At 40.5% G+C, this 72,089-nt stretch overlaps 3 long non-coding RNA genes across 3 annotated transcripts; 1 reads left to right on the forward strand and 2 right to left on the reverse strand.

The window, feature by feature from the left end:
* Window positions 1–6,966: 6,966 nt before the first annotated feature.
* LOC134286594 (uncharacterized) lies at window positions 6,967–7,941 on the reverse strand. The gene is made up of 2 exons (XR_009996907.1): window positions 7,406–7,941; window positions 6,967–7,339 (listed from the first exon to the last, which is right to left on the reverse strand). It is a non-coding gene; the product is annotated as an uncharacterized LOC134286594 (long non-coding RNA).
* Window positions 7,942–8,059: 118 nt separating this feature from the next.
* On the forward strand, window positions 8,060–8,934 carry LOC134286597 (uncharacterized). The gene is made up of 2 exons (XR_009996908.1): window positions 8,060–8,533; window positions 8,600–8,934. It is a non-coding gene; the product is annotated as an uncharacterized LOC134286597 (long non-coding RNA).
* A 3,235-nt stretch (window positions 8,935–12,169) lies between these two features.
* Window positions 12,170–13,045, reverse strand: LOC134286604 (uncharacterized). Its single transcript, XR_009996910.1, has 2 exons — window positions 12,571–13,045; window positions 12,170–12,504 (listed from the first exon to the last, which is right to left on the reverse strand). It is a non-coding gene; the product is annotated as an uncharacterized LOC134286604 (long non-coding RNA).
* Between the last annotated feature and the right edge of the window lie 59,044 nt (window positions 13,046–72,089).

Genomic DNA, 72,089 nt, shown 5'->3' on the forward strand with positions numbered 1-72,089 from the left:
TAGAAGCGATATTATATCCCAGAATTGCATAAGTTCCTTACGACGGAGGTTTGCTGCTGCAAATTACTCTTTCATGTTCCTTACTCCTTCCATAAGCATTTCAAACAATTTTGCCATGGCCGTAAATTTCACAAGATTGCTGCCAAGTCCTCTACCAATTTACCATTCAGTCCTTTTCAGGACTACCGATAGAGATTTCTCTCAAAAGCTAATCATGAATTTCTGCACAGCGCCTTCGTACTAGTAGGTTTTAAAATGTTGGAATTTACGTGATTTCACCTTCTAGGAGAATTCGATAACTGTTTAATTGGATTTCACGAAACCAAAATCTTGTCAACTTTCAGAAGGGATTTGTTCGACGATGGTACTGTCTCCGATGTCAAAATTTAATTTCACGCCGGATCGAGTTAGCTCTGATGAAGTAAATTATTATTCCCAGTTGATGTCCATGATAAGTCCAAGAGATCGTGGGCCTCCAAAGACTGGGCAACCGGAGGCCATTCCCCGGTAAACGATATTGTTGTTGCTGCGATTGAGATCCTGAATGAGCTCTACGAGGCGTCCTTACAGGGCATCAAGAAGTACACCGTACATAACTATAAACGCGATACTAGCACGGTTCGTCAAGAAGGGCCTGAAGAACGACGTTCGGCGAGAAGGGCACGTTGGTTGGTGAAAAGGCAGAAGAATAAGAAGAAGTAGTTAGAAACCGATTGTCGAGAGGAAAGCCATGGCCATCAATTTTCCAAGACTGATGCCAAGTCTTCTACCAATTTATGATTCAGTGCTTTTCAGAACTACCGATAGAGATTTCACTCAAGAGTTAATCATTAGTTTTCGCCCGGCACATTCGTAGCAGTTGGTTTCGAAATGTTGACACTTACTTTCTAGGAGATAAGTAATAACTCTGGCAGAAAATTCCGAATTGTAGCCCTCACAAGAACTGTTTAAATTTAATTTCTTGAAATCAAAATGTGATCAACTTGCAGAAGAGATTTGTTCGACGATGGTGCTGACTCCGATGTCGAAATTTCAATTCACGCGGGACCGGGTTAGCTCCGATGAAGTAAATAATTATTCCCGAGTTGCTGTCTTCCCATACGCTACCGCACTGGGAAAATGCGCCACCAGCTCGGTTGCCGGCGGTGCGTCTACCGCGCCCAGCGGCGCTTTTGCAGCAGTCTGTTTCAAAATGTCGGCACTTGCTAGGGAAATTCGGTATTAACTCTTGTGGAAAATTCGATTTCTAGCCCTTAGAAGGACTGTTTAAATTTGATTTCGCAAAATCAAATCTGCTTGAAATCTTGGAGATCACGCGCGCTCCGATGATGAAAATTTGGCGGTGCTTTGATTTCACCGCCGCCGCTACTGCTCGGTTGGCAGCGTCCGTCCGTCTGCCACGCTCGACAGTGTGGAGAAGACTGGGAAAGCGAAACGCAAAAGCGCTCTCGCCGACCCCTCCGCACTCGACGACGCACGGAAGAATACTGAGCGAAAACGAGAAGAAGATTTTAATTTATACTCCACGAGCGCTCCGCTGATGCGTTCTCGTCGAGGCATCGAAGAAGACTGATGGAAGATGAGAAGAAGCAGTTAGCTTATATACGCCACAAAAATTTGGATTCCCCTCTCGCACGTGATTGGCTAGACGAGAGAGGGGTAAAAATCAGTGATGCCATGCAGATTTACCTGCAATCAAAGAGATGTAGCACAAGTTAGTAGTTAATATTAATTATTAAACTATTGCTAATAAGTAGACTGCTCATTATCTATAAATTATCTTTGACAATCTATATTTCATACGATTTTCTTGAAGGCTTATTGGCCAAATCAGAGTAAATTAATCAAATTATTGCGATGGAAGATTATATTGAAATTTGGCAACACCGGTCAACGATTTTCATTTTCATTCTTCAATCCTAAATGTTGTATGAGTTGAAGAAAATTGATGGTTTTAATGCTCTTTATAGATAATTTAATTTAATTTAATCCTTTAATATCACTCTACTTTGGCAGATTCAAAATCAAATTTATCATAGATGCAAGAAAGCGCGATTTCCACACGACGCATTCGTTCAAGTTGGTTTTGAAGCACTTTCTAGGAGAATTCGGTAACAACTCTTGCAGAAAATTCAGAATTGTAGTCCTTACAAGGACTGTTTAAATTTGATTTTACGAAACCATAATGTGGTCAACTTTAGGAAGGAATTTGTTCATCGCAGATGCTGGCTCCGATGTAGAAATTTCAACTCACGCGGGACCTCGTTAGCTCACATGAAGTAAATAATTATTCCCAGTTGCTGTCTTCCCATCCGCTACCGCACCGGGAAAATGCGAATGAGCCACCACCACCACCTGCTCGGTTGCCGGCGGTGCGTCTACCACGCCCAGCGGCGCTTTTGCAGTGATTTGTTTCGAAATGTCGGCACTTGTATTAACTCCTGTGGAAAATTCGATTTCTAGCCCTTAGAAGGACTGTTTAAATTTGATTTCGCAAAATCAAATCTGCTTGGTCACTTTCTTCGACGATGGTGCTGGCGCCGTTGTTGCAAGTGCAAATGACGCACACTCCGATGATGAAAATTTGATTTCACCGCCGCCGCTACTGCTCGGTTGGCAGCGTCCGTCCGTCTGCAACGCTCGACAGTCTGGTGAAGAATGGGCAAGCGAAACGCAAAAGCGCTCTCGCCGACCCCTCCGCACTCGACGACGCACGGAAGAACACTGAGCGAAAACGAGAAGAAGATTTTAATTTATACTCCACGGGCGCTCCACTGATGCGCTCTCGTCGAGGCATCGAAGAAGACTGATGGAAGATGAGAAGAAGCAGAATGCTTTTATACCGCAAGGAAAAATCCAGAAATGTGCTTGCACGTGATTGGTCAGTGAAAAGATGGGTTAACAATTTTCAACTTTTCAATAGTTTATGATTGAAAATAGTAACTTTCAAGTATTGTAGAAAATTGTTGTGCAGTTTTCCCATCGATTCGAGCTATAATCCGAAAAATCCATCGATTAGTTTTTGAGTTATTAACATTTGAAATCTATCATAATTTCGTTACATGCTCGATTTCTGATTTTTGCAAAGTGTACCCCGGTATAGAAAATAAAGACGTAGTCCTACGTCAAAAAAGTATTACAGAACATTCTAGAAGGTTCTTCTTCTTTCTCTCTTTGAAACATTTAGTAACTTATAATTTGAGAAAGTGTGATAATCCAGAATATTTCAAATTATGGTTTTACTTTTGAAACATTCAGTAACTTCCAGGAGGTCTCGGGAAGTTTTATAGATTTTTATGTTCCAGAATATTCCAGAAGGCTCTTTTTTGCTTGTTCCCTAACATCCATAAAGTTTCCCAAATATTATAAAGTTTGTTGTTGAGAACATTCTTTTCTAAAAAGTTGAACAACTTAAAAGTGGCCATTGGAAGTTCTTAGTTAATATTTGTGGAAGAGCTCATAGACAGAAGCTCATAGCTGAGAAGTAGACTATGTCCCAGTTAAGACGTTCCGCCAAGAAAAAGATGAAGACGTTCCATAATGTTGCAAAATGTTGCCCTTCTTTAGAGGCGTCCAGAAACTGCAAGGAGATTCTTGAAAATTTAAGAAGTTCAATACTCCAGAACATTCTAGAAGGTTCTTATTCTTTTTTCTGGAACTTTCAGCAAGTTCCAGATACTTCCTAAAATTTTTAGAATATAGATGTTCCAGAAGATTCCAGAAGCAAAAAAATATCCAGAAACTTCTCGTAATTTTTAGAAATTTGATACAACTATGGTGAAACATTTCAACGAAACATATCAAAGCGTTACGGACAGACAGACAGACAACGCTGGGCTTTTATATATATGATGATTTCTTACAAGAGTAAGGGTACGGTTGTCCGGACACGCTGTGGACTATTTTTACTGTCGACGTGAGACAGAATTTCTTACAAAAGAGTGCGGTAATCCGGACGGGCTGTAGCTGCAGCTGTTTTTATTATCGCCATGAGACGGAGTTTCTTGCAAAAGTATGGGAACGGTCATCCAAACGCGCTGTGGACTGCGTTCACTGTGGCAATGAGTCAGAACTTCTTACAAAGGTAAGGGGGCGGTCATCCGGACACGCTGTGGGCTGTTTTTACTGTCAGAGTTTCTTTCAAAAGTATGGGTGCAGTCATCTGGACGGACTCGTTGTGGACTGTTCTTACTGTTGTCATGAGACAGAACTTTTTTCGAAGATTTTTCAAATAACCTGTTTTGCTGAGTGCACGGTACTAAACATGGTCACGTAACTAAGACTGCCGTTACAGTTCAATTATGAAAAAGAACTGAAAACTCGCTACGCATCTTAGAAATTATGTTAGAATACATCGCGATATATGGTATTTTGGTGGTGCATTTTGAAAATCACGGGCGCAGACACATTTCCACACGTCTATACATAAAACCGCTTTAATAAACTTACATTTAGAAACACTGGCCCTGCAGTGAATGTCAAATGAACATGGAATCTCCCAAAGTTGGAGACACTACCAAGCGTAGCTCTCATATTTTCTTTCTCTCATATTTTCTATTTTTTTTTGTAGTTCACTCTCACAGTTGGTCGGCGTTAAGTCAGAGAGGACCATGTGTATTTTACTTAATTTCTAGAAAAACGACTTTAAAGTTTGCAACTCTATAAATTTTGAGTTTTTCAACAAATGTTCTTGACTTTTTGTCATAAATCTTTATAACTATTCATCGAAGCATCGCTCTGTATTGATCGCGAAAAAACGTAAAATAGAGCTTGAAACCGAGAAATTGCTAAGTAATTGATTGTACTTAGTCCACTCTGACTGAACGATTTTTGGAAAATCTTCAACCAACTACAGTTCACACCCAAGTTTTTACATATTTGATTAAAAAAAATAATGCACAAGTAGGACAACAGTTAATAGGAGTAGTGTATAATGTGAGCAGGAAGTTTGAAATTTGATATTTCTGTCATTACACTGTTGATTACCATTTTCTATTTTTATGTTCAGTCAGAGTGGACCAAGTACAGCAGTTCAATATCACATGAAGAGTAGTCAATTATTGAGCTATTAAACAATTCTTACCTTGCACATTTAATAGCTAACAACTTTCGAATGTATTTTCATAGTTCGGTATGTTTTTGAAATATTATAGTTACAAAGTTCATAATAATTTATTCAGAGGACTGGGGTTTTTCAAATATTCGTTCAGACAGAGTGAACCAAGTACAAAATTCTTAAATAATCAATAAAATCAATTTCTTCATGAAACTGGTATTGGTACATTTCAATATGATGCCCAAAAAAGCTGCTAAAAAAACATATTTTGATTTGGAAAGGATTACGGAAAATAAGGAAATTTTAACTATTTTTTTAGAGACACATGGTCCACTCTGTCTGCACGCGAAATGCCACAATATGCTTCAACACGATGATCTGTAAAATACGATACTGACCATAATAAAATGGAATTTCACGTGCTTTCTTGATCAATAATCATCAGAAAATGCGTTAGGGAGTCATACGATTTGGAAACGTATCACATGTTGTTGATAAACTATTTTATTTATTGGATTTTAATCAATACATATTTTTTCAACTCTCTTGACATCAAGCATATGGTCCACTCTGACTGCACACTATTACACTGAAACCTCCATTTAAGTCGATGCATGGCTGATCGAAAATAATTTTTACCGTGCAAGCAATGACTAAACTATACAGTTTTATATTTTTTGACAAATCTCTTTTGTCATGCGAAGTGTTAAAAAATATAAAAGTCTTTAGTTTTGCCATTGCTTGTACGGTAAAAATTATTTTTGGTCAGCCATGCATCGACTTAAATGGAGGTTTCAGTGTATCGATTTTTGCAGTTCAATCAAAAGAACATCGTGCTATAACTCTCGTTAATTGTAACATTAAGAAAATTGGGTGAATGTTCCAAGTAGCTTAAGTAATTTTTAATCAAATGCCCTAAAAATCAAATTTTCGTCAATTTTGTTACTTGGTCCCCTCTGACTTAACGCCGACCAGTTATACTGTTGAATCATTGCAATCTTTTATCGTAAACAAATTTCTGTTACCGTAATCCAGGGTAACATTGATCAAAATTTTCGATTTTTCTTGGTTAACTCTTTTGTTAAGGCAAACGTTACATGTTTTAAACAAGGAGCACTTGTCTTGATTTTACGCTAGACTGAAAAGCCACCCGAAAACAGTTCATTCTACAGTCGAACCTAATTCAAAGTTACATGTTTTATATTTTTAAAATAAGTACTGATGACCCTCTCTATATGTGTTAAACTGTTTGAAAAATTGTGAAACTTTCAAGCATGTTTAACAAGGTTTTTTAATCCAATTTTTGATTCCGTTGATTTGAGGTAACATTGACCACCCAAGTGAACAATCTTCGTTTGTATTGAAAATACCCTTACTTACTAAATTTTTTAAATATGTTGTCCAAATTTTTACAAGTTGTGTAGTTTCTGAGGTATTTCAGAATTTAAATGCTCTATACACGCAAAAAAATGTTGCGGTTGAAAATACTATCTTAGGGGTTTAAATTAACCGCAATGTACCTACGTTTTTCAGCAGACAATATGATGCGATTATCCTTACCAAATTTGCAGTCATTTTTACCATATTCAAAATTGTGTGCTTTGCGGTATTTTTTACCATGTTTGCAGTGTACAGATTTTACTACAGACATAGTTAAGTTAACGAATATTGCGCTTACTAATTATACCGCAATCATGGTAAATTTAACCAAGTTCAATAATCATTATACTACGGTGTTCTTTGATATATGGTAAAGTAAACGAAATGCTCTAGTTATTGAAATAGAGACCAAATGCCTAGCTTATTCGTTTGACCTTGGTGTATACAATTTTACTAAATGAATATGCTAAATTTGTACATTTGGTCCCTATTTCAACAACTAGAGCATCTAACTATTATAAAAAAGCAAATTAGCACATGCAGATTATTTATTAAAAAAAAAAAGAACAAACTAGCCTAGTCGAATGGCATTGTGTTTTTATGCATAACCGAATCCGGAAGAACATCTATAAACCGCAATCAATCGCAATCGTAGCTTGCTTCAAAAATATCCAGGAAAGGAGGATCGGGAGGTATCCCGTTTCCACTCGCCGAAAGTTCTCCGATGTCTTACTTTTGATGAGCAGTTCTGTAAACAGAATTTCACTTTAGTTTTCGACTTAACTGTTAATTATGGTATAAGCTCTTACCTCAAATACGAGCAAACCCGGAATGAAGAGAACGAGACTCCGGATCTAGTTTGTGCGGCCTTCCTGCAAGCTAAAACTGTCTTTCTGCGGTCTCCTGCAAGCAAATAGGAAAATGTTTTCAATGTTTTTCAGCTGCTTCCCATCAAATATGTTAACCTACCTGTATGCCTGCATGTACCCGAGTATGTGACATGTCCACCTTGTTTCTCACTTAATTATATTAATGTTTTTTATTCAAATTTAACAAAACAAAACTCAAAATACGCAATGTAAAACGTTTCATGGCATCTTCATTTCAACAATATGGCCGACAATTATTCCTTCACCAGGTGCACTTGTTATTACCATGATTGTAGTAAATTCGCACAGCAAACATAGTCAGCTGAAAAATGTCGGTACAACACGCTTGAGTTGACAATAATCATGGTAATAAAAGATGCATAATGGTAGAATTGTTCAACGTCAGTAACTCGCAAGGTGAATTCCACCAGGAACACGGTATATTTTACCATAAAAAGCGTAGTATGTTTAACTACAAAATGTAGTCAGCCCCACTTTCGCATTTTTGTAGGAGGCATAGTATTTTTTACAACAATTCGGTTCTTTTGACCTAATTTTCTGTTATTTTCATTATAATGAGTCATAGTAAATTTGAGAACAGTTTTGTGGTCATATATACTGGTCATTTTTTTTCCGTGTAGCACGAATAACGCCTAAAGGTAGGCAATGGCTTAGGGAGTAGAAAGCCTACACGGAAAAAAAATGACCAGTATATATGACCACAAAACTGTTCTCAAATTTACTATGGCTCATTATAATGAAAATAACAGAAAATTAGGTCAAAAGAACCGAATTGTTGTAAAAAATACTATGCCTCCTACAAAAATGCGAAAGTGGGGCTGACTACATTTTGTAGTTAAACATACTACGCTTTTTATGGTAAAATATACCGTGTTCCTGGTGGAATTCACCTTGCGAGTTACTGACGTTGAACAATTCTACCATTATGCATCTTTTATTACCATGATTATTGTCAACTCAAGCGTGTTGTACCGACATTTTTCAGCTGACTATGTTTGCTGTGCGAATTTACTACAATCATGGTAATAACAAGTGCACCTGGTGAAGGAATAATTGTCGGCCATATTGTTGAAATGAAGATGCCATGAAACGTTTTACATTGCGTATTTTGAGTTTTGTTTTGTTAAATTTGAATAAAAAACATTAATATAATTAAGTGAGAAACAAGGTGGACATGTCACATACTCGGGTACATGCAGGCATACAGGTAGGTTAACATATTTGATGGGAAGCAGCTGAAAAACATTGAAAACATTTTCCTATTTGCTTGCAGGAGACCGCAGAAAGACAGTTTTAGCTTGCAGGAAGGCCGCACAAACTAGATCCGGAGTCTCGTTCTCTTCATTCCGGGTTTGCTCGTATTTGAGGTAAGAGCTTATACCATAATTAACAGTTAAGTCGAAAACTAAAGTGAAATTCTGTTTACAGAACTGCTCATCAAAAGTAAGACATCGGAGAACTTTCGGCGAGTGGAAACGGGATACCTCCCGATCCTCCTTTCCTGGATATTTTTGAAGCAAGCTACGATTGCGATTGATTGCGGTTTATAGATGTTCTTCCGGATTCGGTTATGCATAAAAACACAATGCCATTCGACTAGGCTAGTTTGTTCTTTTTTTTTTTTTAATAAATAATCTGCATGTGCTAATTTGCTTTTTTATAATAGTTAGATGCTCTAGTTGTTGAAATAGGGACCAAATGTACAAATTTAGCATATTCATTTAGTAAAATTGTATACACCAAGGTCAAACGAATAAGCTAGGCATTTGGTCTCTATTTCAATAACTAGAGCATTTCGTTTACTTTACCATATATCAAAGAACACCGTAGTATAATGATTATTGAACTTGGTTAAATTTACCATGATTGCGGTATAATTAGTAAGCGCAATATTCGTTAACTTAACTATGTCTGTAGTAAAATCTGTACACTGCAAACATGGTAAAAAATACCGCAAAGCACACAATTTTGAATATGGTAAAAATGACTGCAAATTTGGTAAGGATAATCGCATCATATTGTCTGCTGAAAAACGTAGGTACATTGCGGTTAATTTAAACCCCTAAGATAGTATTTTCAACCGCAACATTTTTTTGCGTGTACTTTCAATAAATCGTACAGCGCATTTAGTTCACCACTGGACTATCGCACGAGTTTTCAAGAGTGCAAAAACGTAAATAAAAGTGCGCGATTGCAACAAATCAACTCGGTGTGTTCAGAGCACTTATTCAGCATAAATCAAAGATTTTGTGCGCCGAAGACATCAACTGGATTTGATGCAATCGCGTACTTTTTATTAACGTTTTCGCACTTATGAAGACTGAGTGCGCAGTCTAGTGATGAACTAAATGCGCAATATAGAAAAAGAACACTATCCTACAAGTTTTGTTTACTAAATTCAACTCTAGGATATCATATTGAAGTTATACAGTGATTTCTAACCCAATAATGTATCTAGTATTCCTACCAAGCATGAAAGTTTGACAATGTATCTCATTGCTTTACGAAACACAGATAGAGAAAAATCGATTTATTTTAATGTTTATGAAATTCAATTTTCATGAATTCCTTTTCATTTAAAAGCTAAGTAATAGCAGATTACGAAACAGAATTCGCGAGCAGAAACTGATTCAATTGAAATTAATTGTTTGAAGATTTCATGAGGTGGGTCAATCCGATCAATGTAACCCCGCTGATCAATGATACCCCGGATTACGCTACATTCGTCTCGACAAGTCAACGAGTGGTCGAGTCACTGAGTGGTCTATACTCAGCTTGTGCTACACTCGACGAGTGTAACCCGCATAGAATTCTACTGTTCGCAAAATGGTTCGAACTTAACTTGCACCGTATGGACTATACTTACCGTTCATATTATGGTCATATTCAAACAATGTAGAAAGATATAGTTAAACATCAGAGCTTATCTTCACGATAATAAATATGGAACATTTATATTTCACTATGGTTTGTGAACCATAACGACCTGTATCTGTATTATAATGAATACTGTTGCGATACCATTACTTAAAATTCCTATCTCTTAACGTTTTTCTATGGTTGGAGTGTAACATATGATACATATAGTCATCACAACCAGACGCGCCAACTTGGTCAAATTATTGGGGGGGCAAAGCCGGGTTTTTCTGATTTTTTGTATGGGAAAATCGAAAAATCGTCAAATATTGGGGGGGCAAAACTATGCTTGCCCCCCCTAAGTTGGCGCCTATATTCACAACTATTTAAATGACATCTTTGTGTTTAAAACTATTTAAATTCGATCTTTCCCTTAAGCAATGAAGGGGTGCAGTCAATATATGACCTGAATTTAGTTATTAAAATAATGTTAATACCGAGTGTAGTCGTTGAATACTTTTATTACAAATACTTTTATTTACATTTTTTATCAGTCAATCTACATCAAATGTATATTTTAGCTTACAATAATGAGCTATACTGCTGCAAAATATTTTTTTATACTTACATACAGTATTGTCCAGTTTTATGAATTTTAATGTCTGGGGAACAGACAGTTCTTGTAAAACATTCGGCACAATAGCAACAAAATCAATACACTTGAATATAAAATAACTATTTTTGTTTTCAGTTAGAATTTCAAAAATTTCTCCCAAACAAAATCCAGTTTCTGATGCGTATCCAAAGTATGAATCATTATTTTGTGTACTGCCTGTGTTGCGTTTATACATACAATTGAGAAATTAAAGACAAAATACTTCGTCGAGTACAGAGCTGATATTGTAGGTATTGACTATACATTCAGGAAGTATATATTCACAGATTTCCAAACGACGATTGACCTTTGTAGTTGTCGAAATCTGTCTGCAAAATTCCTGCATGGGTGTACAGGTATTCTTCGATATAACGTACCCTCGATATAGCGTAAACAAATTTCTGTTACCGTAATCCAGGGTAACATTGATCAAAATTTTCGATTTTTCTTGGTTAACTCTTTTGTTAAGGCAAACGTTACATGTTTTAAACAAGGAGCACTTGTCTTGATTTTACGCTAGACTGAAAAGCCACCCGAAAACAGTTCATTCTACAGTCGAACCTAATTCAAAGTTACATGTTTTATATTTTTAAAATAAGTACTGATGACCCTCTCTATATGTGTTAAACTGTTTGAAAAATTGTGAAACTTTCAAGCATGTTTAACAAGGTTTTTTAATCCAATTTTTGATTCCGTTGATTTGAGGTAACATTGACCACCCAAGTGAACAATCTTCGTTTGTATTGAAAATACCCTTACTTACTAAATTTTTTAAATATGTTGTCCAAATTTTTACAAGTTGTGTAGTTTCTGAGGTATTTCAGAATTTAAATGCTCTATACACGCAAAAAAATGTTGCGGTTGAAAATACTATCTTAGGGGTTTAAATTAACCGCAATGTACCTACGTTTTTCAGCAGACAATATGATGCGATTATCCTTACCAAATTTGCAGTCATTTTTACCATATTCAAAATTGTGTGCTTTGCGGTATTTTTTACCATGTTTGCAGTGTACAGATTTTACTACAGACATAGTTAAGTTAACGAATATTGCGCTTACTAATTATACCGCAATCATGGTAAATTTAACCAAGTTCAATAATCATTATACTACGGTGTTCTTTGATATATGGTAAAGTAAACGAAATGCTCTAGTTATTGAAATAGAGACCAAATGCCTAGCTTATTCGTTTGACCTTGGTGTATACAATTTTACTAAATGAATATGCTAAATTTGTACATTTGGTCCCTATTTCAACAACTAGAGCATCTAACTATTATAAAAAAGCAAATTAGCACATGCAGATTATTTATTAAAAAAAAAAAAGAACAAACTAGCCTAGTCGAATGGCATTGTGTTTTTATGCATAACCGAATCCGGAAGAACATCTATAAACCGCAATCAATCGCAATCGTAGCTTGCTTCAAAAATATCCAGGAAAGGAGGATCGGGAGGTATCCCGTTTCCACTCGCCGAAAGTTCTCCGATGTCTTACTTTTGATGAGCAGTTCTGTAAACAGAATTTCACTTTAGTTTTCGACTTAACTGTTAATTATGGTATAAGCTCTTACCTCAAATACGAGCAAACCCGGAATGAAGAGAACGAGACTCCGGATCTAGTTTGTGCGGCCTTCCTGCAAGCTAAAACTGTCTTTCTGCGGTCTCCTGCAAGCAAATAGGAAAATGTTTTCAATGTTTTTCAGCTGCTTCCCATCAAATATGTTAACCTACCTGTATGCCTGCATGTACCCGAGTATGTGACATGTCCACCTTGTTTCTCACTTAATTATATTAATGTTTTTTATTCAAATTTAACAAAACAAAACTCAAAATACGCAATGTAAAACGTTTCATGGCATCTTCATTTCAACAATATGGCCGACAATTATTCCTTCACCAGGTGCACTTGTTATTACCATGATTGTAGTAAATTCGCACAGCAAACATAGTCAGCTGAAAAATGTCGGTACAACACGCTTGAGTTGACAATAATCATGGTAATAAAAGATGCATAATGGTAGAATTGTTCAACGTCAGTAACTCGCAAGGTGAATTCCACCAGGAACACGGTATATTTTACCATAAAAAGCGTAGTATGTTTAACTACAAAATGTAGTCAGCCCCACTTTCGCATTTTTGTAGGAGGCATAGTATTTTTTACAACAATTCGGTTCTTTTGACCTAATTTTCTGTTATTTTCATTATAATGAGCCATAGTAAATTTGAGAACAGTTTTGTGGTCATATATACTGGTCATTTTTTTTCCGTGTAGGCTTTCTACTCCCTAAGCCATTGCCTACCTTTAGGCGTTATTCGTGCTACACGGAAAAAAAATGACCAGTATATATGACCACAAAACTGTTCTCAAATTTACTATGACTCATACTTTCAATAAATCGTACAGCGCATTTAGTTCACCACTGGACTATCGCACGAGTTTTCAAGAGTGCAAAAACGTAAATAAAAGTGCGCGATTGCAACAAATCAACTCGGTGTGTTCAGAGCACTTATTCAGCATAAATCAAAGATTTTGTGCGCCGAAGACATCAACTGGATTTGATGCAATCGCGTACTTTTTATTAACGTTTTCGCACTTATGAAGACTGAGTGCGCAGTCTAGTGATGAACTAAATGCGCAATATAGAAAAAGAACACTATCCTACAAGTTTTGTTTACTAAATTCAACTCTAGGATATCATATTGAAGTTATACAGTGATTTCTAACCCAATAATGTATCTAGTATTCCTACCAAGCATGAAAGTTTGACAATGTATCTCATTGCTTTACGAAACACAGATAGAGAAAAATCGATTTATTTTAATGTTTATGAAATTCAATTTTCATGAATTCCTTTTCATTTAAAAGCTAAGTAATAGCAGATTACGAAACAGAATTCGCGAGCAGAAACTGATTCAATTGAAATTAATTGTTTGAAGATTTCATGAGGTGGGTCAATCCGATCAATGTAACCCCGCTGATCAATGATACCCCGGATTACGCTACATTCGTCTCGACAAGTCAACGAGTGGTCGAGTCACTGAGTGGTCTATACTCAGCTTGTGCTACACTCGACGAGTGTAACCCGCATAGAATTCTACTGTTCGCAAAATGGTTCGAACTTAACTTGCACCGTATGGACTATACTTACCGTTCATATTATGGTCATATTCAAACAATGTAGAAAGATATAGTTAAACATCAGAGCTTATCTTCACGATAATAAATATGGAACATTTATATTTCACTATGGTTTGTGAACCATAACGACCTGTATCTGTATTATAATGAATACTGTTGCGATACCATTACTTAAAATTCCTATCTCTTAACGTTTTTCTATGGTTGGAGTGTAACATATGATACATATAGTCATCACAACCAGACGCGCCAACTTGGTCAAATTATTGGGGGGGCAAAGCCGGGTTTTTCTGATTTTTTGTATGGGAAAATCGAAAAATCGTCAAATATTGGGGGGGCAAAACTATGCTTGCCCCCCCTAAGTTGGCGCCTATATTCACAACTATTTAAATGACATCTTTGTGTTTAAAACTATTTAAATTCGATCTTTCCCTTAAGCAATGAAGGGGTGCAGTCAATATATGACCTGAATTTAGTTATTAAAATAATGTTAATACCGAGTGTAGTCGTTGAATACTTTTATTACAAATACTTTTATTTACATTTTTTATCAGTCAATCTACATCAAATGTATATTTTAGCTTACAATAATGAGCTATACTGCTGCAAAATATTTTTTTATACTTACATACAGTATTGTCCAGTTTTATGAATTTTAATGTCTGGGGAACAGACAGTTCTTGTAAAACATTCGGCACAATAGCAACAAAATCAATACACTTGAATATAAAATAACTATTTTTGTTTTCAGTTAGAATTTCAAAAATTTCTCCCAAACAAAATCCAGTTTCTGATGCGTATCCAAAGTATGAATCATTATTTTGTGTACTGCCTGTGTTGCGTTTATACATACAATTGAGAAATTAAAGACAAAATACTTCGTCGAGTACAGAGCTGATATTGTAGGTATTGACTATACATTCAGGAAGTATATATTCACAGATTTCCAAACGACGATTGACCTTTGTAGTTGTCGAAATCTGTCTGCAAAATTCCTGCATGGGTGTACAGGTATTCTTCGATATAACGTACCCTCGATATAGCGTACCCTCGATATAGCGAATTCGATATAACGTACATTTTGCTTCGATATAACGTACAACATTGTAAATTTTTATTGTTCCCACGAATAACCCTTAGATAAACTACGAAATCACTCAAATCAATGTTTCGTTGCAGCATTAGCCTTGTTACCCAGAATAAGCGCAATTTGGGGAAAAATTTAGTGTACGTTATATCGAAGCAAAATGTACGTTATATCGAAGCATAAAAAACGAAATGACTTTTTCGTCAAAACTCAAGCTTTTCATTATTGGTTTTGTGAATTTCACCGAAATCATTATTTGGAATTAATTTCACGTCGAATACATCAATTTTAGCATAAAAAATATTAAATTTTTCTCTGCTTCGATATAACGTACACTTCGATATAAAGTACAAAGAGAAAACTTTTTTGTACGTTATATCGAAGAGTACCTGTACTAAGATGTGAATACTTTTCAGAATGATGCCTTACGTGGGATACCATACAACGACTTGCAATCTGAACCAACGGACCCTTTACATATGATTTCAATGGTTCTGTCACATTCGCCCGAAAACCATTCGCCCGAATTGAAAAACGCCCGAATGACAAACGCCCGAATGTAACAAACGCCCGAAAGTCATTCGCCCAAAAAGACCATTCGCCCGAAAAGACCATTCGCCCGAAAGACCATTCGCCCGAAAAGACCATTCACCCGAAAGACCATTCGCCCGAAAACCATAATAATCTTGAAAACAATTTTCTGAAATCAATTTTGGCGTCGTGCTCGCGTATGGATGAACGCTATTATCAACTAAAAGTATCTGCAACAATTTTCGTCGGAGGGTTTTGCTTTCTTTGAACACAGTCTGATTTAAGACTTATTCTGTTACATACATTTTCGGCAATATAGCTGTTGATTCCAATTGATTGGAATTGTCCCTTCTTTTGGTAATAGGCTCCAACGAAATTAAATTCAATTTGATGTCATTTTTCACCAGAAATTTGCCCTTCTTTCAATCATGAGCTGTTCTTTTAAAGTTTTCTGTAAAGGGGAACCTTGACGTTATTTAACATTACAACTTCTGGATTTTTTCAATTATTGTTCGTTTAACGAAACGTAGTTATTCCGAGTAGATCAGTCGTTAACACTATTAACTTGAAAGTGTTGACTACTCTGTGCTGAAGTTTTGTCTTTATCCTTTCCATCAACAATGCTATAGCAGTTAATTATTATTATTATTATTATTATTTATTTTTTAACCAAAAATTTTGAAAGAGGGAAAACTATAGCAGTTAATGTCCTATTGTGTAATATTTTCCCAAACAATTAGGCCTTCTTCAAAACATAGGCCGTTCTTTCAAACTAAGCTAATATGAATATTATTAGCGTTAGTCCAGCTGTTCTTGCAATTGGTCGGATACTGAATACACCATGTGTCTGTCCTAAACTTTCATCATGACAAACCAGAAAAAAAAACTTGTTCTAAGAAATTGCAAGGAATCGTTCTGGCGTATGACTTTCGGGCGAATGGTCTTTCGGGCGAATGGTCGTTTCGGGCGAATGGTCTTTTCGGGCGAATGGTCTATTCGGGCGAATGGTCTATTCGGGCGAATGGAATTCTGGCGTTTGTCATTCGGGCGTTTGTCATTCGGGCGAATGGTTTTCGGGCGAATGTAACAGAATCGATTTCAATACACCATTGATATCCTCGAACACAAATACTTAAACAGTCCATAAAGGTCCATAATGCCGACAACATTATACAACATGCATAAGCAAATGCACATTATAATTCTTTTCATCTAAAGTGTACAAAGTTTTGAATTGTTTTAAGAAATTTGCCAATCGTGTAGGCATGAATCAAGCACATCTTTGGTTGAATTCGACTGGAGTAAATCAGAGAAGTTCCAAAAAAATGACCACGTGGTTTATGGACAGCCCCTTAGCATTAGCATTAAGCAAGTCGCACAAATTCGTAGGTGGTACAGCCCTGGATCGCTGTTATGAGGGTTGCATCTTTCCTGTCCGTTATCAAAGCACAAAGATTTGGGACTAATCTCTGACTCTTAGACAAGATTGACGCAATCCTCCAACGGTCGAGTGCTGTCCTGGCCACGTCCTTGCGACAGCTGAGGGATGGGGAAGGAAGATTAGTTGGACACCTATGAAAGTACATAGAGACCTCTACATTCTTTCAGGCCTAGGCATCACGGGAATTTGGATGTTAGTGGAAGGGTAAAGTTCAATATTTTTGGTTGATGCCTGGTTCCTTTCCTAATTCTTTGTAGGGTGTTCGATTCCAAATCTGAAATAAAAAGTAAAATTATAGATTTTCAAATGGTGATAGGCTCACAACAGTTACATAATTACAAATTACCTGAATCCTCCTGAAAGAAATGGTTTATTAACAATGAAAAACATAACATGTAAAAGAAAAAAAAAAAGTAGAGCAAATCGTGATCTTGGAATTTTTCTGCATTTAAATTAACAAAGCTAAAAAAAATACAAGATCAAAATATGTTATGGTAGATCTTACGCCGTAACGCACCATTATAAGGTGATCTACCCACGTTACGGGACACGGTTGATAACTGCAACATGTACATAATTTAATACATCTCATTTATCTGTTGCAATTCATTAAATGAAACCACTGACACACGTCGGAGACCGATCAGTTGATGTGAATGTCATGTCAAATGATCTGAAAAAGATATAATTAATTCATCGCCATCCAAATTTCAAAAACTGCCAATTGTTTCATTATCGAATCTGAAACAATAATGGCAATGAATTAAAAAAAAAAACCAGATTAATCCACCTAGTGGTGATAGTGCCTTTCTCGTTGAACATGTACTCATGATCTTTACGTCGACATAAGCCGATCCTGAGAACAGTTATACGCTTAATACGATTCATGTAAAATTTGACCTCCTGATGAACCAAAATGTGCACAGTAGTTTTAGACGCAAAAGAAGATTGGAAAAACTTTATTCTGTGTAGATGCGATCAAATTATAACTTTCCCATCCTACTTTATATTAACACCACAGGAATTTTAAATGGTGTGGTTTGATGAGATTACTTTGGTTACGATTTCATTCTCTTTTACATATATGAAGACTTTGACTATTTCTTCAGTATTCAGTAAGATTAACCAACGTTTACCAGGCTATCAAAAAAGCCACGATTTGATTTATTGCTAATATTGGTTTTGTTTTCTTTCATAATTTCACTATATGAAGTGCCGCATGCTTGAGTTTGGTTCAATTTTACGTTTAACCATTTCCGGCGGACACCTGGAACCGATTCCATGGCACTACTGGTTGTTCCAAATAATATTGTATATGGCTATTTTCTTCACTTTAACAATCCCCTCTCTCTGTAGAATCGTGACGTACTTGATGGATGGCCTCATGCATGATTTTGGTTTACTTCTATATTTTACCCTTTTTGGGAGGGGCACTCGTTACCTGTTCTTCAACACTACCGGTTCTCCAAAATGTGCGTCTGAGACTTCTTGTTGACAAACTGTCAATAAGGTTATTGAAAAAGCCGTGATTTGGTGTGTCGCATGCGTAGATTCGGTTTTCTTTTATATTTTACCACTAATGACGAGACACCCAAAATCGGTTCCCGGACAGGACCTGTTGTCTCAAATTTGGTCTGCGACTACTTTTTTGCTATCAGTTCATCAGGGTACCGAAAAAGCTGCTGTTTGATGTGTCGTATGCATGAGTCTGGTTCACTATTATATTTGGACACTTCCGGTGGGACATCCGGAACCGGTTCCGGAACACTACCGGTTCAGATATGGTCGGAGACTAGTTTCTTGCTAACCTTTCATTAGGTTATCAAAAAAGCCGCGCTCTCGTGTGTCGTATGCATGGGTTTGGTTCACTTTTATATAAGGCGATTTCCGACGAGACACCTGGAACTGGTTCCGCAATAACTGGCAGTCTCCAATGTGGTCTGAGCCTACTTCCTTATTAACCGGCCATCAGGGTATTGGAAAAGCCGTGATTTGATATGTCGCATGCGTGGGTTTGGTTCACTTTTATATCTGGCCACTTCCGGCGGGACTCCCGGAACCGGTTCCGGAACACTACCGGTTCATATATGGTCTAATACTATTTTGCTGCTAACCGTTCATCAGGTTATCGCAAATGCCGCTGTTTGATATGTCGCATGCATGGGTTTGGTTCTCTTTTATATTTGGCCACTTCCGTCGGGACCCCCCCCCCCGGAACCGGTTCCGGAACACTACCGGTTCAGATATGGTCTGATACTGTTTTCCTGCTAACCTTTCATTAGGTTATCGGAAATTCCGCTGTTTGATGTGCCGCATGCATGGGTTTGTTGCATATTCATGTCTGGCCCCTTCCAAGGGTACCGGTCCGGATCACCTAAATGGCCATAACTCCGGAATGGCTGGACCGATCCGAACCATTTTCAATAGGAAACAATGGGACCAGATTCCGCGTCGAATGACCCGTCGGTCATTAAAATCGGTTGAGGTTTACTGCCAAAAGGTGATGTGAGTTTTTTTTTGTACACATACACACATACATACACACACACATACACACACACAGACATCACCTCAATTCGTCGAGCTGAGTTGATTGGTATATGTGAGTCGACCCTCCGGGCCTTCTATCAAAAGTCATTTTTGGAGTGAACATATAGCCTTTCCAGTACACTTAGTGTACGAGAAAGGCAAAAAGACACGGACACGTTTAGTACTTCCAGTGAGCTTTTCGCTCTTTGAAGGAAGCACGACATTAGACAACGGACTAGCATGCAACGCCCAGTGGCGCAGCCGAAAACTTTTCCTGAAAGCTGCGGCGGGAATCGAACCCGCGCTCCTAGCACGATGCGAATGCGAATTTAACTCATTTGTTGATGGTTTCGATATGTAGAGCACAGATAAACAGACGAATAGTTTTTGATTGCAAACATATTACATTTGGATTCGTCATTGATATTATAATTTCAATTTAAACATTTCAGCAATGATAGAGAAACTGCTTTTGAATTTCCCATGGTGACGGATTTTTAAACTTTTCTTGTCAAAAGGCCAATAAAAGTCTGGTTCAAAAAATACTAGGTATTAAAAGAAAAATAAATCGAGCAGATACGTTAACATGTTGCAGTTATTGAACGTCTATTTTATCAAACTTCTACTCTATTTAAACACACATATATAACGGTTATTGCACAGACAAACAGACGTAACTAATTATTCTCATCGTACACCGATTTAATGAACTATTTAAAAATTTGATGGTTGGCCAACTGTCCATCCGTGGCGCTCGCATCATTTTTGTTCAAGTTTGACGTTTGTTCACTACCGCCATCTAGTTCATGGTCGGTCAAACTCAGTGATTTTAGTAATGGGCGAATATGTTTCCGTGACTATGATGTGAATCGAAAAATGTTCAAAGTGTTACGCCTGTTTGTCTGTGGTTATTGATTTTCTATGGAATCGGTAGGTTTACAACACATTTTATATCAGTGTACTAAAATGATATACACACAAACCTGTAAAAACCCAAATATTTGGAGTTTCTCCTAAGAATCGTAACATTTTCGCATGGTATGATTCCGCCGCATTGTTGCACGTGGTCCTCACTCTATACGATGAATATAGGTGAGGACCCACGTTTTGCAACCATTGCTTTTGGAAGTAACTGCCAAATTTTGTCACGTTGTTGGAGTTGAATGTCTTTTTCAAGTGCGCCATGATTAATTGGAACCCTTCTCGTATTTTTTCAGAGGGCAGATGAGGTAGCTGCATAAATAAACGGTAAGCCAAGTATTCCGTACTGTTTTCCGGAATACCCAGCTTCGACGTGATGTATCGTCTCACTGCCTGTTTATAATGAAAGAGGCACCCATGGTGGGTAGCTTCTGTCACCATAAAAGACTATTTAATCATAAAATGAACTTTTTTTTACCTACGACATGTTCTGATTAGCCACATAACTTCCCAACCAAGGCTCCACAAAAATGTTAAAAGAGAGAATTTACGGGAAGTCCTATTAGCAATCGATTGTTTAGTAACAATGATTTCAGCTAAATGAGAAATACATTGCAAATTCCTTAAAAAATAAGGCAAAACTAACTTTTTTCTAAAAAATTAAAAGTCTAAACTCATCTCTAGACATCTACGAACCAGATGACGTAAGTTTAAGATCATTACGACGTTAGTATGGAATTACAATGTGGTAGGGAGATTAGGGGCATAATGGACACCCTAAGCAAATGAGTATGTTAGGCCTGTATAACAGACAAAAACTTAACATATTATCAGTTGGCTTACAACTTTAACTTGTTTCCTACGTATTTCAATCATTTACAGCAGGTAGAATGTCATTGTTGTGAAGAAATAATGAATTGTAAATCGTTTGTTTTTTGGGGAAATGAACACCCATCGGGGCATAATGAACACCCCTGCATATTTTGTGCTGTATCTTTGATAAGATCAATCAGTTAAGTAATTTGCCTACGGAGATCAATACCACAGATATAATACTTCATCTTAGACGAGTTTACATATCATCAAAGTTAATTAAATAAATTTTAGACTAAAATAATCGGAATGATTTTTCCAAACTCTCTAAAACGCCTAACAGTATGCAACGCGCGTACATCCATTTATAATTGCCAGTGTTCATTTCGCCCCGAATCGACTACAACACTGGAATTGCTATTTTGAATAAGTTCTGATCAAAAATATAATACTTCATCCATTGCTGAATCTGCGTATACATGTAGTTAAGCTAAGAATTCACTTGTTTTTATGGTGAACACACTCAAACACTCGTAATACCTTATTTGCTGCTGCTTCGAAATTATAAGAAATCCACCATATGAAAAGCATACTTCAATTTCAATGATATTTTGGTTATTTTAAAGGAATATAAATGGTACTTTTGAAAAATAGAACAATGACTTGTTCCTTTACACTTATGCATTAAAAGTTTTACATAAAAGTCAACGGTTTCGGCAAAAACAGGGGCGTCCATTTCGCCCCGGGTGTCCATTATGCCCCTAATCCCCCTACCCGAATGATCAATTTCACCCCAGTGATCAATTTGACCGGTAATCAGTTGACTTACAACTTTAACTTGTTTCCTACGTCTTTCAATCATTTACAGCAGGTAGAACGTATTTATTGCGAAAAAATTACGAATTGTAAACCGTGTGTTTTTCAGGGCTGGCAGGAAAGGTACAGGGTGGAATGGACACCCATCGGGGCATAATGGACACCCCTATATGTTTTATGCTAATTCTTTGATTACATCGACCAGTTAAGGCAATTTGTTTATGGAGATAAATACCACAGATGTAACATCTTAGACGAGTTTACATAACATCAAAGGTTATTGAATAAACATTAGACTAAAATAATCGGATTGATTTTTTCCAAACTCTAAAACGCCTAACAGTATGCAATACGCGTAAATCCATTCGTATGCTAATGTTCATTTCGCCCCGCATGGACTACAATAATAAAATTGCTATTCTTAGTTAATTCTGATCAAAAATAAAATACTTCATCCATTGCTAAATCTTTGTATACATGTAGATAAGGTAACAATTCACTTGTTTTATGGTGGACACACTCTAACACTCGTTATACCTTATTTGAAGCTGCTTCGAAATTATAAGAATTTCACCATATGAAAAACATATTTCAATTTCAATAATATTTTGGTTATTTTGGAGCAATATAAATGGTTCTTTTGAAAAATAGAACCATGACTTGTTCCTTTATACTTACAGTGTATCAAACAATTGCCCGTACAGCATTTTTTTCGTCAAAAAATTTTTCCATTCAAATGTTCATAACTTTTTTATACGTCAATCAAAAACGCTGAAATTTTGGCCAATCATGAACAATATATTAAAGCTCCATTGGTAAAATTTTGAACGAGATCGAATAAGTTTTCTGAAACTTATAGTACTTTTAGCAAAACTTGTAAGATTTTATATTATATCTCAATTTGTACTTTATGAAACTTTTTCATTTTTTGTTGTGTTACAGCGTATATCTAAGGTTTTCATATGCAGCTTTGTTTGAAGTTTTATATTCACTACAAAAAATATGAAAAATCCATATATGTTCATAGCACAGACAAACAGACGTCTCACTCTACTCACTTTCCATCGTTACCCTATTTAGCGGCTAGTTCAAATATTTTGTAGTTCGCAAATCGCTCGGTTACGGCGCTCGCATCGTTTTTGCTCCTGTTTGACGTTTGCTCACTACTGCCACCTACAGAGTAGTTTGCGTAACACAGCCTGGTTAGCATTGGGCGATTATGTTTTCGTGACGATAATTTTTATCGCAATTTGTTTCAAGTGATACGTCTGTTTGTCTGTGTTCATAGTATTATTTGGAAATTTAGTATATTTTGATCAATAAAACTGCCAAGTGTTTTCAACCTCTTAAAACTTTCTTAATGTAATATTTTTATATAGGACCTACTAAACCACATATACAGAGTAAGTCCTATGCACTTTATGTTAAATTATTGCACTGTTATTAGTGGGAAACGTTTGGCAGATTATATGTGTAAAATATGGTAAATTTATAAACATCGCCAACTACATAAACATATTTTTCATATTTTTTGTAGTGAACAAATTAACCCTTCCAAGATTGCTTATTAAATGTTCATATGTTAGGGTTTTCCCAAAAAAAGTTTGAAAATATTTCATCCAATATTCTTTGAGATATAGAGTATTGAAATTTTGTTAAAAAAAAACCATCAAACTTTCTAAAAGTACTATAACTTTCAGAAAACTAATTCGATCTTGTTAAAACTTTTACCAATGGAGCTTCAATATATGATACATGACTGGTCAAAATTTCAGCGTTTTTTATTGACGCACAAAAAAGTTATGAACATTTGAATGAAAAATTATTTTGATGAAAAATTTTCTGTACGGACAATTGTTTGATACACTGTATGCATTAAAAGTTTAACGTAAAAGTCAACGGTTTCGGCAAAAACAGGGGTGTCCATTTCGCCCCGGGTGTCCATTATGCCCCTAATTCCCCTATGTATAGGTACCGATGCAATTAAACGGAATTTGGTTTCTTTCTGACGTTCTGAATTCTTAGAACTGGTATAAATTTGGACCATTATAATGGACCTCAGTGGTCAACTTAATGCCAGCTAACAAAATATATCAACAAGTCATATCTGTAAATCACTTTACCAAACAAATCCTTCGCATGAAAGAAATGTTCTAAAAGGCCACTTGTCGGAACCTCAATTTTAATTAAAAACATCAATTTTCCAGTTTCAATGTAAACACAAACAGGCGTTTCTCAACCTTTCCTCTTGAATGAAACCATACACACAGCATACAGCAAATCCTCTGAACAGTAAGTCTGAGAGCTCTGAGAATCAGAGCACACAGACAAGACACGAGTAGTGAGGTAAGGGGAGCGCATACAGAACGAGATCCTCTTCACATTATCTGTATAATCCTCCAGGAGTCACAAACCGAAACTGAGACGTCGACGTTTTGTGTTTGTTTTGATTTTCAGTCGAAAATTGCGGTACTCAATCAAGATGCCTCTCTGCCGCAGTGGCGCACTTTCTCCTCAGCACTCGCCAGGATATCGACATTAACTGTATCAACAGGAGGATTCATCCAATCGGTTGGGGAATATTTTCACTTTTCCGAATTGTATGCTAGCGATGTCGTTCACATTGATTGTGGAATTGCCTTATTCTCCTGTTCCGTACGTTCAACTGGTAAAAGCTCTTATCATAACCATCATCGTCATCATCGGCAACAAATGGAACTCCGACTGGCGTCCGTCCTTTCCTATTTAAAAAATATTTTGTGCCATGTAGAACCTTTCCCATTCACAACCCAAAGAAAATGTGTACTCAACAGAGATTTTTTTTTCTCCAGCAGGGTGAAAGATAGACACAGCAGGGAAACAGAAATGTGAGTGAAAGGGCCACCAGTTCGACCGCCAACTTTATAGCAAGAGGAGTAAATTCACTTACTATTATGTGTTGACATGGGAATGGTAAGGGAGGCCCAGCCAGGATAACGATATTGCAAAATAAACACATACTTTTATGTGTCGAGACGAAAGATGCCAGATCCTTGTCTGTTACCCCGAGTATGACTAGCTTTACAGCAAATGCCTGTGCCTGACTAACTGAAATCGTATCTTATTTGTGGTTGCTGTCACTATTTATCTTTGGCTGTGAACGGAAACTGAAATTAGGTTTATTTTTCTAGTTCTGGTGAATACATTTAGCCAGTCGAACAGTCACTCACAGTTTGGAAGTTGTTTGATAAGGACAGGCTATTTTGAAAAGGGCGAAATGCTTGTGACCAATCAATGTAGGCTGATTGAAAGGTGGAAGCATGACTTCGTCAAACACATAAATAGCGCAGGAAACGCAGGCCTCATATGCTTATATATTTAGGTTTAAAATGTGAATAATGCGAAAAATTAAAAACATAATTTTCATAGCTTAAATTACATGGCTTAGATGTTAGTATTTTGATCACCGGAACGTGAAGTACAGTAACTACAGTTGACACAGTTCTGTAATAAGGCATCACATTGATATTAGTCTCTACCATAAGAAAACACAATGTCGTCTACCTCTCAAAAATAAATAATTTACTTGGCTTGTAACTTACTCAAAAACGCTCGGTAACTACAACAAACCTTGACAGATAAATATTTGTTTACTACATACTCCCTTCAAAGACATTTGTATTTATGCTATACTTACAGAGTCCATAGATTTATCGCCCCATGTCTGATGAAACAAATTCCTAACCCACAGAAAATTTTTCATTATTATTATGCATAAAATATCATCCCTGATACCAGCAGCTAAAGCCAAACCACGAAGAACAGAAGATGGGATGACTCCTTATGTCAGTGAATGTAGCCAACAACGTCGAGTCGAGCATTCCTAAGTACCCTAACGTACCTTCCGCTCAGTGTTTGATGATTACCATGATTGCGATTATGGTTCGGCTAATAAAGGTATTCCGGATTGACGTCGACAGTCGCCGAAGACGACGCTGGAGAGGCAGCATGATGCTTCTTTTTCCTCAGCGCACGCTGGAAAGATGGGGATTGATAATGATGCAAAAGCTAATAATTGCGGAAGGAAATTTATTGGATTATTATTCAAATGTGAAATGCGGAAGAAGACGTGGGAGTGTTGTTATGATTTAGGAGGGAGTGATATTTTTATTAGGGTCCCCTAGAGCTAAGTGGCAGGATGTGATGCTGCCTTGTATAAGCATGCAAAATATTGTTGCAAGTTGCGTATAAGGAGCTCAGTACGCTTGAATTTAGAGTTTCGTTTGGCATTGATAACCTTTATTGAATACTTTACTTAAATATTGTTCGATCCAGGTTTTTTTTACCCAGTTGATTGAAGCTGGTGATTTAATAGCTACCTTTTCTAATTCGCACTTTATTGTTCTAATTACTTCCTTTATTTTTCTCTACACACATACATACATACATTCATTTGTAAAAAATAATAGATTCCAGATAACAAAATTTAATAATATTACTCCGCGCATTCCGGACACGCGGGTGGTGCCTGTATGTCCGAACCTGTGCAAATACCACCTGTCAAGTAAAATTTCACCTCGTCATGGGCCATGGACGTCCATTTTGACATGCTCGGTACGAGCCTGTGTGTCCATCTACCCTTGCTGGAGCATAATCAATCTGGAACGTTATAATGTCCTTCTGAATCCGCTTAAAACACTTATGAAACGCCTTTCAAATCCCCCTTAAGCTCACCTGAGGGCTTATAACGCCCCCTAAAACACTTTTGAAACGCCCTGAAACGGATTGAAACACCTTGAAACGCCTCTGAAACTCCTTCTGAGACCGTAACGCTCCCCTGAGAGCCTATAGAGCTCCCTAAGATCTCAGTGAAACTTCCTGAAACGCTCTTAAACGCATTGAAACGCATTTGAAACCCGCATGAAACTCATCTGAGAGTCTGTAAAGCCCCCTTAAACACTTTTGGAACTTCATGAAACGTCCTGAAACACACCTGAAGCGCATTGAAATGCCTCAACGGTCCTTAAACCTCTGCTGAACACACTTGAGACCATGTCAAACGCCTTGAAGCATACCAATGCGTTAAATGAAATGCCTTCTCCATGAAACCTCTAAAACTCTCCTAAGAGCCCATAAAGCCCATCAAAGCTGGAAGCGCTTGTGGTATCCTGCAGCATCAACCCAAGAAACAATTTTTGCTTTAAGAAATGTTTCTCAAAGCAACGTTATTAAACTGGAAGTCGTATTATATTTGAATAATTTTAAAATGAAACTGTTCTTCAACTCTTGTTCGCCCAAAAATGAGAATTTATTCAACGTCAACCGTTCTATAAGCACGATGAAATGAAAGTTTATCCAATGGTCGTACATCGATTGTGAAACTCTTGTTCAACGTTAGAACCATCAGTAATTTACACAAACATCATAAACTTTACTTCAACGTTTATTAAACAATGTTGTATGACGCTATTTGTTTAATAATTTAAGAATGGTTTTAGAAACCGTTATTGTGCACTAGCAGCATAGCTCATAATAACAAGCTTTCTTCGATATTTATTCCACCATAATACAATCAAAACATGCTGGAGCCGTGATAAAATTTACGAAATTTATTTCTATTTATAGATATGATTTTATAATTGCTACAAAAACGATTCTTAAACGTTTCTTCAACATCATGTTACATCATGTAACAATAAAATGAGAAAATGATTTAACTTTCAACATTTCTGCATTTGTGTCTGGAATAGCTCTCTCTGATTATGTACCCCCAACATCTTTATTTTATTACATTTTATGGGACAAATCACATCAATGGAAAGACTCGCACTCTGGATCTTTGGGTTCACACTCGTCTGCATCCGCTCTGCTTCAATCCGAATTACATGAATCGGCAGATTTAAAGCAGTATATAAATATTCAATTCCTAAGTCGAATACATTACCGTACATATGCTGCTTAAACATTGCTTACATATTTTATTCAACTAATTGCCTTCATAAACATTGAAGTTGATCAATGTTTGAATAATTGTAACCGCAACGTTGAATCATAAGGCATGCATGCTAATTAGTTTGTTTGTTTACAACGTGTCAGTAATTCACGGTGTTGTGTTGTAAGATTGGTGACTCTTCGAACTTTTTTTCATTTAAACGCATTTAAACGCCCAAACAAGTGAACTTATTTGTTTTATTTTCACCGGTCCTGTTTTGTGTCGAGAGGAAAATGTGCAACGATTGTGTATATCTCCAATCAGCTGGAAATAAGAACATTAGGAAGCTGAGCCCGGTTTGACCGGTGCCACCTTGGTGGGTAATCTACCTCGTCAATACCAAAGAGAGGAGCCGCCCAGGATCCACTGCAGTTGCATTTTCTGGTGTTTTTGTTGCCGATGCTGCTGTCGTTGGAGCGTAGTGTAAAAGGTGGGTCAGAATGTTTTTCAAAAGTGTGAAGAGTGTGATATTTAGAGCTGCTGCATGAAGTTTTTTTTTGGTCTTCAAGCTTGTAGCCGCGGTTGCTCTTTTTAGGCTCCTAATCAGCAATCGTGTTTACAAAAAGGGGCATGGCGAACAACGATAATTAAGTGACACAGTACCACTGCTAATCAACATTGCTTGAATAAAAGTGTAACATTTGTATTAAAGAAACATGGTAATATCTTGTTGTTAAGCTATATCAGTGTAGTTGAATAAAATGATCAAGCAAAAGTTGTTAAACTTTAAATAGGCTACTTGTTCCACTGAAGATCTGATGTAGAATAACGGCATCTAATACGTTGGAAGCAACTTGTATTCTATCATTATTAGAGCACTATTGGACGGATGATGGCAATACTTAAGCAACTGTTTTTAAACTTTTATACCATTGGTTATTCAATAAGCAGAAATATGTTTAACTAACGTGCAGTTTCCACTGCATGAAACATTTATTCGCCATTTTGTTCAACATAAACTCTTGTACAACTGTCGGCGCCTTTGTAGCACATTTAATCAACTGACATGCTTATTAATGATTTTGAATTGTTACTTGGGAAAGTTCCTTAAGAAGAAACGTCTAGAAACGCTTTAAAACCCCTGTGAAATTCACCTAAGAACCTATGAAATCCCCCAAAGCCACTCTGAAATCTTCTGAACGGCTTGAAACGCCTTGAAGTGCCTGTTGATTTTGGTCTGTAGAAGCAACGCACGTCATACTAACATTCCTCCTTTCCTCGATGACCGTAAGGACGTGGCCGTTGCCATTGTTGCCCTCATAAAGTTAGGAATTCTCGAAGGTGCAGCACATTAAAAACGGTAAACTGCTTTTGAGCTCTGTTTGTTGAACTCCTGCGCAGTCTTGTTAGCACAGAGAACAGACATCCAAGTCCAGTGCCGAAACTGTGTAAGGAATTTGAAATCGGCAACACAAGTGGCAATAGCGTGGCGCTGCAATCGGTTAATTTCCCATACTAATTTAATTCACCACTTGAAATGTTTCAATTCACCACTGACTGTGGCAATATGGTGTTTGGTGGCGTTAGTGTTGTCATCGTGTATTGGTTTGCAACCACACTCAAGTAAAGATTCAAATCCTTACACTACTTTCCGAATGAAATTTGTTCTAACCTGGATGTCTGTTCTCTGTGTTGTTAGCGATCACAGTCTTTGACACCTTTTCGTCGATATTCGGCTGCCTTTGTCTCCAACATTCGCAACACAAGCGATCAAACTACTGTACGGAACAAAAATGTCGAATGAATGCGCTTGACCACGATTGCGTCTTCGGGAGATGGTTCGGTTTTTGTTATTCCTGTCTTTCCCATAAAGAGAGCTGTTTTGGATAAATTTATGTGTCGTAATCGATTTATCACACACGAATAAACTAATATTATACCAAACATAATCAAAATAGGCTGAAATCTTGCAAAAAGCTGGAATTAGACAAATGTCATCGTGTCAGACGACGATGATTTGATCCACTTTTTTGTTTATTGATCTTCGTTCTGCCGCTCGTGTTGTGTGTAAGAAGTAGCGCGCTCGAATGAAACAAAGCAAGCTGACACCCGACCGCGGCAACGAAACGAAGGTAGTGAAAAGTGTCGAATGTTTACAAGACTGCTCCTGCGCAACTTCGACTGTTCTGGTCTATCACGGAGTAGACACTACGAATTGTGTGGTCGTCTTTGCTCATACTCAGGCTTTCCTGTTACTCAACACTAAGGAGTTTACGTGGAATAAAGACCTAATGGTTTTGCAGTTGGTATTCCCAGACATCCACTATTGCACACGTTTCTTACATGCACAGTCACTACTGCACAGTAGTGAATCCCCTTCCTTTTACGCTCCGGGTGGTTTCCCCGTCTTTGGCAGTAGAACCAGGCTCTTCTGCTTCCAAACATGTGGGAAAACTCCCTCGTCCATTCATTTCTGCATAGCAGACCTGAACATGCAATAGCTACTAAGGCCAGGTTTGGAACTCCGTCCTGACCTGGGGTCTTACCTACGCTAAGAGACTTTGCTATCCCCGCAAGTTCCACAACGGCGACCCTCTCCTCATCGCCATCCCCAGTCCCCGGTTATCCTACGAAAGGCGGCCAAGGACTAGGATCATGGCGCGAAAAAAGCCCCTCGATGGACCCATTCAACGTCTCTGAAGATTGCTCTGTAGGAGCCATTACACCTCTCGTCTTGGCCATCGCGATCCTGTAGGCCCCACGGATTCGCATTGGCACTCTGACAGAGGGCCTCGAATCAGGCCTTTTTGCTTGCTCTTATCTCGGTCTTGAGCGGTCTCGGTTTTGCAGAGGCGAACACCACCCGCCGTTCGCTTCGCTCTTCCTCAGATCATGCTCGCTGCATCCGCCTCCTATCCCGTAGGCAGGCCCAGCGCAGGTCCGCAATCGCTTTAGTCCACCACTCAGCCGGTGGCCTCACATTTCTAGGGTGGACTCGCCTAGACATGGTCACATCGCACGCACGCGAGGTGACCACTACAAGTTCGTCGCCGTCTAAACCAAGTAGGTTTCGCTCACGGTGGTGCGCTTCCCTAAATACCTTTTCATCGAAATATTATGTCTTTACCTGCGAGGACTTGGCCAGTCCAGCTAGAGATCACAGTCTTTGACAACTTTCCGTTGATATTCGACCCCCTTTGTCTCCGACATTCGCAACACGAGCAATCAAGCTACTAAACGGAACAAAAATGTCAAGCGAATGCACTTGACCACGATAGCGTCTTCGGGAGACGGTTCGGCTTTTGTTATTCTTGTCTTCTTCCATAAGATGAGCTGTGTTGGCCATATGTGTGTCTTATTCAGACCAACAAGCAAGAATACAATAATAGTAACATTCATAGTCGGAATTGACTGAAATCTATGCATAAAGCTAAAATTAGACAAATGTCATCGTGTCAGACGACATTGATTTGATCCTTTCTCATGATCATTGCGCACAATTATAACAAAGCAAGCTGACACCCGACTGCGGCAACGAAATGAAGATAGTGAAAAGTGTCGAATGTTTACAAGACTGGGCTTGGCCTTCGCTTAGCCGCCTCTTCCTATATCCGCTGCCTGCTGTTGTTGTAGTCGATACTGTAGCGAACCGCCAGGTGATCGTTGAGAGTGTAGCTATCGTCTACTCTCCAGTTCAAACTACTTGTTAGGCCAGGACTACAAAAAGTTACGCCAATAATCGACTCCGCACCGTTTCGACTAAAGGTACTCTTGGTACTATTGGTAGCCAGGTCAATACCTAGTATGGCCAGTGTATCTAATAGGATCTGACCCCGCTGATTCGTGAATCGGCTTCCCCATTCCACGGCCCAGGCGTTGAAGTCACCCGCCAATATCACCAGCCTTCGGCCTGTTAGCACGATTGTCATACGGTCCAGCATCTGCGTAAACTACCCCATCGACCACCGCGGAGGCACATATAACAGCTACAGAAGAAGACTCCGTTTACTTTGGCGATCACGAAGCCCTCATAGGTAGTAGACACCAACTCCTGGATGGGGTATTTACCCGTCGTCCATATCGCCGTTATTTTTCTGGACCCATCCACGACCCAGTTGCCGTTGTGGACAGGTACTCGATATATATCAGCTATGATATCCGTCCCCACCCAGAAACCGCCTAATAAAGCAGTTTCTGAACTGCGTTACAGTGTTTCAGCTTCAGCTGCCAAGGTAACCTTGGCACCTTGGGCCACCCGTTGGATGCCTGTTGTTCACGGATTTCCCGGTACAAATCAGACATATGGGTGGACTCGTGCAGCCTTGTGCCTTATGGCCTTCGGCGCCGCATCTGCTACACAGTTTGCTTCTGTCAGGGCCTTTGCAGTCCCATACTTGTGTACTGGTTCCGGACACCTGAAGCAAACCTCCGGTGGCTCGTGGAATGTCAGATGACATATCCACCAGCCTACCTTGATCCTCCCCCTTGAACCAAAGCTACCTGTGTCCAGCTGTCGACCTCTTCCATAGCCTAACGGCTGCGATGCTGTGAAGAGCTCTTCCATTTCGGTGACGTCGTCTAGGTTTTTCACCTTCAGAGTGGCCTCTTGTGTGAGAGCCCTCACCTCTACCTCTTCGCCAAGGACCTTTTCCGCCAAACTTTTGTAGGCGGCGCCCTTGCGTTCCTTCAGCTCCAGGATCATCTCGCCTGTACGAGTACGTCTGATACTGCGCACGTCGGTTTCCTCATGCGCTCAACTTTTGTCCAGGGGGATCCTTCCCTTGGTTCACTCTACTCTGTGGTTGGTGAGTGCATAACAACGGTCGCATCCCCCTGTTTCCTTCCATCTGGTAAGGGCCAGCCTTTTCAGGCCCATCCTTCCCAGCTTTCCGGGACGCCTGGCTGGGGTCCGACTTGCCAGCATTACTGCCGACCTTCGAGGTTAGTATCTTTCTAGCCTTGCGGGCACCGCAAACTAGCTCCTACCCTTACCCACTTTTGCGAGTGTTTATCACGAGCAGTCGCACCCGCCATACCTTTTGGACTTCCTGCGAAAGCGAAGGCCTCCATCTGGGTAGACTTCGTAACCTTTACTTTCACCGTCCGCCGCTGCTACAGTCTTCACGAGTCTCATGGGATCTGCTCGGCATCGTCCATCGACTTACGAAGTCGCAACAGGGCCGTTTTCAGGTCCTTACTTATGTTGGACTTCGTGGTCGCAAAGTCGATGATCTTGCCAAGCTGCTGCTCAGCCACCTCGATCGCGGGAAGTCCTTCTCTCTTTTGGTTGATGGCCCTCATCAACCACGCTCCTTCCACTATCTCCACCGGCTGGCTTGCCGGGGAATGGATCGGAGCTTCCACGCTGAAGCTGCGTGTGCAGCTTCTTGCTTCCTCTACCATTTCTTAGGAACGGGTTAGCCTCGCCACTACCAATTCCTCCTGTTTGATTTCGGTTTTTGTTTAAATTGTTTTCCATGCTCAATTCCACGAGTTAAACGGGAAATGAGGTTCACCACACAAGATCCCTGCATTAACTCGGTACTGTATAGGGGAGGAAAGTATGAAAAAAAATCCACGTGGTACATGGACAGCTTCAATCTATATTCATTTCTTGCACTGTGCTAGGATGCCGAAAAGTAACATTGAACGTGAATCATCACTTATTTTCAGAAGATTCACATTCTTTTCAAACCTCTATCGAGTTCTGCCCGTAACGCTCGGTCATCAAATGCAGATTTTCCACCTCGCCGGTTGTTTTTTCTTCGCCGTCATCCGCCAAAATCAGATTAATTTAAGGAAAGCGCAATCAAAAAGAGTTTAATTTCTTTTTCTTCCCTGGATCGCTGTTTTTACTTCTTTTTTTTTTCTTTGCTTTATTTTAATTTCATTCACAGTAATCCTTCCTTTGTGTCATCAACATCTGAAGGACAGCCCTATTGTGTGTGCAGTGCAGCGCTGCTGTAAGTTGAAGTGGAAATAAAAAATGACAGTATCATTGTTGATAATTATTTTTTCCCTTTCTTTCTCTATTTTAGTGGAGTACACTTTTTACCGTCTGTGGATGAAACAAACAAAAAACTCACTTTGAGAGGATTTTTACGACCACTTGCCATTGCTTCCATCCGAAATGGTCGCGCAGTTTGAATTAAAAAATTACAATTATAATAAAATTTTCCGAAAGGTACTTAAGGACACTCGTTTCGGTGCTTTGTCGCTTGAGCGATGCTCTCGAATGAGTGTGCTAGATTAGGATTTTATTAGATTTGGAATTGATGCTTTGTGTTGTAGGGGAAAGACGGTGCAAATCAGTGGAGCAACCTGTGGCATTGGACAATCATTTCGTTCTGTCCATAGGTGTCGCAGGTTAGGGCACAATTTTGATTATCCCCACCGAAGCTCATTAGTATATGGCAAAATGTTTGATGCGAAAGTTAGATTGAATGTTGGCCAAAATATTGAAAAATTGTTGTTGCGGAAAATTTCCACAAAATTATTCGTTTTTGAACTGTTGGTCTATCACAGTTGCATCTTCCTACATTTTGGTTTTACCTATGTAGAGTGCTTTGTTTGAATTTTCAAGCATTTTCATGCCAAATTTCAGTTGTACACTACACCGCTGGAAAAGGTCCCGAAGGTGTGGGAAAATGAAACGAGGATTAATTTGAGTTTTCATGGCTGGCTGCACCATGGACCAATGCCCAAGCCCCAGTATGGTCATTAATCATGCTGGTCATCAACGGCGTCACCATCAATGCCCGAGACCCTTTAGCATTGTACTAGTACAGCTAAAAGTGAAATTGATGAATAATCTCTTTCAGCTGGACAGACAGGGCGAAAAAAAAAATCAACGTGGGGATCTGACTCATTTCACTTTCCGTCCAACACAGGTCGGGAGAAAATCGATTGACAATCGTCCAGACGGGGTGCAATTGCTCGCATCGTTTATATTCATTCGTTTGTAATTAAGTGGAAAACTCTTTGCCTACGCTTTCGATTCTGGATCGCTGTCCCAAATGGAGTTCGAGCTGGGGAGATATGTTGGGTGGAAATCTCATCAATTTCAAGGCAACGCATTCTGGTGACGCATTGTTGGAAACGAACCGATTCTATTAGATTACCAATATGCTTTCAAGCGATGGAAAAGTGAAAGTCGGATTCACGTTGTTTTGCGTACCGGGGTCCTTTCTCTCCCATACTTCACTTGAAGGATGTCTAATCTGAATAGGAAATTAGCTTAGCTAAACAAAAAGATTGATGTGCCTTTTCCTGAGGCTGATTTCCCCTATCTGCATTCTGGGATGAGCATTGAACAAAGATGTTCGATTGATCACTTTTGTGGTTTGGCTTCTTTGGGCATATTATTTGTACAAAAGGTTCTTTCTGTCAAGTGGCTTCTAATCCCTTTCACATGTGTATAATGTGAAAGCAAACTTGATTTGTGTTTCAAAAAGCTCTAAACTCTTACTGGTTTTATTGTAGAAGCGCATTTTAGTAGTCGCGAGACATTGAATACACATTAACTTAAAACAGGCCCGTGCACAGAAGTGGCGCCAAGGGAGGGGTTTTCCCGATTTTGGCAAAAAGCGAAGGGGCGCGTGGTATAAGAAGCGTCGGTAATGGGGGATGTGGATTAACACCCAAAACCTTCCTTTGTGTACGGGCCTGACGTGGGATACGGTTACGTGGCAAAACCAAATATCACTCACGTTTTCTTTTAGAGATACATTTTGGTCCCATATTCACTGTGAACGATTTGGCTAGGAACTAAGCAGTCCCCACTTGCATACCTAGCAGTCCCATTTGTTGTCATGAATTGACTGTTCATCTTTGTCCCACAAAATGTTGAACAGTTTCTGAAAATTTTATTCTAACTCGAACTCAAGTAATTGTCGCTCAATTTAAACGTATGATGTAGATGTGTTGTATACTTGTATGTCACGATAATGCATCAATTTAGTTACAATATTTTGAATATTTTGCATAGCGGTTAGTAATAATAGTTACACTCAAGTTTTTTTACGCGGGGGATACGTACCTCGTAGCCCACACTCCGGAAGTACTGATGATGACAAGGACGCATTTTACGCGCAGCTCGAACGCGAGTACGACCGCTGCCCAAGCCACGACGTCAAGATCATCATAGGAGATTTGAACGCTCAGGTAGGCCAGGAGGAGGAATTCAGACCGACGATTGGTAAGTTTAGCGCCCACCAGCAAACGAACGAAAACGGCCTACGACTCATTGATTTCGCCGCCTCCAAAAATATGGCCATACGTAGCACCTTTTTCCAACACAGCCTCCCTTATCGTTACACCTGGAGATCACCACAGCAGACGGAATCTCAAATCGACCACGTTCTGATTGACGGACGGCACTTCTCCGACATTATCGACGTCAGGACCTATCGTGGCGCCAACATCGACTCCGACCACTATCTGGTGATGGTCAAACTGCGCCCAAAACTCTCCGTCATCAACAATGTACGGTACCGGCGACCGCCACGGTACAACCTAGAGCGACTGAAGCAACCGGATGTCGCCTCAGCATACGCGCAGAATCTCGAAGCCGCGTTGCCAGACGAGGGCGAGCTCGATGAGGCCCCTCTAGAGGACTGCTGGAGTACAGTGAAAGCAGCCATCAACGACGCAGCCGAGAGCACCATCGGTTACGTGGAACGGAATCGACGAAACGAATGGTTCGACGAAGAGTGCAGAACGGTTTTGGAGGAGAAGAACGCAGCGAGGGCGGTAATGCTGCAGCAAGGGACTCGACAGAACGTGGAACGTTACAAACAGAAGCGGAAACAGCAGACCCGCCTCTTTCGGGAGAAAAAGCGCCGCCTGGAAGAAGCGGAGTGTGAAGAAATGGAACTGCTGTGCCGTTCCCAAGAAACACGGAAGTTCTATCAGAAGCTCAACGCATCCCGCAACGGCTTCATGCCGCGAGCCGAAATATGCAGGGATAAAGACGGAGGCCTCTTGACGGACGGACGTGAGGTGATCGAAAGGTGGAAGCAGCACTTCGATCAGCACCTGAACGGCGTGGAGAACGTAGACACGGGAGCCCACGGCAACGGAAGGAACGACGACGCCAGTGCAGCGGAGGACGGAAATGAACCAACTCCCACGCTGAGGGAAGTTAAGGATGCCATTCACCAGCTCAAAACCAACAAAGCAGCTGGTAAGGATGGTATCGCAGCTGAACTCATCAAGATGGGCCCAGAAAAGTTGGCCACCTGTCTGCATCGGCTGATAGTGAGGATCTGGGAAACCGAACAGCTACCGGAGGAGTGGAAGGAAGGGGTAATCTGCCCCATTCACAAGAAAGGCGACCGTTTGGAATGTGAGAACTTCAGGGCGATCACTATTTTGAATGCTGCCTACAAAGTGCTATCCCAGATCATCTTCCGTCGTCTGTCACCTAAAACAAATGAGTTCGTGGGAAGTTATCAAGCCGGCTTCATCGACGGCCGGTCGACAACGGACCAGATCTTTACCGTACGGCAAATCCTCCAGAAATGCCGTGAATACCAGGTCCCAACGCACCACCTGTTCATCGACTTCAAAGCGGCATACGATAGTATCGACCGCGCAGAGCTATGGAGAATCATGGACGAAAACGGCTTTCCTGGGAAGCTGACTAGACTGATTAAAGCAACGATGGACGGTGTGCAAAACTGCGTAAGGGTTTCGGGTGAACTATCCAGTTCATTCGTATCTCGCCGGGGACTGCGACAAGGTGACGGACTCTCATGTCTACTCTTCAACATCGCGCTGGAAGGTGTGATGCGACGAGCCGGGCTCAACAGCCGGGGAACGATTTTCACAAAATCCGGTCAATTTGTGTGCTTTGCGGATGACATGGACATTATCGCTAGAACATTTGGAACGGTGGCAGAACTGTACACCCGCCTGAAACGCGAAGCAGCAAAGGTCGGACTGGTGGTGAATGCCTCAAAAACAAAGTACATGCTGGTAGGCGGAACCGAACACGACCGGATCCGTCTGGGTAGTAATGTTACGATAGACGGGGATACTTTCGAGGTGGTGGAGGAATTCCTCTACCTCGGATCCTTACTAACGGCTGACAACAACGTGAGCCGTGAAATTCGGAGGCGCATCATCAGCGGAAGTCGGGCCTACTACGGGCTCCAGAAGAAACTGCGGTCGAAAAAGATTCACCCACGCACCAAATGCACCATGTACAAAACGTTAATAAGACCGGTAATCCTCTACGGGCACGAGACATGGACCATGCTCGAGGAGGACCTACAAGCACTCGGAGTTTTCGAGCGACGCGTGCTAAGAACGATCTTCGGCGGTGTGCAGGAGAACGGTGTGTGGCGGAGAAGGATGAACCACGAGCTCGCTGCACTTTACGGCGAACCCAGCATCCAGAAGGTGGCCAAAGCCGGAAGGATACGGTGGGCAGGGCATGTTGCAAGAATGCCGGACAACAACCCTGCAAAGCTGGTGTTTGCAACGGATCCGGTTGGCACAAGAAGGCGTGGAGCGCAGAGAGCACGATGGGCGGACCAGGTGGAGCGTGACTTGGCGAGCATTGGGCGTGACCGAGGATGGAGAGCGGCAGCCACAAACCGAGTATTGTGGCGTACTATTGTTGATTATGTCTTGTCTTAATGATGTGGAACAAATAAATGTAATGTATGTACGTACCTCGTAAAAATAAAACTCAGTTCAAAATTCAAAAAACCGCGTAAAAAAGTCTCACCATTTCTCGACGAATCATGCAAAAATAATATATGCCACAACTATTTCAGTAAAAAGTCAAACTAGAACAGAGGTTTATTTGTCCTATTGTGAGTACACAGATGATGGTTGGGTACCACTCACTATCGTTCAAAGGTAGTATGTACATTGTACACTACAGTGGTGTACACTACACTAATACACGAAGAAGATTAAAATAATATTTTCATTGTTTTTTTATATTCTTAATCACTTAACCTAATTTACAGCTCTATTGTCCCCTAGGGCACTACGTGAGCGATTTCAATTGACAGCTGTACCTACAGTATTGTACAGAGCCTAGATGTATTCTATTATACTTTATCGGACTGGTTGCCTTTCTGCTGCTTTCAACTTTTCTACTCTACATGGTAGAATGATGAGCACAAGGATGATGATGGATGGCCGTTGTTCCTTTCCAGTCCGATTGGGGGTCCATTATGAGTAGCGATTCGCCGATGTCCAGGTATCCGGGTCCGTTTGAGCTATGGGGCTCAGAAGAGGGTCAGTGTCAGCCGCTCTCGGTGAAGAGCAACTGACGAAAAATTGCAAGTGCCGGGGCTGGGAATCAAACCCATGACCATCCGCATATGAAGATATTTTCATTGTTATCTCATTTAAAAACATTTTTTCAATCATACTTTCCTTATCCATCCATGAGACCCAATTTTTGAACGCTTACATAACCTAAACTGTGCCATGAGCGCCAGGTTTATTTTTTCACTTAACCTAATCGTGCATTTCAAGGGGTTTCAGGGGCGCACCAGGGATATTTTATAGGAATTCAGTGGGTTAAGGAAGTCTCAGGGGTATTTCAGGGCGTTCCAAGGTCGTTACATGGGGCTCCAGGAGCAATCCAGAGGTTTTCAAGGGGTTTCAGAAGCGTTCCAGGAGCTTCCAAAAGCCTTGAAATATGTTTCAGGTGGGGTCAGGAACTTCTTACCGGTTTAGGTTCAGCTAATTTACATGCAAGTTTTACAATAAGTATACTCACCGGTCACGGTAAAGGCTGGGTAAGCTGCGCAATTCAGATCCCATTGTGATCCACTAGCCACTGCCCAGCAACCCCTATCCCTACCTCCTCGTGGTACTGGCCGGAAACTATGAGCAACTTTCGGGAAGATCGGGTAACCAACTCCGGTGGGAACTTTGGTCGTTGGCTGACAGGGAAGGGAAGGGGGGGGGGGGGGGGGGGTTGCTTCGGCGAACCGGAGCGTCTGTTCTCCAGCAAGAGCGGCTCCCAACAGCGTCTGATCCCCATGTAAGGGGCGGCTGATCTACGTCCGAGTTCCAGGGAAGGACTCTAAGGTCAACTGTGCACTATGGTCCTCCTGAAAGAATAGGGTTGGTGTCAGGCCCTACGAGCCAGCCGTAAAATAAACGTTGTAACGAAAAATCAGCAACAGAATAATACAAACCGAGACCAACGGCAACGACCCCAGCGAACAAAAAGGACTTGCGATTGGGAAACTCGGTACGTGCCGATATCTCAACTTCATTGGGAGCACCCGCATACTCGCCGATCTACTGAAGGACCGCGGAATCGCCATCGTAGCGCTGCAGGATCCATGGTGCGAACGTTTATAGGTGATCATATCATCTACCAGAGCTGCGGTAACACACGCGAGCTGGTAACAGCTTTCATCGTGATGGGATGGGTGATATGCAGAGGCGCATGATTGGTTGGTAGCCGATCGACGAAAGAATGTGCAGGTTGAGGATCAAGGGCCGATTCTTCAACTTCAGCATAATAAACGTGCACAGCCCACACTCCGGAAGCACTGATGATGACAAGGACGCATTTTTTGCGCAGCTCGAACGCGAGTACGATCGCTGCCCAAGCCACGACGTCAAGATCATCATAGGAGACCTAAACGCTCAGGTAGGACAGAAAGAGGAATTCAGACCAACGATTGGTAAGTTCAGCGTACACCAGCAGACGAACGAAAACGACCTACGACTCATTGATTTCGCCGCCTCCAACACATACGCGCAGAATCTTGAGGCCGTGTTTCCAGACGAGGGCGAGCTCTATGAGGCCCCTCTAGAGGACTGCTGCAGTAGAGTGAAAGCAGCCATCAACGACGCAGCCGAGAGCACCATCGGGTACGTGGAACGGAATCGACGGAACGAATGGTTCGTCGAAGAGTGCAGAACGGTTTTGGAGGAGAAGAACGCAGCGAGGGCGGTAATGCTGCAGCAAGGGACCCGACAGAACGTGGAACGTTACAAACAGAAGGCGAAACAATAGACCCGCCTCTTTCGGGAGTAAAAGTGGCGCCAGGAAGAAGCGGAGTGTGAAGAAATGGAACTGCTGTGCCGTTCCCAAGAAACACGGAAGTTCTATCAGAGCGTTAATCATCCCGCAACGACTTCGTGCCGCGAGCTGAAATAAGCAGGGATAAAGACGGAGGCCTCTTGATGGACGCGCGTGAGGTGATCGAAGGGTGGAAGCAGCACTTCGATCAGTACCTGAATGGCGTAGAGAACGTAGGCACGGGAGACCACGGCAACGGAGGAAACGACGACACCAGTGCAGCGGAGGACGGAAATGAACCAACTTCGCTCGCTGAGGGAAGTTAAGGATGCCATTCACCAGCTCAAAACCAACAAAGCAGCTAGTAAGGATGGTATCGCAGCTGAACTCATCAAGATGGGCCCAGAAAAGTTGGCCACCTGTTTGCATCGGCTGATAGTCAGGATCTGGGAAACCGAACAGCTACAGGAGGAGTGGAAGGGAGGGGTAATGTGCCCCATTCACAAGAAAGGCGACCATTTGGAATGTGAGAACTTCAGGGCGATCACTATTTTGCTGCCTACAAAGTGCCCATCCCAGATCACCTTCCGTATCTGTCACTCAAAACGAATGAGTTCGTGGGAAGTTATCAAGCCGGTTTCATCGACGGTCGGTCGACAACGTACCAGATCTTTACCGTACGGCAAATCCTCCAGAAATGCCGTGAATACCAGGTCCCAACGCATCACCTGTTCATCGATTTCAAGGCGGCATACGACAGTATCGACCGCGCAGAGCTATGGAGAATCATGGTCGGTAACGGCTTTCCTGGGAAGCTGACTAGACTGATTAAAGCAACGATGGACGGTGTGCGAAACTGCGTAAGGGTTTCGGGTGAACTATGAACTATCCAGTTCATTCGTATCTCGCCGGGGACTGCGACAAGGTGGCAAACTCTCATGCCTACTTTTCAACATCGCTCTGGAAGGTGTGATGTGACGAGCCGGGCTCAACAGCCGGGCAATGATTTCACGAGAATTTTACCGAAAAATGTGTCTTTAAGAGTTTTTACGAGAATTTCTCAAGAAGTATCTCAAGAAACTCCTCCGAGGTTTTTCAAACAATCTATCAAAAATAAATGATAACCATATCAATGGTAATCAATGAAAGCATGCAAGTGTATCGATTTACGGTATTCAGCGCTTGATTGCATGATGAATGTATGAGAGTTTTTATCTCATATGCCATTTTCCCCTTTTTTCCGCATACGTCAAAACACAACACGTACCTAGATTAGAGAGTAGCTTGCGATGCTTCGCATGCATGCACGACTTAACGCTTGGTTGGAGTCGTTGCCAATTTGGTTCCCAGACAAAGCCTTGCCCCCGTGTACGCACAGAACAGAATTCGCCGTCACGTGTCCATATGTTTGTCCTGGATAGATGAAAAAAAAAAATCCAGAAGCAAAAGATCAAAAATTCTTTTCGCTAGATGACATCGAATAACAAAACGACCAATCAGAATGTTCTAGAAAAATAACCAAACCATATCACGGTTCCACTGCTGCTCACTTTTGGTCGTCGATATTTGTATGTTTGTCAAGAGGAAATGGCCTTTACCACCAGCGATGACTGGTTTGAAGCAAGATTGCTGAATGGTTATTGGAATTTTTCGGGGGATTTATTTTTATTTTCATCTAAACGCTTTGAAGTCTTATTGCCCAACGGTTCATGTAGAGCGTGATTTTTGTTTATTATAGTGATTGAGATGGTGCTCATCATTTATTTGCAAAGTCCGAGCGTTTGATGTTTTCGGCTGTTCATGAAATGAACTTCAGTAAATTATCGACGGTGGGGCACTCGAACCAATAATAATCGTAAAATTCAATCACCCACTTGAGTCGAGTAGGGAAAAGCGCAAAAGGGATCTATCTAAGCCCACACACCATTAGGTACAACCAACCACTCAAACTGCCAAAACCGCCCCACGTGTGACAACGCACTTCACGTATGCAAAAACCTGAGAGTTTCAGGCAAAAACTAGCGGAATGGAACTGACAATAACGATCTGCAGCATCCTCAGCCCAGGAGGAGATGATTTAAGTGAAAGCACTTCACCGAAAGGTTCTGGGCTTATCTTCCTGAACGGCCGTCATATTAACTACCCCCGACTTCTTCTTGTTTGCAAGGACGACAACTGCCGAGGGGATTTACTCCACTTGGCGGCGTACCAGGGGGGAACTGAGGGTAGGTAGGCCATGTGCAGAAGGTATACAACTTTACTAATGAACAGTTGATAAGGTCCAAATCTACAACTATTATTTATAGGATTTACATATTTTCTCTTAATAATTTTAAACAACAACAATAAATAGTATTGCATAAAAAGAAATTTTATCTTATTTCTAAACCGATTCATCGTACCCACATTGAAGGTTTACCCCTAGTTCCCCCCATATAAGACCCGGAAAGCAACAACATTATTTTGAATGTCTTTTTCCGCAGATTTTCTCCCGCCGTCGCCGACACACGTCGCCACATATGAGAGTAGCGATGCCGATGCCAAGAATGATGATAAGCTGCGATATTGTGGTTTTGCCGCGGCTGCCGCCACCACGTTGACGATGTCTGGCGGTGAAAGCCGTTAGCGTCATCAAAAAGGTATGTGTTTACCTACCTAACCTCCTTCCCTCCTAGCGTCATCTATCTTAACGTACAGAGAACTCCGCACAACTGCCATTGATATTATCGTTATCGTCAACATGCATCACAGAACCGAGCAGATTTCTGCAAAACTGCCACAGGATTTGCGGAATCACGCAGAACAAGAGGGCAATCAGTTTTAACGACATATGTTTATCGTGGTTATGGCGCAAAAATATGAAAAACCATCTCTCATCGTATGATGTACCACTTGTGGGCTTGTGGGTGGAATATAGAGAAATTGGGAAAAAAGCTTTTGGACAATTTATATTGAATTTGGAACTGTAAGTCATGACTTGATCTTTCTTTCTCATCGCTAGTGTCTGGTTCCCGACTCCACAGTCCAGGGGCTTTGCGCAGTCCTCTTCTGCGAGTCAGCCATGTAGTTGTCGGTCAAGAATAGGATTATTAACCCCAATTCCAAGTATCATGCGAGGTTTCCGTTAAGAAGAAGCGAGGAGATAGGTACGGGAAGCTGCACACGCAGCTCCAGCGTGGGAGCTTCGGCGCACTCCCCGGCAAGCCAGCCGGCGGAGATACTGGATGGAGCGTGGTTGTTGAGGGCCATCAACCAAAAAAGACTTTGCGTCCACGAAGTCTAACATCAGCAAGGACCTGAAACGGACTTGTTGTGACTTCTTAAGTCGATGGACGATGCCAAGCAGGATCACGTGAGACTCGTGAAGACTGCAGCAGCGGCGGAACCTTTGAAAGTAAAGTAAAGTCCAGCCAGACGGAGGCCATCGCTTTCGCATTTAGTCCAAAAGATGTGGTGGATGCGACTGCTCGTGATAAGCATTCGCAGAAGCAGATGCGGCAGCCGTCAGGTGAGGAGCTGTCTGGCGATGCCCGCAAAGCCAGGCGAATACTTACCTTGAAGGTCTACAGTAATGCCGGTAAGTCGGATCCCAGCCGGGTGTCCCGGACAGCTGGGAAGGGTGGGTCTGAAAAAGCATGCCCGTCCCGGGAGGATGGGAACAAGGGGTTGCGACCGTTGGTATGCCCTCAGCAACCACAGAGTAGGGTGAACCAAGGAGAGGACCCCCATTGGACGAAGGTCGAGTGGAAGCTGACGCCAAACCAATGCGTAATAAAGTAAAAGCCGAAGCGCGAGAAAGACAAGGCACACAAAAGTTTTTTTTATTCTTAATCACTTAACCTAATGTACAGATCTATTGTCTACTGGGGCACAACGTGAGCAATTTCAATTGACAGCTGCACTTACTTTTTTGTACAGCACCTACATTCTATTCTACTTTATCGAACTGGTTGCCTTTCTGCTGTTTTCACTTTTTCTACTTTATACCTAGTAGAATTATGATACGGGCTTGGTAGTCTAGTTGCTACCGCTTCTGATTCGTATGCAGAAGGTCATGGGTTCAATCCCTGGCCCGTCCCTTTAATCCTACTTTGTACCTTTCTATCCACTTCCTCTCTCTCTCTTCTCTACATATACATGTATATTCATATGTTCATAGCCATCGCTAGAACCAGAAACGAATTGAAAAAAAGTCGTTTCCCTCCCTTCCAATTTCCACTAACAGCACAGTGTACAAGTTACAGCCTACAAGTTATGCAACCAAAGCGTGCTGTGCCGCTTGACCATATTCACCTCATTCACCACACAATCTATCACCTTACGAACACTATAAATAACCCCCTATCCATGGATCGCATCATCGACCCAACGGTGACTCCCAGATCTCCCATCCTTTCCGTCTAACAAATACCCCAGTCCGTGCTGCGTTGTGGGGATGCAGAGGTGATCTCGGTCTTTAGTAACAACAACCAGAACACTCTAACATTCCTCTCCCTTCCCAACGGACTATAAGAAGGTAGCCGGCGCCGTTATTGATCCAAAATGTATGAGCTGCTAGAATTGCACTTTGAGAATAAAAAAAAAGACACTACACCGTCTTCAACCAGAGGTTGTACAGACTGAACAAGCACTAACATATGACAACGGACAACACACGTAACGCCCAGTGGCCCAGTGAAGAATTTTCCGTTTGACGAAAAGTTTTCTCCACTGGAGCGGGAATCGAACCCACACTCCGAGGCTTACGAAACGCCTAGATGACTGACGCCTCTAGCCGCACGGCCACGAAGCCCCCAAATGAATAAGTGGAATGTCGCAGCCCTTATTCATTTGGATCTCAGTGCAATTGGTACCAGCTCAGATTAATCACGGAGTAGTAACCATTGACGTGTATAGTCAGATTTGATCGTTTTTTTTTATCGTTTTTGATCGATCGTTTATACCTAGTAGAATGATGAGCACAAGGATGATGATGGATGGCCGTTGTTCCTATCCAGTCCGATTGGGGGTCCATTATGGGTAGCAGTTTGCCGATGTCCAGGTATCCGGGTCCGTTTGAGCCATGGGGCTCAGAAGAGGGTCAGTGTCAGTTGCTCTCGGGGGAAAATCAACTGACGAAAAATTGCAAGTGCCGGGGCTGGGAATCAAACCCATGACCATCCGCATATGAAGCGAACGTGTGACCAACTACGCCACGGGCCCCGGCGCCTACACAAGTTCGACGGAAGAGGTTCTTGGCGAAGGTGTAGAGGTAAGGGCTCTCACACAAGAGGCAGTTCTGAAGGTGAAAAAACTAGACGAGGTAAACGAAGTGGGAGAGATCGTCACAGCACTGTGGCAACAGTACGAGGTGCAGGTGGCTGCCGCAGCCGTTAGGCTATGGTAGAGGCCGGCAGGGGCACAGGTAGCTTTGGTTCAGCTACCTGTGGCGGACGTCAAAAAGTCCGTTAAAGTAGTTAGGATTAAGGTGGGCTGGTGCGTATCTCATCTGATCTACCTCGAACCACCGGAGGTGTGTTGCAGGTATCTGGAACCAGGACACAAGTCATGGGACTGCAAAGGCCCTCACAGGAGCAAACTGTGTAGGAGATGCGGCGCCCAAGGCCATAAGGTACCAGGCTATACGAGTCCACCCATTTGTCTGATCTGTACCGGGAAATTCGTGAACAACAAACATCCAACGGATGGTCCAAGGTGCCTGGCCTTTAAGATAGACGCAGTAAATAAATCACAGTGGAGGTAAAGCAGCTGAACCTGAACCACTGTGACGCGACTCAGCAACTGCTTAATCAGGCGGTTTTATACCGAGTACCCACCGGCAACGGTAATTAGGTCGCGGATGGATCCAGAAAAATGGCGGCGATATGGGCGACGAGTAAATACCCCGTCCAGGAGTTGGACTTCGTGGTCGCCAAAGAAAACGGGGTCTTTTACTGTAGCTGTAATGCACCTCCACGGTTGCCAATCAAGCAGTTCACGTAGATGCTGGACTGTATGACGACCGTGCTAACAGGACGAAGGCTGGTGGAAATAGCGGCACGGTGTGCCAAAAACCTTTATTAACAAATAAAAATGTCCACCCAAATGGCGCCCGGCATTCGAAAGATATACTATTCTAGTATCTCCTCTGAAAATTTAAAAATGTTTCATCGAGGGAAACTAAAGTTTTTGTAATTTAAAGATTTTGAACCATTTCTACAAAATTTTCTTATATGAGTAAATATGCGCTCACGGTGTGCCTGGAACCACTATTAACAAATAAAAATATACACCATATTGCCACCCGTCATTCGAAAGACATTTCATTTTAGCATCACCTCAGAAAATTTGAAAATGTTTCATCGAGGGAAACGAAAGTTTTTACTGTTTGAAAAATTTCCTCTATTTTCTTAGAATTAGCTCAATAGTTTCCCTCGATGGAACATTTTTAAATTTTCAGAGGAGATACTAGAATAGTATATCTTTCGAATGCCGGGTGCCATTTGGGTGAACATTTTTATTTGTTAACCCTCTAATACCCAACCCCGCCTTTAGACGGGGTATAGTTTAAGCATTTTTGTGATTTTTGTTTCGTGGTTAATCAAAATTTTTATATTTTTAGCTGAAATTTAGGACTGTTTTGTATATCTCAAAATGGTTTTCGGTGTATTTTGAAATGTATTTACATTTTTTAAAAATCATTGAAAAATTGATGTTTTGGTCACCTTTCAGAAGTCATTGTTTATTTTATATTGAATCGCTACAATTAACACGTTTTAATTTTTCCCAAATCATTCTATCCTATTTAATAGTTTAAGGGAATCGAATACACTCTAAAATTTTTTTCCTTAGAATTACACGGAAAATAAAATTTTTCATGAAAAAAAAAAAATAAAAATATATCAACAATTATCATAAAATTTCAAAATGTTTTCATCTCAAAAAATCCGTACTCCAAATAGGCTTTCAGGAAAAATATAAAAGTGTAAGGATGTTTTAAAATAAAAATTAGAAAAATCAAACACTGAAATTCACGAAATCGAAAATTAAAAAGAATCATCTTCCAAAACATGTTTAAATCGATTTTAGATGTCGAAAAATGATATATAGATCAAAATCAAAAATTTGGGTATTAGAGGGTTAAGAGAACCTTTGTCGGAACGGTGTGGAGTCGATAATTGACGTTATTTTTGTTGTCCTGGCCTAACAAGTAGTTCGAACTGGAGAGTAAACGATACCTACACTCACAGTGGTCAACTGGCGGTTTGCTACAGTATCGGCTACAACAACAGCAGGCAGCGGGTAGAGGAAGAGGCGGGTAGGGCAAAGCGAAGCCCTCGAAGGTGGAAGGCATATTTCGACGAAGGGGTATTAGAGAGGCGCTCCGCCGTGAGCGAAACCTACTTGGTTCAGACGGCGACGAGCTGGTAGCGGCGCTCTCGAGCGCGTGCAATGCGACCAAGCCTAGGCGAGTCCACCCTAGAAATGGGAGGCCACCGGCTTACTGGTGGACCGACACGAGTGTGGACCTGCGTTGCGCCTACCTACGGACTAGGCGGCGGATGCAATGAGCATGATCTGATGAAGAGCGAAACGAACGGCGGGTGGTGTTCGCCGCTGCAAAAGCCGCGCTTAAGACCGAGATAGGAGCAAGAAAAAAGGCCTGCTTTGAGGGTCTCTGTCAGAGTGCCAATGCGAACCCGTGTGGTGACGTTTACAGGATCGTTATGGCCAAGACGAGAGGTGTGATGGCTGCAGAGATGTTGGAAGGGATCATCGAGGGGCTTTTTCCGCGTCATGATCCAAGTCCTTGGCCTTCTTTCATAGGACAGCCGGGGTCTGGGGCTAGCGATGAGGAGAGGGTCACCAATGTGGAACTTGCGGGGATAGCTAAGTTCCTTAGAGTAGGTTAGGCCCCAGGTCCGGGCGGAGTTCCGAACCTGGCCTTAAAAGTAGCTGTTGCAGAGGCTCCCGAGATGTGCAGGTCTGCTATGCAGAAATGCCAGGACGAGGGAGTTTTCCCAGAAGCTTGGAAGAGGCAGAGCCTGGTACTATTGCCAAAGGCGGGGAAACCACCCGGATACCCGTCGACATATAGACCAATATGCTTGATAGATACGACGAGGAAGGTGCACGAAAAGATCAACCCTTGGACCAACCTCAACAGATTGTTGAGGTTCACCGAGGGCGAAAATGGTCTGTTGAGTAACCAGTACGACTTCCGGAAGAGGAGGTCCACCGTAGACGCTATCTTGTCGGGTACAAAAACCGCCGAGAAAGCACTCGAGCCTAAGAGGAGGGGAATTCGGTTTTGTGCGGTAGTGACTCTGGATGTAAGGAATGCGTTTAACAGCGCCAGCTGGTCTGCTATTGCCGATGCGCTCTTGCGTCTGGGCGCCTGGGGTTACCGTGGTACCTGTACAAGATTCTCGAAAGTTACTTTCAGAATCGAATACCGTAAACCGGGGTCAAAATGATCTTCGGGTCGAATTTGATCAGACGTTTTTCCGTTAGAAAAAGCTTATTTTCAATAGTTTCCTTTTAAGTATCGTGCTGTCGAAATCTGATACTTATTGCTATTTGTAAGGAAACTAGTCAAAAAAGCATTATCTACTTGAAAAACGACTGATCAATTTCAACCCGGAGATCAATTTGACCCCGGTTTACGGTACTAGCTTACGACACGGAGGTGGGTCGGAAGTGCCTTCACATAACCTCAGGAGTCCCGCAAGGTTCCATTCTGGGTCTGGTGTTATGGAATGTCATGTACGACGGGGTGTTGAGGTTAGAGTACCCAGTGGAAATGGAGATTGCCGGATTTGACGACGACATTACGCTCGAAGTCTACGGTGAAACGATCGAGGAGGTGAAGTTGACTACCGACCACTCGATGAAGGTTGTGGAGGCGTGGATGCGGTCCAGGAAACTGGAGCTGGCTTACCACAAGACTGAGGTGACGGTTGTTAACAACCGGAAGTTGGAGCAGCAGACGGAGATCAGTGTAGGAGAGTGCACTATCCTGTCAAAGCGCTCCGTCAAACACTTGGGCGTGATGATCGATGATAAGCTTACCTTCGGTAGCCACGTCGATTATGCCTGTAAAAGAGCCTCCACAGCTATTGTGGCACTGTCCCGGATGATGTCCAATAGCTCTGCGGTGTTCGCCAGTAAGCGCAAGCTTCTGGCTAGTATTGCTACGTCCATACTTATGTAGGTATGGCGGCCCGGCGTGGGGTACCGCGCTAAGTACTGAATGCTACCGACGGAAGCTGGAAAGTACTTACAGGCTTATGTGCCTGCGGGTTGCGAACGCGTACCGTACCGTGTCACACGACGCTCTCTGCGTCATTACTGGTATGGTGCCTATCAGCATTCTTATCAGTGAGGACATGGAGTGCTTCGAAATGCGCGGCACAAGAGGCATACGCAGGACTGCCAGGATGGCCTTTATGGTAAAATGGCAGCGCGCGTGGGACAGTTCCACCAAAGGAAGGTGGACCCATAGGTTGATATCGAGGGTAGGTAGTTGGATTAATAGGCGCCATGGGGAAGTTACATTACACCTGACACAGGTCCTTACAGGTCATGGTTGCTTCCGACAGTATCTACACCGTTTCGGGCATACGGATTCTCCCGAATGCCCAGTGTGCAATGGTTTAGAGGAAACGGCGGAACGTTTCATTTTGCTTGTGTGCCCGCGTTTTCGCACAATGCATAACCGCATGCTTGCCACATGCGGTTAGGACACAACTCCGGACAATTTGGCCCAGAGGATGTGTAGGGATGAGTTCGGCTAGAACGCCGTTTCAACGGCTATCACCCATATCGTCTGGGAGCTACAGAGAAGGTGGCGCATGGACTCGGAGAATGGCTAGTTCAGATGCAGTACAAGAGGTGATCCAGGGGTTCAGAGTCGGCTTCGTAGATCATACTTGTGCCCTGCCGTCGAGATCGACCCTTACAGCGATTAAGTGGTCGTGGAGAGGAAGTCCCGGTAGCGGTGCTGTAGTGGCGTCGGTCTACTGGGTTGGATCCGAGCCCGCGGTTGGAAAGGGGTCCCCGGCAAGGGTCGGGGTAGGTGAGACCCTGCTGTCAGCAACCTTCGGGTGCAACTGACAGGGTCTGAAGGGTAGTGATACTCTTCCTTTGCGGGCAGGTCAGATCGGGTTGCACGTGGGCATAATTTTTTGATGTCTGCTAAGCAGTTGGGCGCGGGTGTTGTTGACCCTGCCCGCCTTCCGAGGACAAAGGGAGTGGTGAGGACCACTCGGGAAACTGGCTAAGCGCCAGCATGTTACCGTGATGGATTCTCCAGAGCGAGTCATCGATGTTCGTTGCTGCAGGCTACGCAGCTAACCTTTAGGGTGCGATGTGCACTAGCCCTCTTCTGAAGCACAATACCTTCTTGGTGGTTCCGGAGAGACGTAGGGTTTGGTGACAGGAATGTGTTAAGTGGGTACGAGGAGAGAGTATTCCTGGCTTTTACTATTGTAGGTAGAAGACGGCCTCAGCCCCACACTACTCTACCCTTATGTTAGGGTGTCTGTTTGCATATTATCCCCCAATGATTTAGAAGAAAAAAAAATAGAGGGTAGATAATTGGATTAATAGGCGCCATGGGGAAGTAACTTTCCACCTGACTCAGGTACTTACTTTCAGGTCATGGCTGCTTCCGACAGTATCTGCATGGTTTCGGTCATGCAGGATCTCCCGAATGTCCGGTTTGTGCTGGTTTAGAGGAAACGGCGGAACACGTTTCGTTCGTGTGTCTGCGTTTTCGCACAATGCGTGACCGCATGCTTGCTACATGTGGCACATTCAACTCCAGATAATCTTGTCCACAGGATGTGTAGGGATGAGTTTGGCTGGAATGCCGTTTCAACGACTATCACCCACATCGTTTGGAGCTACAGATGAGCGATACAAGATGTGATCCAAGGGCTTGGAGTCAGCGGGTTAAGTGGCCGAGGAGAGAACATCCTGGTAGCGTTGCTTCCGTGGCGTCGGTCTACTGGGTTGGATCCGAGCCCGTGGTTGGAAAGGGGTCTCCGGTAAGGGCGGAGGCAGGGGCAGTCGCTACTGTCAGCAATCTTCTGGTGCAGTTGATAGGGCCTGAAGGGTAACAAAGGGGGTGGTGAGGACTACTCGGGAAACTAGCTAAGCGCCCGCATGCTATCTTGGTGGACTCTCCAAAGCGAGTCATCGATGTTCGTTGCTGCATGCTACGCAGCGAACCTTGAAGGAGTGAACTAGTCCCTCTCTGAAGCAATGTCTTCTTGGTGGTTCCGGAGAAACGATGGCTTTGGCATCCATGGGAATGTGTTTAGTGGGTCGAGGAGAGAGTAGTCCTGGCCTTTACATTGTTGTAGAATACGATCTTAACCTTCCTGTTCGGGTGTCTGTAGAGCAGATTCTCCCCACATGGTTTAGTAAGAGTGCCGAGGAATGAGTGATCGAGGTCGCCCCTCGATGCTCGATCGTCACTTTGCTGAAGATCGACAGTCCAGGTGTCATCAGTGATCCACTGCTTTCCACTGCGTAGCTCACCCAAATTATTCTCGATGGTGGCGATGAAGGCGTTCTTGATGGCGCTCCATTGATCTTCTACGCTTCCACTTTCCGGAATATTCACAGCACGGTTCTCCTGCTCCTCGCACGGTGTCAAAATTTCGATTATTATCGAACTTTCATGTACCTCGGATTTTTCTTCATAGAATGTTAGCATTTCTGCTATAATGTATAAATGCAAAATTTGAAAATATTCTATCGGGGAAAATTTGAGTTAGATGAGTTTTTGGGTATTTTCCATACTAAAAATCAATAATTACTATTTTAGCCCAGAAACTGTCCCATACAAAATGTATGGAAAAATTTTCGCCGATGAAATATTTTCTAGTTTTCCGATTATGAATATATAGCCAAAATACTATTCATTTTCGAAGAAAAATCCGAGGTACATGAATGTTCGATAATAATCGAAGTTTTGACACCGTGCCTCGGCTAATTACATTTTCACTGTTGCGTCTTACAATTCTCGCGCGTTGACGCGTCTTACAATAAGCTTCTGATTTTCTCCTTTCGACGATGAGTCTCAGCAATGCGTAGCCGGACCTTGCCGATTAGGAGATGATGGTCGAAAGCAATTTAGGCACTACGTTTGTTTGGCACGTCAATAAGGCTTCGTGTCTTCATTATCGGCTGATGCCAATGTGGTCGATTTGATTTTCCGTGACGCCAATCATGGGAAACCCATGTTACTTTGCGCGATGGGGAAAGAGCGATCCCCCAATCACCATGACATCGTGGTCAAAAAAAACTTGGCAAGCAGCTCTCCGTACACGCTCATTTCTCTGAGACCATGGCGGCCCATGACGTGCTCATAGTCCGAGTTGTCTGAGTCAGCCTTCGCGTTGAAGTCCATGCGGATTACGATATTACCTTTTAGAATCTTAACTGAATGCTGTAGTTAGCTTTAAAAGTTATCTTTGTCCTGTATATCATCGGTTGGTGCGTAACATTGTATCATGGCAAGATTTCAAACCCGTGTTCTGAAACTGGCTACAATTATATTCTCATTAACGTTGCGTAATGTGCGCGGTTGCCCACCACCGCTAGAACCACGCTAATGCTGAACACACAAAGCGAGATTTTTTCAACGTGTTGTACGAAATACAACAGCGCGATCGCTCCCACTTTATATGCGCAGCATGGGCGTGAGCGCTGGGTAGGAAACCAACTCTTCGGGGACGAGGAGCGTGTTTGTCCAAAGTTCGGCCAACGGAATTCGCTCAGTCCTAGGATCTCATGCTTTACCATATATGGCATGCCTTATTGGCTAGTTGTGCCAGTTCACCCTGTTGGACTAGGGCTAATACATTTCTAGTTCCAATTCTTGTCCATTGTTTAGTGCTTACAGTCGTTGTCGTTAAATCAATTCATAATCATTTTCGGTTCTTGTAAACACTTTACCAAGCTTTGCAATAATGATAAAGTTTTTCCAACAGAAAAAAAATCCGGAGCACACCCGATCCGTAATCGTTTATTTTTATTGCTGTCATAATTATCAATCAAAAGCATGTGCCGACGGTTTCGGATCTGCTTTCCAACATTTCCATTTGGGCTGTTGCTATCCAGCGTTAAGTGTTTGTCGGTGGGAGATTGTGTAACCGCTTCCACTCCGAAACGTCCTAGATGTCGTTAATATATTGACCCGGCATGAATAGTCCCAGTTAGAGGACAGCTCATTTCCCCTCACATACAGAACCGATTCGGTAAATCAAAATGCCTCGAACTTCGTCCTTAAAACGATTTGTGTGCTTGTTGTGTCGCTCGGAAAGGGAAATGGAATTCTGAAAACGTCGAGAAACGATTTACTTCGCAGAAAAATCTGTGTTTTTATTACTAATAAATTCACTTTTATTTTAATGTTATTGCGACAAGTTTTTGTCCGGGAAGTATCATAGAAGTGAGGGGGAATGGGTTAGACCGACGGGAAATTGCTTAGGCTCTGAACGACGGCGAAGGCGTCCGAAATCTTGTCTCAACTTCCGGAATTATGTAATAATATGCGCTATTAAGCGAGGTTTAATCGTTTCTTGAAAAGATGCTGCGTACGGTTAAGTCAGATTACGACTTCCGTCGTCGGGTTGAACTCTTTTCGTTCGGTTTGTTTGGATACGGAAAGAGTCATAAATCACCTCGTTGCAAATTCGCGCTGAGAGTTGAAGGGGGCGTAAATACAACGCGTACAACAGTCTGTCATCAACTTCTAATCCCACTTCTGACAGGAAGCCAAATGATGTGTCGGCTCCACGTGGTGACACCGGCCGCGGATAATGGTTACATTGGGAGAAGAACGGCAACACTAGATTGGGATTCAATTTTCTTCGCCGGGTTGCAAACAGCAGTTGACACACGACATCAGCTCAGCTTAGGTGAATGGAGTCATTTTTCAACGTTCTTTATCATGCGAGCTGCTTTTCCTGCTTGGGTGCAGTGTACCTATATGCGTATGGTATTATTTTTGCGCCTCGTTTGCGACAGGAATGAAATTGAAAGTTTAAAATTTCAATCAGCAACTCGTTTACTGGTAATACGATTTTTGGGAGGATTTTCTTCTTCTTGTCGACGCGAATAGCACAGCAGGAGACACAAGCAAAAGTATCTTTTCTACCTTCATTCTCGTACTGTTTGCTATGGAAACCGTATCTATTCGTAAAAAAATAACGCCGCGACAATCTTTGCTTGCACAGAGAATAAAAGTTACTATGTGAGAGGCTCTTATATTCTTTACGGGTATATACTCCCGTTCAAAAGTTTGGGGTCACCCCCTCAAAAACATGTCATTTTTTAGGCCCATATCTCCGCCAATTTGCATCCGATTTCAAAACCCTAGGTTTCATTTAAAAGATAATAAGTCAAAGAAACTTTGAACATGATTTAAAAGAAACTTTTTCAAAAAAAATTGTATGTAAACTTAACCCAAAGTTGCCAAATTTTCTAAAAAATGAATATAAACTTACGGCAGTGTTGCTGGAAGTTGGGTCAACCAAATTTAAAGATGAGAGCGGTAATATGACCCATTTTCTATTAGCTTTCAACTGCTTTTTACAGAACTTAGCTAAAAAATCTAGAAAAAAAGTTATTAAGTAAATTAATCCTTGATGTCATCGACCAAAAGTTTGGGGTCACCCCTCAAAATACTGTATCGGCCAAAAGTTTGGGGTCACTATCGTAAAACATGGAAAAGTGATTTGTAGATATCTTTGTCATCTTTCATTCAATTTTAATTCTTCTTGGCTTATTTGAAACATGATGATTTGAATGAATGATACGTACTGCATAGACATTGAACCACACATATTTGTTGAAATTTACATACTAAAACTTAACGTAAAGTTGCCTCATTTTTTGAAGCGTGGTAAAATGAGTTAACTTTACATAACATTTTTATATACAAAAATCGTTAAATACGTTAAGTTAAAGACATCAAACGTAAATTTAGTTAATTATCTTTGAAATGAGCCAACAAGAATTAGAATTGAACTATAGATGACGAAGATATCACCAAATCACTTTTCCATGTTTTACGAAAGTAACCCCAAACTTTTGGCCGATACATCATATTGAGGGGTGACCCCAAACTTTTGGTCAATGACATCAAGGATTAATTTACTTAATAACTTTTTTCTAGATTTTTTAGCTAAGTTCTGTAAAAAGCAGTTGAAAGCTAATACAGGGTGTCTACTCAATTATGACAATAATTCCAGGTTTAACAAATCGACTAAACTAAACATGCTTTCAGATTTGTAGAAATTCGTGGATACGCAACTTTTTTGGAAATTTCTAGTTCCAACTATTATGACATTTAAGGAAAACATTTCACCAGCATTTGGGACGGAAGCACGAGATGATTTTCTGATATAATTCTTAATACTGGCGATACTTTAGGAGAATTTTATGCATAATAAGTTGAAAATTTTGTTCATGAATTTATGAAGGAATTTAGCAAGGAAGACAACAAAAAATTACACAACTTATATTTTTTTTATAAAAGCCTGGCCGTTCCAGCAGAAAATCTTTTGAATAGTTCCTATGCAAACTTTCTTAAATATTGTCGGACATTTTAAAAATAGCAGCTAACGCTTTTAAACTAATCCTCAAAGAAACCCTTCGCGCATAGCTTCAGTTATTGCGCACGAAGACCTTCGTTGGTTTCGCAAAAGAATCGCTCAAGTAGGGTAAACAGGTATAATATGCCCCCCCCCCCTAAGCAGAAATTGCAATATATCTGAAACTGGCGCCTTATTCCATCTATTGTTCACTGCAAATCGTTGTTACTAAAGTTAGTGAAGTGTTGCATGCGAACTTTGCCTTTGGAGGGGTGGCTATGCAAGCTTTGAAACGTTTTTCGAAAACGTTCCAAAATTTGTCTTTTCAAAACAAACGGGGCAATACGCCCCATCAAAATAAAAACGTCCAGCCCCGTGATAAAACTGTCCCAGGGGATAATTCCACCACATGCTTATCCTAGGAGGGTCTTTCAGCAAGTGTTTAACTGCATAAAAGTTGCAAAGTAACACAAGCGAACAGAACTAGCTTCGTTTACAATGAAGTCAGCTTACAAGAGGTAAAATATTACGCCAAAAGCCTCGATTTCAGATTTTTTGATATTTTTATTGCTTTTCTGTACCAATCCACTAACGGACCAGCTTGATGGCAATAATTCTTTGATATTTGAGATTTCTAATCGATCACGCATGCGAAAAGTGTTTGAATCGCTAGAAAATGAAGAGGGGCGTTTTGCCCCGGTGGGGCGCATTATACCCTTTTACCCTATGTATTTTTCAGGTATTTCGCTAGATTCTTCTCTCCAACGATTCCTCCTTTTATAGAAATTGCTAGCAACAATGTTAGATATATTTACAGGACTTCATCAGAAAATTCTTTCAGAGTTTCGAAAAAATTGACTTCAAATAATACTGCCAGTTACACTTGAAAATTTTAAAAATGTCTACATGAATTCAACTAGAGGAATTTCTTAATTCCTTCAGAATATTTTAATTCTTTTCTCCACAACAAATTTGAACGATTACTTTACGTCAAAACATCGTTTAACCAAAAGTATATGAACAAACATTATTACAGATGGACTACTTTCAAAATTAATAGAAAATAATTTGTAATTCGATAGTTCTGGTTGTCAATAGTTTTACCCTTGAAATAAGTAATTGACAATTAGAATTTAGTTGGTAACCATGTTCCAAAACTATTACATTATGTCCATCGAAAATAGTTTCTCTCAAGTTCGTTAAAATATGTGGAGCTCAGAAGCAACTAAGGCATTGTCCACTTAGAATCCGGACGGACAAAATCACGTATATCTCAGGGATGGAATAACAAACATAAAAGGTGAAGCCCTCAAAACAAAGATCATTTATTGCAGTTTCGTGGAAAAATTACATTGAAATTATTTATTTTTATTTCAAATACATTTTTTCACTTTTTGCGTGTTAACTTCCTTAAAAATCTGCACAAAGGTGGTTAATTTTAGAATCAACCCCTTCGGCATGATTGTCCAACAATCAGGTCGTCTATGCAATTTCCTGAGTGTCTTGATTAGTTTGATCAGGATTCCGAAGAAAAAATTCAAAAAGTTTTTCTTATTGCAAAATGAGAGGCAATTTGGTGAATAGAGTCAACGCGAAATTTGAGTGTTTTTCGTTGATAAATACTATCCATCCATGACAAAACCACTGAACTGAATAGATTGAAAGATTTGAGAATTCAAAATCCTAACAATAAAAGCATGTCGACTCAGTTTTACGAAATAGGTAAAACATAAAATAGGAGATTACTGTGAAAAAAGTACAAGTTAGTTTGAACGTCAGATATTCATTACATCTAATAAATAATATTTAACGAGCGGGTAGTTAATAGCGGCGCAGCCGAAATTTGAATTCGCTTTGAAGCATTTCTAACTGAAAATTTGTATTGAAATGATGAACCCACAAATTCCCTGATTGTCACCAGAATTCCCTGAGAATTCCAGGATTTTTCCAGGTCGAGTAAAATTCCCTGATAATTCCAGGTTTTCCAGGTTTTTCCAGGTAGTAGACACCCTGTAATAGAAAATGGGTCATATTACCGCTCTCATCTTAAAATTTGGTCGACCCAACTTCCAGCGACACTGCACTGTGGCTGATTTCGTCATTTTAGCGCGCCTAATTAATAACTTTTTAACTGTGACGCTTAGCGTCATAGTGTCTTCGAGAAAGTTTTTCACTATCACAAGGAGCTTCTTTTGAACTATTGTGAAAATTGATCAATCCCCCTAAAAGTGAGATAGAAAATTTATTTTTTGATTTTTTTAAGATATAAGGTTGGCGTCTTCACAAAAGTTGTAGAAAATATTGTTTGGAGCAACTTTCTTGAAGACGCCAAGTTTGTAACTCCGTTACTTTTCAAGATACGTTACGTTTTCTATCATCAGCCCCTTGAAAAGAGTTTTTTCGCAATAACTTTTCATTGATTGATTCTACATTTTTCTCATGTTCTACAAAGTTATAGATAATGGTAAAATACATAATTTTGCCGAACATGACATCCCGCTAATTTCAAAAATAAAATAGTTATAACGGTTTTTATAGTTTTTTGGCCATATTTCAAGCATAAGTAACTTAGTTATAGGCAATTATATGCAAATTTCTTTTTATGCATGTGAAAGTACAAGTAATTGTCTCTCTTAGAAAGCCAAAATCATCGAACTGTAAGAGACTGTAAGATGGTTTTTGTACAGAAATTTGCAACCATTTATGTTAGTTTTATATGGGGTTTATTTATATCTTTAACATATTTATTTGACAGTTCATGTCAGCTTGCATGTTTATTGTTATTGTAAGTGTGTGTGAATGTATAGAAAGGTTTGTGGTGTATTCTGGAACATTCATGAATTACGTTACATGAAAACTTACCATATACTTCTATTTTCTTACGAAGTGCTTCACGTATTCCATGAAAAGAGCGAACGAAGCGTCATTTCTTCTCAAATTTCAAACTTGCGCCTGACATATGTTGTGAACGCTCCCAGTAGTTCATGTCTTCATTGGTGATAGTAAATTATAAATCTTATTATACTTTAAAGTAAACTGCTGTTAAATTGTGATCTGACAAAAGAAGTAACACTTTATGCGTTCTTTTCGTGGACTACGTGGAGCACTGTGAGTTATTAAGAAAACTGAAGTAGATGGTAAGTTTTCATGTAACGTATTTCATGAATGGTCCAAAATACGCCACCTACCTTTCTATACATTCGCACACACTTACAATAACAATAAAAATGCAAGCTAACATGAACTGTCAAATAAATGTGTTGAAGATATAATTAAAACCCATATAGAAATAACATAAATGGTTGTAAGTTTCTATACAAAAATCATCTTACAGTCTCTAACAGTTCGATGATTTTGGCTTTCTCAGAGAGACAATGACTTGTACTTTCACATGCGTAAAAAGAAATTTTCATATATTTGCCTAAAACTAAGTTACATATGCTTGAAATATGGCCAAAAAACTATAAAAACCGTTATAACTATTTTATTTTTGAAACTAGCGGGATGTCATGTTCGGCAAAATTGTGTATTTTACCATTATCTATAACTTTGTAGAACATGAGAAAAATGTAGAACCAATAATTTAAAAGTTATTGCGAAAAAACCCTTTTCAAGGGGCTGCTGATAGAAAACGTAACGTATCTTGAAAAGCAACGGAGTTACATACTTGACGTCTTTAAAAAAGTTGTTCCAAACAATATTTTCTACAACTTTTGTGAAGACGCCAACCTTGTATCTTAAAAAAATTCAAAAAATAAATTTTCTATCTCACTTTTAGGGGGGTTGATCAATTTTCACAATAGTTCAAAAGAAGCTCCTTGTGATAGTGAAAAACTTTCTCGAAGACACTATGACGCTAAACGTCATAGTTAAAAAGTTATTAATTAAGCGCGCTAAAACGACGAAATCAGCCACTGTGCACTGCCGTAAGTTTATATTCATTTTTTAGAAAATTTGGCAAGTTTGGGTTAAGTTTACATACAAAATTTTTTGAAAAAGTTTCTTTTAAATCATATTCAAAGTTTCTTTGACTTATTATCTTTTGAATGAAACCTAGGGTTTTGAAATCGGACGCAAATTGGCGGAGATATGGGCCTAAACAAATGACATGTTTTTGAGGGGGTCCGTCATGTCATTACATACCGTTCGGAACACTGGCGTAGCCACGGGGGGGGGGGGGGGGGGGGGGGGGTTTAGGGTTAAAAAAGCCAAAATTTGTGGAACAAATTTTCAGTATAAAGCGCTTTGCGACGAAAAATTTTTTCGGCTGCGCCGCTATTTTCAAACTACGAATAGAATTGCTCATTACTGTTTACAAAATATAAGTGTCAAATCAAAAAAGGTATCATTGATAGTTGAAAACCCCTCCCAGAGACAATTTCTGGCTACGCCACTGGTTCGGAAAGAACGTGTACGGGGGTTGGAAAAGTAAGATTCCGTTACTGTCACGGTCTCCCGAATCGTACTTGATTTCAGAGAAAATGGTGGACCGACCAACAGAAAGTTTAGTTGACCACACATCACCCCACCCCCTCCCCATCCAGGAACTTTAGTCCAACGAGCGGCTAGTCTAAAGTACTAGCTAGGGCCCCAGCTTTCAGGGGAGAGAGGACAACTTAAGGTGGTCCTCCCTTCTCGAAGTCATCCCCAACGAGCGTACTGCGAAAGTAAGGAAGAGAGAGAGAATGAGTTTTAGTGGGACGATCACTACAAAGCCAGAGGAACACCCTTTTGGGTATCTGATTAGCAGATTTTCTTATTTTATTAAAAAAAAAAACATTTTGCATAAAAGCTATTGGGCATAATGGCCATAAGGCATAATGGCCATTAGGCATAACTAATATTATGCACATTCTTAACAAAAAGGTTGTTCTTCGTGTTATGCCAAACGGTATTATGCCAATTGGCCTTTATGCCAAATGGCATAATCCCAAACGTCTTTATGTCAAATCGGGTAGAGCCGGAGTGCCGGTCTCAAAGGACAGTTTTACATGGTACATATTGGTGCAGGGATGGATCCTCATTGGCCACAGTTTCTTCTGGAGGTTGCTTGAGATCATAACAATAAACTTGACTCCCGCTCTTATCACCCTCTCAACCACCCACTCAAAACAAACAAGTCAGACGGCGCACAGTGCAGTGTGACTTGGTAAAAAAAAACAACAAAAAATTTTCAAAATGAACTAAATAAACATAGTAGTTGAACCTTTGAATTTTGGCACACATATGATTTATTAAACATGCTTACGGATACAATTTGTTCTTGTAAAACATTTTTAAATTTAAATAAATTCATACTTTGCTCAATATTTTCACCATGTATCCCATTGTGCACCGCTTTATTTACGTTTTTGTTGACAACTCTCTCCTCTCTTTTCACGTACTTTTTCTCTCTGACCGTAGACAACTACCGTGTTATGGGGTGACATTAGTTGATGTAATTTTAACGCATAAACAGCGAACGATTGTTCTGTTATCAATTGAAATTATATTGGCAGTATGATATTGAAAATAGTTAATAAAGACTGCCCCAGAAAGTATGGACGCACCTAGTCTTCAGTTGACTGGGCCTGATCGATGGTTCTTGTTTCGGGCTTCGTTTTGGCTGTTTCTTCTTACTATAAGATCTAAAATTCAAATGTTCTTTGTCACGATGAACATTGGAATTCGAAATGGTAACTTTTTTGGTCATACCCCGCACTGTGTAAGTTGGAAGGTTTTTTCTTGTACTCAAATACCTTTATTATTTGTTTTCCCAAAACGAGGGTTAGCAGGATCTCTATTTTGTACCCAATTTTTGCCTATGCTTAAACGTGTTATTCCCACCGTGTTTGCTGGTTGCTGGGTCCGGTCTTTATGACTGACAAAATCACAGCCTCTTTTTTCGTGATAAACTTTAACTGCGGTTTAATCATTTTTACCATATGTTGAACAACACCACTCAGTTCAACGGTACGCTTTTCCGTTCTAGCAAACCGCGATTCAAATTGATTCGGGTTTTCGACCACGAAAGTGGAAAATGCGTAGGTTTTTCGCGATAAACGGTAGGTCAGTCGATAGTGTGGAATGTTTTCAATAATCGATCAACTTATTACAATGATGTGTTGCTTGGAAGACTGTTGAAAAGTGATTTTAAAATATGGGGGACACACTTGTCGAAGAAAGAAAGTGCAGTGTGTGATACATTTTTGCACAAAACTGTGAAAATATTGTGAAAAGTGAAAAACAGTACTTCCGGAAGGACGGAAAATATAGTTGTCTACCACAAGTAGAAACCTGAGTGTATTTTGAGAAGGTAAGCAAGTATAATTTTGAGAGTTTGTTCGGCAACTTGCGTGCTACACGTTGACTATGGTGAGGGGAGGGGGGTATGAGGCAGAGAGTGGCGGCCATACTCGCTGCCATTTTGTAACCCCTGCAACTATGTCCTTAATAGGCCCAAATACCACTGATGATGCAGAGCTATGCCACTCTTCCAAATAATCTATTGTTAATGTCCAAGTTATCCTCAAAGCACACAAATTGTCTGAATTTCGAGAAAATCGTACCTCGGCTTGTCCCGCATTACATTTTCCACAGTTCTAGAGTAGGCAAGTAGGCTAGTTGAACTGAAACCCTTGATCAGTTTTGCGTATGGATGTTCATCATCACAGTCGAAGCCGAAACTGCTGAACGAAAAGTGATGCGATTTCAGTTCATGAAACCATTCCTTTATGAACTATGTGAACAATGCCTTAGCACAAGATACCGAAAATGTTAAATGAAAGTGAATCAATCTTTTCAAAAGTTCAATCACAAATACACTTCATAATCAGTTTTCCATGCGTAGGTATATCTCTTCCATTATCCTTCCTTAACCAACGAACCGCGACGTCGCACAGCGGCGACGGTTCAATATTTCACATTGTCAGTGATCTAGATGGCGCATCGCGATTCCTATAACTTTCACTCTCTTCCATTACAATACCGACTCGGCATATGTCACCCCACCAACCGTGACCTCCAAGGCTACGCAACGAATACCATCCGAGTAGGTAGGTAGGTAGCTGTAGGTAGGTACCAACCACGAGTGAAAGTAAAAGTGGTGAAACTGTAGGTTCCCGGTTTGTAATATGTCACACGGTGGGTGGTACTGTGCTGCTGTCGCGAAATTTAACTCGCGATTCACCCTCTACCCGTCATCGTCCTAGAGAACAACAGTCAACAGTCGCCCACAACCAGCAGCGCCGCCACTTGCGTGGTCGCATTCATGCGAAATGAGCTCGAAACGCTGGATAATGGAACGTGTCGCGTGCTTTCGAAAGGTTGTAAATAAAGCGAATTTACTGCAATTGACTTGTTGGGTGATTGAGATCCTACGGAGCTCCGAACTCCTAAGTTGTGAATGAAATATGGAATAGCAATACTTGGCCAAATTGACTATATTCAGTCAAATTGACTATACAGGCCATTTGATCGAAGGTCAGTGGGCCGAATGGTCATTAGACCGAATTGTCGTTGGATCAACTGGGCACTGAACTTCTCTTCTCGTTAAAAAAAAAAGTTGGTTCAATTCCCGCTCCGGGATCAGCGGACAGGAGAGTGGATTGTGTGAATATTGCGTAACTCACCGGAACAATCTGTTCCCAGTCCTCTTAGCAAACTATAGTAGAATCACTTGGCATGATACGGGACCTCGCGATGCCTCTATGGACCTCTATGAAGTAGCATCACACTGCGCACTTCATCGTGCTGCTTGCTGTCACCGCCCAACCAGCAATCTCTTATTCAACAGGCACCTTTATGACAAATTAAGTCAGCATGATGCTGAATAACATTTGGATAATTTTCAGGTACGACCTTTGTTCGGGTTTTGTTCTCACAAATTTGGAGAAATTATAAAGCATAGTGTTGTGTACCAATTGGACTGTTAAAAGCGTTTAACAATTATATAGTAAAGCTGTTATTCAGCTTCAACAAAAATGATTAAAAATAAATAAAATGGAAAATTTTTCAATTTCTACGAAAGTGTATGATTGGCACTTAAGACTATGAACTACTATTATGAAAAAATAACTGCACATAAATTTACCTAAATCAAGATTCGAACTCGAGACCTGTCGATTGCCAGCCGCATGCCTTCCTATCTGCGCCATCCTAGAGATGATGAATTGAGACACTAAAAGTAAAACATAAACTTCCCGTGGTTTAATTATAGTCACACTTCGACTCCTATTCAGCAGTGGTGAACAGAGATGCCAGATATTCAGAATTTGCTGTATTATACAGATTTTTGTAGAATTAGCATTTAAGTTAAAATACACAAAAATAAAAAATTAAAAAAAAAAAAAGATTTTTGACCTTCTATACAGACAAGATTCAGAGTACAGAAAAATACAGATTTTTCAAATGTGATACAGATTTCTCCAGAATGCATGAAATTTGAAGATATTTTCAATAAATTTAATGAAAACCTTATTAATTGCTGCTTAAACTTTAAAGAATTTATGAAAATTTGTACATTTACACACATGTTTTAGAAAAATAAATACCAGTAAAAATTAAAACCGTCAAAAAGTAGTAGTTTCTAATGAAATCTAGGACTCTCGGTGTTTGCTATACCCTCAAATACGGCGATACAGAAAAATCTGTAGTAATACAGACAAAATAATCTGGCATCTCTAGTGGTGAATTAGCACAACATTATGGTTAACAACTGAACAACACATTAACCAGCGGCCGTTCAGTAAAAAACACGTGTTTTTCATTCTATATTCTGAGTCGAAGTATGATGAAACTGGTGTCAGGCCATTCAGCCGAAGGTCATTAGACCGAAGGCCATTCGGCCGAAGGTAATTAGGCCGAATGGTCATTAGGTCTTCTTCTTGCCGTTCGTCCCCACTGAGGCAAAGCCTGCTTCTCAGCTTAGTGTTCTATGAACATTCCACAGTTATTAACTGAGAGCTTCCTCTGCAAATGACCATTTTGCATGTGTGTATCGTGTGACAGGCACGAAGATACGTTATTGATGCTGAATCTACTGATATTTTACCCATGATTTTTTCCTTCTTTTAAATATAGGCTGTTCTTTCTAGTATCATTGCTAAAATAGTTTTTGACGCTGAAACTTCTGATACATATTCAATTCATAATTTTTTCCTTCTTTAAAACTATTTAGGCTATTCTTTCTAGTTTTATTGTTAAACTAGTATTTGGCAAAAATGGTTGGAAAAGGTAAAAACAACGGCTACCTTTCAATTCGTCCTGATGACCATTCGGCCTAATGACCATTCGTCCTAATGACCATTCGGCCTAATGACCTTCGGCTTAATGACCTTCGGCCTAATGACCCAGCGTTTATATGACTTGTGAAAAATATATTATACAGATGCATGTGCTGATTTGTAAATAAACTGAACAAGAAGCAGAAAAAGGTCTTGTGAAACTATTTTATGAATTTTATTTTACTGCCGGTCGAATAAAAATTTTATTGAAAGAAATTCCGCTTGAAAAGTGTTTTAATTCATCATTGTTTATACCGATACGAAAGGTTGAACATTGGCTACTTTTTCAATTGATAAAGCATTTGTACAGTAATGTGTACAGCATAATTTTAGTTCAGCTATCATTACTATTATAAAGCATCAATTCAGCATGCATGTTTGTTTGCGGCTTGCGATTATTAGTTGGGCGGCGCTCGTTATGGGAAGGACACCCAAGGGGAATGCCACTAACCTATGTCCACACCCCACATTCTCCTAGTGTGTTTATTTGTACATATATGTAAGAGCGCCAAAATCATAACTTTGCAAAGTAATCTGTTATTTGAAACTGTGTAAGTGTGTAAGGAGCTGAAAAGTTTGCCCTACTTTAACAAGTTCCTTAAAGTGGAAAAGTCCGTTAAGGTAAACCAACTATCGTTCCCCTTCGGTTTAATCCAAAATAATTAAATTGATTTGGCGTACATGATCCCTACTGGAATCCCCGCAAATTTCCTTCTCTTGGTAAAAACGAAGAAAGCATAATAATTTCCACCAATTTCCTCTTTGATTGACATTGTGTCATGATCATTACTGTTACAGCTCAAGAAGCACCAGCCATAACTTGTCATATCTAGCATATAACAATAAGCAGGCACAGCCCCCTCTTGCCAAACTACCCACCAAGCGTTCACTATTCCAATCGGAAGAGATGCCGGCCGCCCGTTTAATCCAGGAAATTAATTATGAAATACGGCTGCTCATAGCGAAATGCCAAATAATGAGATTACTTCCACATTTGGCTGGCGGAGAAAGACAGGAAGACAGAAAGGCAGCTCATTACCAGTTCGTCCTATTGCAAAAGCATAGAATCTGATGGGAAGCAGAAGCACATGTGCTCGCCGTACGTTATTTCCAGGAGTAGATGAGAAGTGAGCAAGAAGGGGAAGGTTGGCTGCTAGTTCTGAAATGTGCGGAATGGGATTCGATATAATTACGATATAAAGACCCAGTAATCGTCGAGTGCTCTAATGGTAAATGAGCCCTGCCACCAAGTGCGCCGCCAGAGCGTATTGTAGGCTTTCTGTGGAACAATTCTCTTGCCTAATAGAGTCAGATGATTTGCTGCAGTAGTTTACGGGCAGATTTGTGAAGAGGGGTTGGAAGAGTTTTGCTAAGAAATTAAGTAGAATGGTATAACTTACGCTTGATTGTTAGTTAAAGGTTTTCCAGGAATAAAGCCATGGAAAAAGAAATCGTTGTGAATCCGAGTGGAATTATATACGGAAGTAAACCGCTAAAGCAATGATTTGCTTTTTTTCATATCCACTCACGAATTAAACAGTAAATGTAAAATGAAAAAAAAAGTTCACATTCTGACGCGCATTTAGCTGCGGTCTTCATCGATCCACGAGCCGAGTGATCCCCTGCCTAGGGTTTGGGTTTGGGTTCGAGTAACAGCAACAGAGCTAAAACACTTTCTTCCTCGTTCTTCGACGGACGGCCGCCACCACTGACGCCGCAGTGTGACGACCCGCCACTTAGCTATGTCAAGCCAAAGCGGACGTATGTGCCCTGCGCGGGTTCGGCCCTGCTGACCGGTCGGGGTCTGTGCAAGCCGTATCGTACGCACGCCACTAACTAGTAGGGCACGCGTACGGACATTGCGCAGCTTTCGGTTCCCTCCGATCAGCGAACTCGCGGCAGCGTCCTCGGAAAACAAACACTCGGGTAACGTGCTAGAGGTTGGCCATGCCTTGCGCAGCACCAGCCGGCGACATATTGCCTTGTCGGGCGGGCCGCGCGCGGCATCAGACGCACGTTCGATCTGTTTTTCGCTCTCTTGGATACAAGTACCAGTACAGTAATGATCCTTCCGCAGGTTCACCTACGGAAACCTTGTTACGACTTTTACTTCCTCTAAATCATCAAGTTCGGTCAACTTCAGCGATTCAAATGTAATCCCGAGGGACTAGCAAATGTTCACCTTCAAAGACCTCACTAAATAATCCATCGGTAGTAGCGACGGGCGGTGTGTACAAAGGGCAGGGACGTAATCAACGCTAGCTAATGAAAATGAAAAATGAAAAGTTGATAATGTGGTCTTCGGTACTTTTCTCAAGACCAGTAACATGACACACTGGGGCAGGATTGAAAATACACGGAAAAAACCTCTAGCTCGTCGAGATGTCGAGATACGCACTTGGTGTCTTCAGAGAAAATATTTCTATGAACAAGGTCGATATTCTGAACGGTAGCATATTTTTTTTTACGTTATCCGCATAAAAGTCCTATAAGTCATTTTGGCCATCTTTCATTTTAGCGGTATGGTGTCTTCGGCAAAGTTGTTCGGCTATTTATGCTTAAAAAGTTTGCCGAAGACGTCAAATTTCCAAAGCCTACTGTTCTTGAGATATTAGTCGTTTTATAAAAGACCTACCTAAAATCGAGTTTTTTCATTAAATTACGTTTGTAAACAAATTTAATGTCCGTTTTCGAGTTATAATAATGAAAAATACTAAAATAAAACATATGTTAAATAAATTAGTAGGAAAAAACGAAATATGCATTGATTTTTCATAGAAAGTTCCTGAAAATCACGCAAAATGTATATAGGACGTTCTTGCAGTTGAGTGTAGAATTAGCAACTAGTTAAAATACACAAAAATAAAAACAAAAAAAAAGTTCTTGCAGTCGGGCAAGTTCGGGCAAGTTATTTCATCGGCGATCACCTAAAAATACATAAGCTTTCATGTAAATTTTTTTCACCGACATGATATTTGATGATTTTTTTTTTAAATAGCGTTCAAAGTTTACTGTTTTGTGTGAATTAGTACAACATTTTTGCACATATTTTACCGTATTGTATGTTGCCAAGTGAACCATGAGAAGTATAAATGCAATCTTGTTACAGGTTTAGTCATATTTAAGCTCCAAACAAATTGTAAAATTCAAAAATGTCCGAAACGCCAATAAAAGTAAGTTTTTAGATCATTGAACACACAAAAAATATTTCTATTAAATAAAAGTATATAAGATAATGATAAAACCAAGGCTAAATGGCGTGTTTAGGACATTTTTGTGTTTTACAATTTGTTTGGAGATTAAAAATGACTAAACCTGTAACTAGATTGCATTTATACTTCTCATGGTACACTTGGCAACATACAACACGGTAAAATATGTGCAAAAATGTTGTACTAATTCACACAAAACAGTAAACTTTGAACGCTATTTAAAAAAAAAATCATCAAATATCATGTCGGTGAAAAAAATTTACATGAAAGCTTATGTATTTTTTAGGTGATTGCCGATGAAAAAACTTGCCCGAACTTGCCCGACTGCAAGAACGTCCTATATACGTTTTGCGTGATTTTCAGGAACTTTCTATGAAAAATCAATGCATATTTTGGTTTTTCCAACTAATTTATGTTACATATGTTTTATTTTAGTATTTTTCATTATTATAACTCGAAAACGGACATTAAATTTGTTTACAAACGTAATTTAATGAAAAAACTCGATTTTAGGTAGGTCTTTTATAAAACGACTAATATCTCAAGAACAGTAGGCTTTGGAAATTTAAAGTCTTCGGCAAACTTTTTAAGCATAAATAGCCGAACAACTTTGCCGAAGACACCATACCGCTAAAATGAAAGATGACCAAAATGACTTATAGGACTTTTATGCGAATAACGTAAGAAAAATATGCTACCGTTCAGAATATCGACCTTGTTCATAGAAATATTTTCTCTGAAGACACCAAGTGCGTATCTCGACATCTCGACGAGCTAGAGGTTTTTTCCGTGTATTTTCAATCCTGCCCCAGTGTGTTTCCTCTTAAAATGTTAATAGCTTTCTGTTCGGGTTTTGTAATGTTTTTTTTTGTGCGTCAATGTATTCTGGTCAATAAATGCACTCGAAAAAAAAAGTTTCAATTTTATCACGCTTCAGTATATCACGCGATTTTATTTTTTATTCGTGATATAATCGAAAAAGTACACTGCAAAAACTGCAAACAATTATTTTATGTTTCGAACACATATATTTTTGCAATTTGTCTGAACAAATGATGTTTATGGGTGACACTGACACACATGACGAATTATTTTTGGGTATTTATCGTTTATATGTGTGATTACACATAAAAACAATTCAGAATGGCAAATAAAATCGATAACACTACCCATATATTTGATAGATGTGCTCTTATGGCTTTTATATTAGAGAACATAAGGTTATCGGGTATTATTGTTATTAGTTTGATTAAAAAAGCTGTTAACATTATTTTAAAACAAAGAAATGAGCTCATTCGGAAAGATTCAAACATCGTATTGCACTAAAAAGTTGGTCAAATGTGAATGACAAATCGATCAACTTTGCAGTTCCGAACAGAATTACGAATGATGTTTTAAAGTTGTGCTCTTGGGAATTCCCGAGTTTCGAAGATTTTTCTATTTCAAGCGATTGAGGACGACTATTTCAAGCTCCAGAGAATAGATTCGCGATGATTTAGGAGAAAATAACTCCACTACAAGCTGCAACTCCCGCAGCACAATTTTTATAAACGTGTTTCAGTTGCCATCTTTTCACTTTGTGCATCACCAGCGGCTGACACAGTCACTGATGCTAACGCGGTTTCGCTATACACTGGTATTATGTGTGTACACACATATTTTTTGCTATGGGTGATCACACATACCAATGATTTGCGTGATTAATCAAAACCATATACAATAACCATGTTAGTTATATTGAGGGTAATAAAATACATGTGTAGGAAGGTCGATTGGTTCAATGTGAAATTTCACATAAAATAAATATTTGTAGTTTTTGCATCATAAGATTGAATAATTCTTCATCGAATTATGTTTCCTTCATGTCCACGTCTATTTCGGGCACAACATGAATCATATTCCCGTCACACTTTCTACGTGACACAATGGTGTATAGAGTGGTCAAAAATTATGATATTACCGTAGGTCAGGGGTTCTCAAACTTTTCAAGCTCGCGAGTCGCGACCCACTTCTGATTATAGTAAAACTTGGTGACCCATCAACACTTATTTTCAGAACATTTTTTATTTTGGAAAATTTGAACTGAATTTTTCATTAAATAAACTTCATGACTCAAATTGTGCTGTGTATTACTTGATTTGTGGCGTAAATATTCTCAATTTAGTTGAAAATCGGAGTTTTCGACTAGCGAAGTTGGATTTTTCTCCAAATCCATGCGTCGGACCTAACTTCGGAAGTGGTGCGCTGTATAGTAAACCTGGTCCGCTATACAGCGCACTACTTCCGAAGTTAGGTCCGACGCACGGATTTGGAGAAAAATCCAACATCGCTAGTCGAAAATTCCGGGATTCAACTGCACGGACAATATACAATTATGGGTTTTGACAAACTTATGTATTCATTTGATGAGTTTGTGGCTATATCGGTCTCTTTCTACTCATAGTATAAGGGAGTAGAGATCAAAGTGGATAATGAAATGATAGATATGATAGAATTCGCTAGGTAGCGAACAAGTGTGAAAATTTATAGAAGGTGAAATTAGGCAAGTAGGCCATGTATTGAACGAATACATCGAATGCGTGAAACTTCTGCCGTGCGACCTGTGCTTTTAAACAGATCGGCTTGGTTGGTAGTTCATACCTTCATACATGTATGAACTACCAACCAAGCCGATCTGTTTAAAAGCACAGGTCGCACGGCAGAAGTTTCACGCATTCGATGTATTCGTTCAATACATGGCCTACTTGCCTAATTTCACCTTCTACATATAAATTTTCACACTTGTTCGCTACCTAGCGAATTTTATCATATCTATCATTTCATTATCCACTTTGATCTCTACTCCCTTATACTATGAGTAGAAAAAGACCGATATAGCCACAAAATCATCAAGTTAATAATAGAATACGGTCGATAAACAAATCAAATTATGTATTCATTCTCAGAAATTTCAAACTATTTTGAAATTTACAGTGCGCGTTACTTTTT

The sequence above is a fragment of the Aedes albopictus genome, chromosome 1, assembly GCF_035046485.1.
Source record: "Aedes albopictus strain Foshan chromosome 1, AalbF5, whole genome shotgun sequence".
NCBI classification, from domain to species: Eukaryota; Metazoa; Arthropoda; class Insecta; order Diptera; family Culicidae; genus Aedes; species Aedes albopictus.